Here is a 72,089-nt window from a genome sequence, read left to right on the forward strand (position 1 = left end):
ACATCTTAGGCTAGTTCTATTTCTACCTAGTTTCAGGAAACGTACAGGTATTAGTCTCTGTGGATTCGACCTCAGTCTTACCGAGTTTATTACTACATCACAACCCTGCACTTGGGGAGTGAACAAGTTTTTGGCACTGTTGCCGGGGACTGACGGTTACGTTTTTCTGAAATTAATTAGTTTTAAAATTAGGTTAGGATTAGGATTTTACTAACTTTAGGTTAAAGGTTTTTATTTTATTTTATTTTTTAGAAACTATTATTTTATTTTTAGAAACTAACCTGTTTTCCTGTTTTGTAGGATCCTGAAATAACTTCTAAACTGGTAATCCCTTTCTAATTCCTCTACTTTTTCTATTTTTAGAATTAGGATTTGAGTTTTGAAAATTTTCTATTTTCTAGTATTTTTCTATTTTTAGGAACTAGTTTATTTTTAAACTTTCATCTTTTGTTTTTAGAAACTAGGTTAATTATTGCCCTTTTTAGAAATTCTTTCTAATTTTAGAAACTAACTCATCTTTCATTTATTTTATTTTTAGGCTTCGATTTTCTATTTTAGAAACTTTCTAATTCTAGGTTTAGGGAACTTTCCTTTTTAGAAACTAACTTTCTATTGTTTTCTTTTACAGGATTTAACATAGGAGCTTCTCATTTGGTACCTTCTTTCTAACTTCTCCTCCTCTTACTTTCCATACTTCTGTAGGATCTTTTCTTCTATTTTTTTTAGAATTAGACTCAGAGTTAGGGTTCTACCATGGAAGCGTGGGTACGTGCATATGCCGAGATGGATAAGAGATATTGGGGAATGCCTGAGGGTTGTGGAATTCAACGTATACCTCAAGATTTTTCTCCATCAAGAACAGACATTGAGAACCAACTAGAACGTTATGTTCCATCTGTTAATAGGGCCGTATATGATCGTAATTATGGAAACGAGGATTATTATCAACCATCATATTTTCCCATGTATGATCAGTATGACTATTACCAGGGGAGACATCAAAATTTGGAAGATGAACCAACTATATGTTATAATGATTACCCTCTTGGATACCCTACCATTGATATCCAACCAGAAACAATCCAAGAGGATTTAGCTTAGCGTAGCCTGGCCTATCTCACGGAAATGAGAAAATCGTTGGAAGCGCTTAATTCGCGCCTTGATAAGATAGAGGAGGCTCAGTTATCTCAACCACAATTCATTCCAAAAATACAATGCGAGAAAAGTGATCCTCACTTGCTTTTGAAGAAATCTGAAATTTGGAATGAGGAGTTGGATTCCATTAATGAGCATACGGTTCAATTCCCCGATGAGTCGATCTCAATGACTGTTCAAAAGAATGGTGGAGATACATGGGTGTCTTTCGAATATAATGATGATGATATACTTCACTCACAGGATACACTAGATTTCAATGATGAGGGAGATGTTGGTTTACGTGAACCTCAACCCAATCTGGGAATAGAAGGCGAGGAAAGTGAACTCACCCCAAATGTGCACTGCACTGAATTAGACGATGATGCTTATTGGGATGATGATCATGAATATACAGCCCAAGGTCCCCTAGAATCAATCTCAAGTTTGGTCCAGGTCAATGATCAAGATGTACATGAAGTGGTCGATCATAATGAGCCACTCCCCTCACCTGACATGTCTGATTTTAAGGTAGAGGATGAGCCCCTTACAATCGACCCTTCTAACTCTTGTGAAACATGTTTGGACCACTCCTCTGAATTAAATGATGATGTGATTCGGGAGAAGGACGAGTTGCTCGCTACGACCTTGGAAATTGAAACCACTAAGTTGAGGCCATCATCTGAGCTGTACACGTTTGACAATTTAACACCTCGATTGAGTAGTTTTAATGAACAAAGTGATCACATCGATGCTTCCCCTACTGATTTGCAATCCATCTGTGTAGGGCTGGAGCAAGAGAGCACACCTCCATTTATCTTTAAAGACAATGGATTCCTTGGGCAGATCATCACAAGCTTTAATGTGGAAAATGAGTCACCCTCAGCTGAATGTCCCAACTCTTTTGATGATTGTTTGGCACACTTTGCAGATTCAAATGATCCCATGATAAGAGACATAGTGAATGCCTTGCAAGACGACATCTCGATAGTCATTACTGACCGAGTGAACCCTTACTCTGAAGCCCCTTCTTCCACAGACCCTGAATGTTTACCATTAGGGGAGGAGGAGCTGAAAATTGAACCGAAATCTGACACTTTGGAATGTGTTGAGATTACATTACTTCTTGTGAAGTTTTCTAAACTTTATCTACCTGTAGTTTCTGATTCACTATGGGATACTAACGTTGAAACTTCTTCTGTCACAGGTGAATCGTATATACTATGGATACCTCAAGCACTTCAACGGAAAATTTCTTATGAGGTACATAAGTTTCTATGGAAGGTCATGCTCCAAGGCGTCCAAGCCTATTGCAAAAAGGACTTTTGGATGATCCTGTTAAGGAACTTACTGAGAAACTTATCAAGATACTGGCCGAAAGAGGAACCTTGCGGCTTGACTCAGTAGTTTTTCCTTGCTTTCTTAGGACTAGGGTAGTTGCTTTATTTGTCTGGCTGAAGACGGTAAACTTAGCGCTCCTAGGAGGCAACCCAGTTCTTCATTTCATGTCATTTTTCCATTAGTCAGTTCAATGTTTGTGGGTAACATTACTGCAAACCCTCACGAGACTACAACTCGTCCACTAGGGGTAACCTAGGGGTTTAAAGGCTTGTTGCATACGCTAAATGCAATCGAGAGCACCTACGAAAGTGGTATAGGTATGATTTTATTTTTTATTTTAGTTTACTTTTGTTGGTTTCTCTCTTGTGCTGACCCGCTCTTACATAGATATCTTTGGAAAGCTTCTTGATTCTTTCGTCCAGGTACTATCTTTCCATCACTCCTCTTATATTTCCGTTGTCTCATGTGCATTGCATGTCTATTTCTTTTTACATTGAGGACAATGTAGATTTTTGGTTGGGGGTGGGAGAGTAGGTTCCTAATCAGTGTTTTCTTGGTTTTGAGCAAAAATTGTGAAAATTTTTAATTTTTTCAGGATTTCTGATGAATTCAAAGTGATCTTGATGGCCATCTAGGGCACTTAGAATTTTAAAATGCGTGATGTTGGTACTTCATGACTCTTGGATTCAGTTATCTATCAAATTTCATAGCTAAGTTTGAATTGTTAATCCATTATTAGAATTTGTAAATATTGATCGAGTCATGAATTCGCAAGACACATCTCGCTTGCATGTTAAGGTTTCAGTTTGATATTGAAGAATTAACGTGGTAATCACTAAGCATGAAAAGAACCGGCCTGAGAAAATTAAAAGGAGTGGGCGAACAGTCTTTACCATAGGTTTGCTCCCTATAGGTGAGGATTCGATTCCCCATGAATGATATGTGAAAAAGTTGGGTGTACCGTCTTTACCTTAGGTTTGCTCCCTGTAGGTGAGGATTTGATCCCTCTTCTTGGCGTCATTTCAGTTGAATAAAAAAAATAAAAATAAAATAAAAATAAAAATTAAAAGAATAAAAAGATAAGTGTAAGCCAAGTTGGGTTATCGTGATTTCTCTTATTTGTTACCAATGATATCCTTAAATATCAAGGTGAATCTTAATGTTGACAAGTCGAGATTGGACTATACATCCATGAAATTCAATATTTAGAATTATTCTAATTAATTGACTAATATGTTGAATTTGATTATGAAGTTTACCGTGAGCTTGATTTCAGGAAAAAGTAATGCCAACATTCATGAATCTTAGAATTCGAGTATCTGAACTATTTTTCATAAATCTCTTTGAGTTGTAGAAATTATTCTGTAATTCTCAATTTATTTTTCGCATACTTTGCTCGGGACTAGCAAAATGCTGGTTGGGGGTTGTGTTGAGGGTCAAATATTGCATATCAGACCCAGTTGTTACCTGGATTTACAAACATAGTATTGTTTAACGGCCTGATTTAATCATGTTTGTGATGCAGAGTGTATTTACGAGCATGGACTGAAAAAGGATGCTTAAAGCATTGATTTAACACTCTGATGACACCAAAGCATGGGATGGACCCCAGGGGACCAAGATCAACGCCAGAGATCTAAGAAAACCGAGAAATTGAAGTTCAAGTGGCCTGGAAATAAGCTAGAATGCAAGATCATAGGGTTCCCACCATCTGATCAGTTCGAAACTTCATACGTGGCCTGAGGGCCATAAATTAGCTGTACATATCAAATTTCAGCCATCGGATCACTATGGAAGTGCCCCAACTGACAGATCAGCCCATAAACCATTGATTCTGGGCCCACCTGATATCTGGAACTGTCTCAACTTTGGTTTCGGCGGTTTAAATAAGATGAGGAAACAAATGGATGGTTTGGATTTTGATAGAACATCACAATGGGCCCCGTATATACAATGTGTGTATATGAGGTACACACGTACCCGAGCCGCACCAAACAAGCTAAAGCGGGTCAGCAGCGCTGACCCGCATCTTCTTCCCAAAAACGGAACTCCGTTTCACGCGGCGAGACGGACGGACGGTTTTGCGGACGCTAGTGGGCCCCACACATTTTCCCAATAGGAAATTCAAACCGTCCATCGTGTAGAGGGCCTTGACTACTACAAAACCTTACTAATATTTTATACCCATGCATGCACATCTGCGCGATACAAAGGCCACAAACAGGCGGTCCTGCGACGTTCAAAACGATTTTTGGGGTGATTTCTTCTCTGGGCCGCATCAATGGACATTCAAGACCACCCATTTTTGACCGAAATTTCGTCCTGAATCCAATGGACGGGGTGGATTTCTCAGAAAATACCTCTGTGGGGCCCACCGAACACGTCAGCGCCTCTGCGTACGCCTTACGCGCGTTCGGGAAAACCGGGATTTGCGGACGATAGTGGGCCACGGTCATCGATAATTTTAGTGATCCATACCGTCCATTGTGTCCACAGGGAGGCCAATACCCTAGCCAAGCTTTCAGAATTGTCAGGTAGGTCGATATCACGCCGCAAAGACACTCCAAACGCAAGTCGTTTTGCGTTTTTACTGCGCAGACGAACTCAGTTGCTGCGAAAGCTCTTCTATTCCGACTCCAACACAATCTCTTATGCGAAAAACTTCCGCATGGAGGACGTAAATTGGGTGCCGACGAGGGTGCTATAAAAAAGAGAGAGAGGAAAACGGAGGAAGGCTGGACGTGGGAGCTGTGCTCGGTTTAGGTTGGCTGCTACTGAGCCGTGGGAAGCAGCAGGTGGTTTTTCTCCTGCTGGACGTGGCTGAAAGGAGGCTTTGCTGCTGCACAGTGGCAGCGTGTGGAGGTGGCTTGGGTTTGGGCTGGAATGGGAGCAGAGGCTGGACAAGTCTCGGTTTTGAGGATTGAAGGAGGGGAAGCCTTCACGGGAGAGAAAGTTTGTTTGTTCTCTTTAGTTTTTTTTGTTTTCTTCTTCTTCTTTTCTTTTCTTTTTGAGATTTAGCCCAATCATAATTATGTTAGGCTAAACCTCTTAGCTAGGGCTAAGAGGTGAAGCTTGTAGTCTGATGGGAGAGACTTTGCTTGTGCCCCATTGTTTAGCCTTACTGACGTTGATTTTTAGTTCAATTAAAAGGAATACTTTCAGTTTTATTTAATGGTTTGTTGTGACTGAAATTACAATAGATCTGCGATGGCTTTGAGTATTTCTTCCTCCTTTTGATGTTTATGACGTCAGGAAGCCCTGTTGTTCACCATCGTCTCCTGGGCATGGTTGGATGATCGTACCCTTCCTAACTCTCATGCATTATGGATTGGTTGGTAATTAGTTTAATCTTGTTGTTTGCTTTGTCTCCTGGGCATGGTTAGATGATGGAATCCATTCTAATTCATATACCTTTCATCTCTTGAAAACCAGATCAAGTAAGTTCAGTTTGAATTCCATAAACCTTGATGCAGGCATAAGATCTCCCTGATCTCAACAAGTGGATCCTCTGAATCCCTAGTTTCCTTCCTCTGAATTACTTAAGTTTTAGATAATTAGTCCACAATTATTCTTTAAACTTACATTCGATTTTGATTACATCTTAGGCTAGTTCTATTTCTACCTAGTTTCAGGAAACGTACAGGTATCAGTCTCTGTGGATTCGACCTCGGTCTTACCGAGTTTATTACTACATCACAACCCTGCACTTGGGGAGTGAATAGGCCACACTACAGAAACACTAGGAATTGGACAATAATATTGAAAATTTCTTGGGGGCATATAAGGCTCCTATTGAAAATTTCTTGGGGGCATATAAGGCCTCCGATCAAGCTAATGTTTGTGTTTTCAGTTGCATGGCAGATATACCTCTCAGTGGACTCTAGGAAGGTTTCAACTGTAGTAATTCAATCCCTGCTACTTTATGTGGTGAGGTCCACTTGAGATTTGGATGTACCTCATTTTTTTTTGGCTCATGCTCTTAGAATGATCTATAAAATTTGATGGACACTGTGGATCAAAAACATAAATCATATTGCGGGGGCGTAGAGAAGTTACATACATTAAAAGTCATATTCTGTAGCACGTAATCTACTTGGGAGAGAAATCTGCGTATCTTATTAGCAGGAGTCATCAGCGACGACGTGGACTACTGAGACGGATGGTAATGAATTTTCCCATGCCTTCACTACTGAGACGGATGGTAATGAATTTTCCCATGCCTTCAACATAGACTATCTGCATGGGTTGCAGGCGAAGTGAATTCAAACTTTTGTGGCCCTACCATTGGTAAACACCATCCTTCGGTTGCCGATCACACCAGCTCACAAAACACGTAGAAATTTTCTCTCCCCTCAATGGGTTGCATACTATACAATACAACTTTTAATGTGTGGAACTCATGTAGCCTTATTATGATTTATGTATTAGAACCACACTGTTAATCCATTTGTCCATATCATTTTAGAGCATGAGCCTAAAAACAAAACACATTGAAAGTTCAAATGGACAACTATACCCATGCACGCGCTCGAGAACGGGCTCGATCTTAGTCTCGGTGCGATGGCGTGGGCATGTGAGGCACTAGCGGTGCACCTCCTTCGCGACCCTACGCGAACCGGCACGAGACGAGTGTGAGTCGCAGTGCAACAGAGAGCTAAGGCGGATGGCTGGAAGTCTAGAAGACTGAATGAGGTCCCTTGGCTTATATAGAGGCTGGAAACAGTTGCATGTAGTAGCCATTACACTACATGCACAACCGTTAGAAATTGCCAATAATGGCTAGTTTCTCACAACAGCTAGAAAACGGTCATATGAATTAAATTCTCTGGAACAAAATTGCCAACCACTATAGCTTATATAAATAGAGTCTGGATGGGTATACAATCAATCACAAACACACTCCAGCAAATTCATATGAACCAAGTCTTCTCTTACAATTAGAAATTTCAGCAAGACAAAAAGATTCATCTGAACCATTGTTTGAAGAACAGACTAGCGGTGTGGTCTAGAACAGTTCATCTGAACCATTAGTGAAGAATAGACCAGTGCAGTGGTCTAACTCATATTTCTTCTTCTCATTTTTACTGAGATTTTTTCTTTTATTTTCTGCCAGACGTTGTGTTCAAGAGTTCCATTGGTGAGTCCTCGTTTTTGCTAAACGCAGATCCACACCAGGCTCGTCATATCCTAGAAGTGATTTTTCCATAACCTTTCCAGCATACTCAATCTACTTAAGTAGGAGCAAATAATGCTTTAAGGACAATGTACTCATATATGCTTCAGCCTATCCTAATTCCAAATTATTTTTCGGTATTTCATATTTTACAGAAAAACATTATTTCTGTATAAATTTCTTAACAGGAAGGAGGCCGAGAGGATATCTCTAATGGTTAATTACATAGAAGAATTAACAGAGACACCTCAATGTCCCAGCCTCTTAACCTTGCTGTTACAAAGGAATGTGTATTTTAAAAAGTTCCACACTGATTTTTTTCAGTTCATGCCTCTTCTCAAGGTCTTGGATCTGTCAGGTAATTCACTTTTAAAGGAGCTTCCTGCAGGGATCAGTAACTTGGCAGAGTTATGATATCTCAATCTATCATGTACAGGGATCCGATCATTGCCTGAAGAGATGGGAAATCTGGTGCAAGCTGAAGCATTTGGATTCGGGAGTATACAACTAGCTTGCACACAATTCCTCAAGGAGCAATCTCCAGGCCTTCTGAGTTAAGAGTAATGAACCTATATTATAGTATTCAAAGTGGGAAGAAGGGAGTGATGGATTAAATATGAGTGATTTTGGAAGGCTTGGAGCGTTTAATCCATCTTGGAATCACCTTATCAACTGTGCATGCTCTTGAAAGGTCGCTCTGCTCAAGCAAGCGAACCTGGCTCGATATCTATGGCTGATGAGGTGTGAGGGCATGACAAACTCCCATTTTGCAGAAATGAGGAGTATTAAGAGACTTTATTTGGGATTCTCAAGTCCCATTTTCTTCCCTTTTTCAAAGAAACATGATGTTGACCTGTACATGCATGTGGGCCCAGAAAAGCTCATAACTCTTGCCTCATGTTGGTGTTGGGTTTGTATGCATTTTTTTGTGAATTTTTCTTTAGTCTAAGTAGAAGCTGTGGAGAATTTGGGCCGACATTGTCCAATGGTGGATACGGGTTGGGTGAAGCTGAATATTGACGGCTCCGCTAAAGGCAACCCGGGCATGTCAGGAGGAGGCAGTGTTTGCAGAGGGGACCAAGGTAATTTTCTTTTTGCTTTCTTGCCTGGGTATGGGATGGGCTCTGACAATAGAGCTGAACTCTGAGCAGTTTCCGATGGGCTTATCTTGTGCCTGGAAAATGGTCTGGTTAAGATTGAGGTAGAATCTGACTCAAAGGTTGTCTTTGGTCTCCTTTCTGGGATGTCGCCCACTTCTTGGAAGTGGAGACCGTGGGTGTCCAGGATTGAAAAGTCGAAACAGAAAGGGTCCGTCTCTTTTAGGCTTATTCATAGAGAAGGCAATGGTCCGGCCGACGGGATGGCCCGAAAGGGGAGTGACAGCTAGTCCTTTACCAAACAGCTGAACCACCTTCCTATGCAAGTTCGGGGTCTGATCTTCTTAGATAAAGCAGGTCTAGGTGCCATTAGGACGTTTACTATATATGAGCACCTAGGGAGGTTTTGTATATTGGTGTCTCGTCTTTGGTGGTCCCTCATGATAGGTGTCCTCCAGTTTTTTTTCATCCGGGGGCAGCCCGAATTGTCTATCTGGCTGTACAAAAATCAATATATCAATGGACATTTTCCTCAAAAAAAGAAAAAAGAAAAAAGAAAAAAAAAGTAGAGGCGGTGTAGGGTTTTTACTTCTGGTTTTATTTTTATTTCTATTTTTATTTATTTTTGTAATGTTCATGCCTTAAGTTTAAAGTGTAATGAAATATATTTGGTGTTTGGACCATTCGAATTGTGATCCAGAATATAGGGTTTGGATTACATAACCAGCTGCCACGCTTGTTCAAACTGAAATATAGAGATTCTGGGAAGTGTTTTATCTTAATTTTCAATAAGATTTCATCATGTTGCAGTTGTTAAAAGGTTACTCGTTTGAATACATTAACTCAAATTAAAATGCATAAACTGTGAAACTGATTGTAACTAAACTACAATCGGAAAATCAGATTGATTGAAAAATCTGATTGACATCTGTTTGCTGATCAGATAAGGCTTTTTTCATTTCAACCGTCCAATAACTCCTCATAAATCCATTAGTCATGAAGTTAAATAAGTGTAATTCTTCGTTTATGATACATTAAACTAGGAAAAATAAATTTTCTACTTTAATTGGAATTACTTTTATGTCATATGCACAAATTTTCAGTGCCTTGGGATCATCTATCATCTGCGGGAGAGTATAAAATATTTTTACTTTGTTAAATGTACGTAAGTTTTCAATTGTTTCTCCGGACAAACTAGAAGTGCAAAAGAACTATGTTATTCTTTAATTGAACATTATCATCTTAGAGTTTATACATATAAAATTTTGAAAATAACTGATAAATAGCCTAATTTTTATGGCCATTTAATTAAACTAGTAAATGTAAGTACAACTACATGGGAAGGAGGTTGCCTCCTACCGTCGCTCGTCTCTAGCCACAAATGGGCAGATTTGTGTGGGAGCCCACCGTGATATATATGTTTATCCATGCTGGCCATCTCTTTTCGCAGATCATTTTAAGGTATGATCCCGAAAATGAGGTGGATCCAATGCTCAAGTGAAAACGTAAAACACTTAATTTGATACAAAACTTTTGTGGCTATACAAATGTTTTAATGGTGGTCGCTAAATACTATTTCCTCTCATATGGCCACCTTGAGTTTTGGATCTACCTGATTTTTTCATCTCTTATCCTAAGGTGATCTGGAAAAATCGATGGAGGGAGTGGATTTCTCACAAACATCACAGTGGACCCATCTAGCATCCCAGTGCAGGAATCGTAAGGTTCATTAATTTAGCACATCTGTATTTCCTAACGATGGTCCACTAAGCACAAACAGGAACGTCGGTGCACAAATTTCTCTCAAAGGTTTTATTTTCTGAGATTTATTTAAACTTTTATCTTTTAAAAAAAAAAAAATCTTTTTCTTCATTATTGAAATATAAGGAGACTTGGCTGAGTTAACTCATCCGATTCTTGACTCATTGATGGAGCCAAATCTGACACCGAAGTTTATACAGTGGGTGTATCTTTCAAATAGTGGGAAAATCACAGATTAGACCATTGACTCGTTGTTGCTTTATGATGGTTGCATAAGCAGATGGTTGGGTGCAACTTGGGCAGGTTGAGTTGGGTTGAGGGTCAACACGGGCCTAACCAAACCTCAAGTGGGTTAACCGGTGACCTGACCCAACCTGAGCCCAATCTAATGTACCATAACCTCAACTCTAACCCATCTCAGGTTGAGTCGGCCCACATTACTTGAATAGTAAACTCTTAATTGTAATAATTTAGTAGTTTATAATATATATATATACACACACACACACACACACACACACACACACACACACACACATTAAATATATAATTTATACTATATATGTAGGAAAATGGTAGTATGAGGTCGACCTCATGGAAACTTCCCATGAGGTTGAGCTGTGTGAGCTCCACTGTGATGTGTGTAGAACATCCACCCCATTAGTCAGATGCATCATTCTATGTTGAGCCACAAGCTTAAAAACCAAGTCAATCCATGACTTAAGTGGGCCATACCACATACAACAGTTGATCAAATGCACGGTGTTGATGTTCGACACATACCACGGTGGGGCCATAAAACTTGACCTCATGGGAAGTTCCCATGAGGTCGACGCTATAGTACCATTTCCCACGTATGTAACGTAGGGTCAGGTTGTCCGAGTGCTTAGGTCCATAGTACCATTTCCCACGTATGTAACGTAGGGTCAGGTTGTCCGAGGCCTCAACCTAAGCACAAACTGACCTGGGTTGGGTTGAGATTTCCAGCCCAGCCCAACCCAACCCAACCCAACCCAACCCAACCCAACCAAACTTTTGGGTTGAGCCAGTTGGGTGCGGGGTAGGCCCAACCAAACTGCACTCCTAGCAACAAGTAGGGTGCGACAATGACCTACATTGGCCACCGGTCTAATTAAAATATTTAAGGGTTAGCTGGCCTCGAATATTCGTTCAAGCTAAGTCAAGTCAAGCTAGATCAAGTTGAAGTGAGTGGGCTTTTCGAGCTCAAGTGGCTCGTGTACAACCCTACCTAAAAGGGACTCGGATTTCCAGCGAAAGCCTTTTGCAGGATGTTGCTGAGCAAGTATTTTGGGTGGGGCCCATTGTGATGTTTGGGAGAAATTTAATCTGTTCATCCGTTTTTTGAGCTCATTTTAAGACTTATGACCAAAAATGAGGAGGATCCAAAACTTAAGTGGGCCATATGAGATGAAACAGTGGTGAACCATTGAAACCTTCCTATGCTCCACCTTGATGTTTAGATTCCATCCAAACTGTTTATAAGGTCATTTTCACTGAGATGAAGTGAAAACACTAAGAACTTAAACCGGTACGAAACTTTTGTGGCCATATAAATGTTTCAACCGTGGTTACTAAATCTTCACTGTTGCCCATTTAAGTTTTGAATCCTCCTTATTTTTGGTTCGCATGAACTAAAATAAGCTAAAAAAAAGGGATAGACAGTAGCTTTCCCACAAACATTGCAGTAGGCCCCACCCAGCATCCTTACGCAGGAACTCCCTGCCAAAGGCTTTTGCAGGAAATCCTTGAGCGGAAGTTCTTGCGAAAGACCATTCGGTCAAGGGGTGGTAAAATGAATGGGAAGCTTTCTAACGGATTGGAGTAGGGCTGTCAATGGGACAGGCCTTTGGTAGGTCTCGGCCCGGATTTTGTGGTGTTACAGGCTGGGATGTTGCCAGCCTATTTTCAAGCCCGAGCCCAGCCCATTGACACCCATGGGCTAGAGGGTGTCAATTATTATGAATTCGGATCTTTTGTTTTTAGGAAATACAAATTTTCTATTTACATGCGTTTTCATTGAGCCCTATCATCATTAGATATTATTGCATTAAACGCATATTGCAGGACACGGATTAGCAGGTTAAGTAGCAAGACTTCCATTGAAGTGATGTCACCGTGGGCCCCACCAAGACGTATGTATTGTATCCACACCATCCATCCATTTGGATAGATCATTTTGGGGCATGAGACAAAGAATGATGTATACCAAAGTGGACCCACCATAAGGATCCTTGCTCTTGCTCGGGTGGTAGACTCTCGGGAGTTTCAACACCTGGTCAAGGGTTCGAGTATCCATATGTGGTGAAAGCCCACTATGGCGTGAGTGTGTGGGGGTGTGTGTGCGTGTGTTAAAAATAAATTTTTTTTTAAAAAAGAAAAAAGTGGACCCACCATAAAACAATGTTGAGAGTGACTCTCAGCATTGAAACCTTGCTAGCGTCTACTATAATGTTTTATTTGAGTTCTAATGTTTTCATAAGTTAACACAAACATGAAAGAAGGGAAAACACAAATATCAGCTTGATCAAAACTTCTATGGCATTTGGAAGTTTTTAATGGTAGGTGTTCAATCTCCACTGTTTTCTATGGTGGGTTCACTTGAGCTTTGGATATGCCGTTCAATCTCCACTATTGTCTATGGTGGGGTCCACTTAAGCTTTGGATCAGACTAATTCTTTAGAACATGCCCTAAATTGATATCTTCGAAATGGACGGTGTGGTTAAAACAAATATATCATGGTTAATACCATGACCCAATGAAAGAAATAAGAAATTCATGTTTCCTAGAAACAGGGATGCGGATTAGCGTTAAGCAGCCAGACCCGCTGTAACCAAGTTCTGTGGGGCCCATCGTGATGTATGTGTTGTACCCGCACCATCCATCCATTTTGAGATATTATTTTATGTCATGAGCCAAAGAATGTATGAGACGGATAAAAAACTGTAGTGCACCCACTACAGAAAACAGAATACAGTGGGGAGAGTGATTCCCACCATTGAAACTATCCTAAGGCCCACTATGATTTTTATTTGAAATTCAACCTGCTCAAAAGTTAAAAAAGACATGAAAGAAGGAAAAGCACAAATATCAGCTTAATCCAAAACTTTTGTGGCATTTAGAAGTTTTTAATGACGTGGGTCACTGTCCTCACTATTTTCTGTATTGTGTCCACGGAGCTTTGGATTTAACTAATTCTTTAGATCTTACCCTAAAATGATGTTTCCAAATGGATGGACGGCGTGGATACAGAGCATACATCAGGGTGGGGCCATGGAACTTGGTGACGTCACTTGAGCAGTGAATCTCGCTACTCAACCTGTCAAAAGCTAACCTGCGTCTGATTCGGACTCAATTATTAAATGCAGAGAATTACTACGTGACCGGGTGTGTTCAATAAAAATTATGGACATGCGATAGGTGCGAGATCCTATCCATCCATGAGGTTGGTAGGAACTTGTACACGTGTGTTTATAAATTAATCTACTCTATTTGATGGCTTAGAAATCTTCGGGCCAAATCCAGAGTCATATGTTTGTTTTGCGAATTGTATCCACGAAAACCACTGGATGAATCTGATTCTTGGTCTGAAAAAACAGTATAGTTGTTTTTATTTTTCTGATGGATGGATTGGATCTCACACATGTCATGCCATTTTAAGGGCAGGTGTAAGTGGAGTCATTCGGAAACGGATTGGCTACTCCCCCTTCCACGAGCCTGGTGGCTGGTGGTCTGTGATCCGTGGGCCACACCATGATGTATGTGTTCCATCAATTCCTTTAATCCGTTTTTAAATGTCCTTTTAGGGTTTGATATAAAAACTGATAGGGATATAAATCTCAGGTTGACCACACCACAGGAAAACAATAGTGATTAGATATCCCCCATTAAAATCCTCCTAAAGCCCATTGTACTTTTTATTTGACATCCAATATGTTGATTAGGTCATACAGACCCAGATGAAGGGAAAAAACAAAGATCATCATGATCCAAAACTTTTATGGCCTCCATAAAGTTTTTAATGGTCCATGCTCATTCAACACTCTTTCCTGTAATGTGATCCCATTGAGAGTGGGATATAAATCAATTTTGTTCTCATACTATAAAATGATCTAGAAAAATAGATAGACGACATCGATGAAATACAAACATCGTGGTGGGGCCCACAAAGCACCGACCATCAGCCATTGGCCGGTGGCGGGGGAGCAGCCTATCCGTTTCCGAGTCATTCATCCGTCATCGGTAGTCATGATGTGAAATGTATTGGCACTCGCATCCTACTCGCGTTCTCTTGACCTTTATCCAACTTTTCGAACGAGCGTACCTTTGCCTACGTGGCTTAATCTCCGTCGTATGCTAGGAATTTTTCCTAACCATTAGATTGGTTCATTTTTCCATATACTGAATGGTCACTATGGAACGATTTTCTCACGCCAATCTTTTTCTCTTCTTCTCAGCCACTTTTTTTTTTAATTATTATTTTTGATCACTTTTTATTCTTAATTATTATTTTTATTATTTTTTATCACTTTTTTTTTCTTAATTATTATTTTTTTTTTACCAAAATATCGATGGGATGGGATTTGAGCTCAGCGGAAAGAGAATTCGATTATCAGTGATAGGCTCACGGCGGAGTACTCTACTGAGATACTTCTCCACTGCCCAAACACATTCTTTCATCTCATCATCGCCGTTCTTCTCAGCCACTTACCCTCTTCTTCTCAGCTCCAACCTCTTCTCCTCTTTCTTTCACCTTACAAAATCTTCCGGTTATCGATCGCCTCCAACCAAACCGTCAGATTTTTGCCGGGGCAAGTTGTGGCTGTTGCAGAAGGCGAGCTTTAAGCAGGCCAGCATCTCTCTCTCTCTCTCTCTCTCTCTCTCTCTCTCTCCCTCACGGACTGTATCTGGGGAGCATATCTACAACCAGTGTTTATGTTATCGGCTAGAAATCGATAATACCGCCAATAATTTCGGTGTCGGCGATTTCTACGATAAAATGGGTTGTCGGAGATAAATTCCTTGTAGATATCTACCACGAGAATTTCGGCGACAGTTAAAAAAAAAAAAAAAAGCTTTCATTTCGAATTTTTTTCAAGATGAGCCCGGTACCTTGAAGAGGATTGGTTGATCGCAAACAGTATTTGGTGGGCTAATCGCGAATCCGTCGAAAGTTGTAGGCCTGAATTCCGTAGATACGAAAAACCTCCGATTTCCTCTTCTTCTTCTTCTTCTTCTTTTTTCCCCTTTCATTGGATAATATATTTCAAACGCAATGGGATTTCCACGAATCTTCAGCGATTTTTTTATGGATTTTTGGTCGAGATTTGGGTAGGAGTATCGGACTTTGAAACTGTGCGTTTGGTACACTTTTTCCCCAAATTGCTTTCACTTTCGATTTTTACCGGACGAGGTTGGCGCGACCTGCGACCATGTATTGGCCCACCTTTAATGCTCTGTGGGCCACACTATGATATTATGTGCTTTATCTGCGCCGCTCATCTATTTTGTAAGGTCATTTTAGGGTATGAGCTTAAAAATGAGTCGGATACACATCTCAGGTGGACCATAACAAAGGAAACATCTGTGATTGAACGCTTACCATTAAAAACTTATTTAGGCCCACTGTAATGTTTATTTGACATCCAACTTATCCATGAGATCACGTAGACTTGGATGAAGGGAAAGCATAAATATAAGCTTGATCGAAATTTTTGCAGCCCTGTGAGGCTTTTAATGGTCCATTCAATGACCACTATTTCCTGTGGTGTGGTCCACCTGAGATTTGGATCTGCCATATTTTTTGGCTAATGCCCTAAAATGATCTGAAAAAATGAATGTATGGCAGGGATATACAATGAAATATATCCAGGTGGGCCCACTGTCAGGGTCTCGCGCACCTTGATGGTGCACAACTTGACTCTAGTAAACGATGGATTACCTTTCGAAAGGCTTTACTGGGAACTTCCTGCTATAAGAGCTGCTGAGTCCACCGTGATGTTTGCATTGACAGATTTCTTACCATACATGCATCTCCCTCTTCCATCTTTACCGTTTGTGTGAACTCTATCCGTCCATCTATATTTGCTAGATGATGTTGGGGCATGAGCCTAAAATTGATGGAGATCCAAACCTCAAGTGGGCCACACGATGGGAAATAGTGAGTAGAGAAATGATTATCGTTGAAACCTCCCTGGATCCACCTGATGTTTATACACAATCCATACCGTTCATAAGGTCATCCCTATTGGGGATAAACTGAAAATACAAAAATACTAACCTGATCCAAAGCTATGGCCCCACGATTGTTTCAACAGTGGAGGTTTAATTCTCATTGTTTCCTGTTGTTGCCCACTTTTGTTTTGGATATTTCTCATTTTTAGTCCTATTTGCTTAACATGAACCGGCAAAAAAGATGAACGGATTAGATTTCTTACAAGCATCACCGTGGCCCACCTATTTTTCGGTCAACAATTCACCCCAAAAGGCTTTTGCAGGCAATCCCGTCGAGGGGGGATCGCGCGGCTTAGGATGCTACCTGGAACCATCCAAGTGGATCCGACCCGATCAGACCCGATCCGACCCGTTCCGAACCGAACCGTCGGCCTGGATTGGGTAGGATCGGGTAAGATCATTTAGATCCGACTAGTTTTCGGATCGAGATCGGATAGTGGTTAATCCGGACCGTTCCGATCCGAAAACCCGATCCGAATAGATCCGGACCGTTCCGATCCGGCCAGATCCGGAGTAAAAAATAATATTTTTACTTTTTCTTATGGTGTGGTCCACTTGAGCTTTGAATATTCATCAATTTTGGGTTCAACAGCTAAAATAATCTGAAAAAACAAATGGACGGCATGGATACACCACATGCATTCATGGTGGGCCCCAACAGAGTTCACTCAGATATGAGAATGGGTTACTTGCACGGCACGTCAACAGGCGGGCAACAGCTGTTTACTTGCTTTACACGTCAATACGGTAGGTTGTGAGAGTATGTATTAAAGTGGCTTAACCAAGTTACTTGGGCCCCACCATGATGTATGTTATGTATCCAACCTTCCATCCATTTGGAGAGATCATTTCAGGGCAATATCCAAAGAATGAATGAAATCCAAAGCTCCAGCGGACCCCAATATAGAAAGTTTTCTGGACAGTGATGCCCACCATTAAAAACTTTTAAAGGCTACAAAAGTTTTAGATTAACGTGGTATTTGTGTTTTCCCTTATTTCTTTATTTTTCAACTTTTGAATAGGTTGGATTTCAAATAAACATTACGGTGGGCCTTAGAATAGTTTCAACGGTGGAAATCATTCTCCCCACTTTTTTCTGTGATGTGGTCTACTACAAGTTTTTATCTACATCATTATTTGGCTCATGCCCTAAAATGATATCTCAAAATTGATCGACAATGTGGATGTAACACATACAGCATAGTGGGGCCCACAGAACTTGGTGACGTTACGTCAGTAGCCTTGAGAGTTGAGGCTGCCTGCCCGATGGGACAACACATGCAGCATGCATTTATACAAATTTTTTATAGTCATGTGGGGCCCACCTTGATGTATATATGTTATCTAAGCCGTTCATCCATTTTGACATATCAATTTAGGCGTTGAACAAAAAATTATGATACATTGAAGATTAAAGTGGACCACACCATATGAAATGATCCGAATAGTGTCCAACCCGATCCGACTCAATTTCCTTCACCGAGTCAGACTCGGATCGGGTCAAATAAATCAAGTATCGGATCTGTCAAGTCCAGTGACCTGGACTCGGTCTCGGATCGTATTTTTCGGTCAACAATTCACCCCAAAAGGCTTTTGCAGGCAATCCCGTCGAGGGGGGATCGCGCGGCTTAGGATGCTACCTGGAACCATCCAAGTGGATTATACCTTGACTATAGGGCCCACCTTGCCGTATGAATTGTATATCCACGCAGTCCATCATTTTGGCCAAGTTATTGTAGGGCATGGTTCTAGAAATGAAGCAAATACAAATTTTAGGTAGACCACGCCACAGGAAACAATTGTCATTAGATACTCATCATTTAAAACTTCCTAAGGTCCACCCTAATATTTATTGACTATCAAATCTGCTGATAAGGTAATCTAGATCTAGATGAAAGGAAAAAACAAATATCAGCTTGAGCAAAAACTTTTGTGGTCCAAAATAGGTTTTGAATGGTGGCCATTCAATGACCACTGTGGTCCAAAATAAGTTTTTAATGGTGGCCATTCAATGACCACTGTTTCATGTGGTGTAGTTCACCTGAAATTTGTATCTGCTTCAGTTTTTACACCATGCACTAAAATAGGATGGCAAAAAGGATGGACGTCATGGATATACAATACATATATTGAGGTGGACCCTACCATTAGGTTCCCACGATGGTTGCAGACTCGCAGCCAATGCTCGGTTCAGGACGCAGCCTAGTCGACCAGATGAATTCATATGCCTATTTGATGATTTCTATCCCATATGCAGACATAATTTAACAATATGAGCCGTTAATCATCTTGAAAATGGAATGGACTAGTCACAACTTACAACTTTAAATCCTAAATTCTTAATGAATAGATGATTATATATATATATATATATATATATATATATATATATATATATATATATATATATATATATATATATATATATATATATATATTTAAATAGCTGAATACTCACTCTTACACATGCAAATACATGTATTTAGACATCTTTAGAAGTTTCACTAAAAGATTCCACTATTTTCCTCCTGTTACTCTTGTTCCCCACATTTATGGTTATTGCAATAACAATATTATACCTTTTATCTCCCGCGAGCTAAACATGTAGCAACTCCCAGAACTCCAAAATTGCCGCCTACAACCACGTGGACGGCTAAACTTTTCATTAGATCCAACCCATTCATAAGACCCTTATTTAGGCTCATACCCATAAATCATGTTGGTCAAGAATTTAGGCAAGCTGTATATATCACAGTTGATAAAGAATGCTCACCATTGGTTTTGTGAAGGGCCCACAGTGCTGTATATATCACATTCAGTCCATTCATCTAACTTGACTCACTAGGATGAAAGCATTCCCCAAAACCTCATGCTATTCCAAAACTGAGATGGGCTATAACACGTGAACACAGAGGTTTCTACGTATGGGATGGCCCACCTGAGTGTTGAATCCGCCTTATTTTTTGGATCGAGGGCAGCAAGGGGTTTTATACCTGATGGACAGTGTGGATCTCATGCATGTGAAGTTGTTTCCTTGTAGAAGTAAGGAATAGTTTTTCAAGAATTAAGACTAATTTCCAAATGTCAAGTAGGAGGAGGCTAGGACCATAAAGTCAATTTAATTCGGCTGACATGCTGTAACACCCGCTGTAATTTTCAGTGCTCGTGTTACCGTGTAACCATAGTACGAATACTAACTTGGTGCGATGCTTACATCTTAACCCTTGAAATTTTGATAGAATATAATGAACGGTCTAGATTAATGTGTTGGACTTTCTAAGGTCCCAACGCCACTAAGAGGACCTGGGAGCGGATTAGGTGAGACGCCGGATCCACCGTGGCCTGTGGGACCTCTTACTGTAGGGCTCACAGTGATGTATGTGCCTTAAATCCACACCGTCCAACCGTTTTGAAAGCTCATTTTAGGGTGCAATCCCAAAAATGAAGTACATCCAAATCTTATGTGGACCATACCATAAGTAAACAATAGTGATTGAATCCCTACCACTAAAAATTTTATGCGGGCCACTGGAATGTTTATTTGCCATCCAACCCCGTTGATGATGTCACAAAAATCTGGATGAAGTGACCACACGAGGGTATAAAAACTTAAGCTTAAAATGAGAAGCTAAACTCACTATCACGCCATACCACCATTACATTATTGGGAAATGCTCGAGGGTTTCTCGGAGCACTTGTTAGTTATAGTGCTCCCAGTTGTATTCTTTCACTTGGATAGTCAAATTAATCAATCTAAAACATCTGTTCCTTGATAACACATTTTCTAGACTAACATCCAGAAATTTTCTTGTCAGATGATACAATCCATTCTTTATTTGGCCTTATTTTCTCTGGTCATATACTTTCAAAGCTATGGATCTGATGGTTATAATTGCCTAACAAAGGTGATTCTTTTAAATAACAAGCAATCCATATCGGGCCCCAACAAATAGAAGGCTCAAATTGTGGCCGGCCGGAACTGTTTCTATGTAAACAACTTTGACCGTCAATTTTAAATTCCTTTGGTCAAATGGATGTGTTTTTAGATTGGTGCGATCATTACATGTTAGACTTGAAATGTTTATGGAATATAGTGAACGGTCTATATTAATGTGTTAGACTGTCTAAGGTCCCAACGCCACTAAGGAGCACTTGGGAGACGATTAAGCTAGACACTGGTGGATCCGGGGCGGCTGGGACCTCTGACTGTGGAGCTTATAGTGATGTATGTGCCTTTTTTTTTTTTTCGGTTAGCTTGTTAGCACACCCACTGTCAGTTCACTAGTGATGTATGTGCCTTAAATCCAACTGTCCAACCGTTTTGAAACCTCATTTTAGAGAGCTATCCCAAAAAATGAAGCAGCTCCAAATCTCATATGGACAATACCATATCAATATAAACAGTAGTGACTGAATCCCCACAATTAAAAACTTCATGGAGCCACCGGAATGTTTATTTGCCATCCAACCCATTGATGATGTCACAAAAAAGACTACACAAATATCATCCTGTTGATCCAAAATTTTTGCGGCCAATGAGAAGTTTTTAATGGTCAATTACCACTATTTCTTGTATTATAGTCCACATGAGATTTGCATCTTCCTTATTTTTTGAATCATGTCCTGAAATGAGCTTTCAATACAAATGCAAGGCGTGGATGTAGTCACATACACAAAGTGGCCCCACATTCAGGCGTCCAGAGTCTCACCTAATACGCTCTCAGAGCTAGAGGTGGGCATTTTGGACCCGATCCGGTGGATCTGACCCGATCTGACCCGACTTGGTGCCGTTCTGAACAGAATCGACGATTTAGATTGACCTAATCGAGTCTGTCCAACCAGATCCGATCGTATTTCGGGTCAGGTCTGGATAGAGGTTGATCCGGACCAATCCGACCTGGATACCCGAACCGAGAGGATCTGGCCCGAACCAACCAGACCCGACTCGAGCCTTAGGAGGATTTTAATAGTGGATATCCAATCATTATTGTTTTTCTATGGTGTGGTCCACCTGAGATTTTTATCCCTCTAATATTTTATATCCAGCCTTAAAATGATCTGTAAAAATGGATGAACGACATCGATTAAATACATACATCATGATGGGGCCCACATATCACTGAACAGGGAGTAGCCAATCCGTTTCCGTCAGGCTTAGGCATCACTGATATGACACATGTAAAAAGCTTCAGGTTCCTGCACTAGGATGCTAGGTGGGGCCCACAATAATGTTTGTGAGAAATTCACACCGTCCATCCATTCTGGGAGGTCATTTTAGTATATACTGCTAAAAATGAGGTGGATCCCATACTCAAGTGGGCCGGACGAGAGGGAAAACTGAAGAAAGAGTTTTCTACTGTTGAAACCTTCCTGGGATCTACCTTGATATTTCTATGCCATCCAAACTGTTTATAAGGTCATTACCACTTGGATGAAGTGAAAAAATAAAAAATTTTGCCCGATATGAAACTTTGTAGCCATATGAATGTTTCAAATGGTGGCCACTGAATTTACAATGTTTCCTCTCGTACAACCCACATAAGGTTTCGATACACTTCATTTTTGGCCACATGTCCTAAAATGATCTCCCAAAACGTATGGATGGTGTCGATTTATCATAAACATCACAGTGGGACCCACCTAGCATCCCATTGCAGGAACCTCCTACGAAAGGCTTTCCCCACCTAGCATCCCATTGCAGGAACCTCCTACGAAAGGCTTTCACAGGAAATCCGCATCCTACCGCTGTAGCCTCGGGCTAGCTGGTGCGAAGACGAGATTGATGCTCCTCGAGCTCCGAGTTGTACGAACGGTTCAAAGGAGATTAAAGTTATATGGGCCCCATAGTGATGTATTTATTATATCTACACCATTCATATATTTTTAGAGATCATTGTAGAGTATTATCTAAAAACTGAATAATATCCAAAGATCATCTGGACCACACCACAAGTAGCAGCAGCGAATGATTTTCACGGTTATATTTCTTGTGGTCCATGTGATAGTTAGATCTGTCGTATTTTTCGTCTCAAGCCTAAAAACGAGCTCACAGAATGGATGGACGGTTTGGATATAACACATACCCAATGATCAGGCCCACAGAACTTGCTAACGTTACACCATGCACGGCACTTTCGTGCACAGCACGTAATAGCGGCTAGCGTGCTGTGCACGCCAATACAGCTGTATTGTACAAACGGCTCAAATGAGATCCACATTACATGGGCCCCACAATGATGTATTTATTATTTCCATACCGTTTATCCATTTTTTGTGATAATTTTAAAGCATTTGGAAAAACAAAGTGAATCATATCTAAAGCTCAAATGGACCACATCGAAAATAGTAGCGAGGATAATGATTTTCACCGTTAAAAAATTCAATCCATACCCAATCTGATCCGACTCGATTTCCCTGACGGAGTCGGACTCGGTTCGGGTCAGGCCAAGCATGTAACGGATCGGTTCGGGTTAGGTGTCCCAGACTCGGTCCCGGATCGGATCGAGTTCGGATTAGCCTAGGCAACTTTCGGACCAAATCCGATCCCACTCGGTCCGCTGCCCAGCTCCAGAGCAACGTTTAGTGTTCGAGGACCAAAAATAAATTAAAGAAGTATTACAGTACCGTCCGAGCACTATATAAGTTACAGTTCTCCTGGTTGCGTTGGGACATTTGAACCATTTATTCCATTGATCTAAACTGTTCCGTAGGTCCAATGCACATTCTTCCATTGATCTAAATGGTTCGATAAGTCCAGTGCACATTTCTTGGACCACCTGAAAATATCACACTCATCTAAAAAATATTAGCTATTTGATCAAATGGATTTTGATACGGATGCTCAAGATTTTTACACGAAAAAGATCTAAACAACAAGTTGATCTTCTATTTTATGTGAACCATCATATATTTCTTATGGTTCTTAAGAATCACTTTTGTTAGGAAACTATAATCATCAGTCAATGCTTGAAAAAAAGGGCTATACCAAATAAGGCAAGGATGGAATGTATCATCTGATGAGTCATATTTTTGAATGATATCCTATGAACTGTTGTTTTTGAATTACTGTACAGTTTGGATCGATTGATTGTACTGTGCATGTGAACCAATGCAACTAGGAGTAATACAATTTATAGTGCTTTTCTCAAATAATCATCTTACTTTTGACTAAAAGCGGTAGAAATAAGAAATTTCAGGAGCATAAATAGAGCTGTGAGAGTTCCATCGTACTTTCTAGCTCAACCCTTCCATACATTTTGACCTTTCTCATTTTCTCATTCACAGTCATGGATTCCATCATATCTCGCCTTTTGGATCCCATCACTCGACGCACAGGACATATCGTCAACCTCCAAGAAAATGTGGACTCGCTGAAGAACGCCATGAACGAATTGAAATGTGTAAGGGACGACGTGAAGACAAGGGTGGAAGTTGCCGAACGGCAGAACCTCAAACGCACACACTATGTGCACTGGTGGCTAGAAAAAGTAGAATCCATCGAAGGAGAAGTGAATGCCATGGTAGAAGAATCTAAGAAAGTGACGAGAACGAGTTGGTCTGGCTACCAGCTCTGCAAGAAGGTGGCGATGAAGCTGGACGACGTGGTCAAGTTGAAGAGCAAAGTTGATTCCTTGGATGTAGTGGCACAGAAGCCGCTTCCTGATGCCATTGAAGAGATGCCTTGCACATCAGCTGTGGGCATGGACTTGATGTTGTCGAATGCTCTAGGTTTGATTAGTGAAGACGAAGTGGGAATTTTTGGAATATATGGAATGGGGGGAGTCGGGAAGACGACTCTCCTAAAAAAGATTAACAACGAATTCCTTGTAAGAACTCATGAATTTGCTTTCATCATTTGGGTGGTGGTGTCTAAAGAGTTGAATGTGGAGAAGATTCAGAAGGATATCGGGCAGCGGTTGGGCTTGTCTGGAGTGGAGAATGAAAGCAACAATGAGACACGGGCTCGAGACATTTACAAGGTCTTGAGCAATAAGAAATTCATGCTGTTGTTTGATGATATATGGGAACGGTTGGATCTAGAGATGATCGGAATTCCTCATCCAAATAGCCAAAACATGAGCAAGGTCGTCTTCACCACACGATTTGAGGACGTTTGTGGCCGCATGGCTGCCGATAAGAAGATTAGAGTAGAATGCCTCCAGGAGCAAGAATCAATGAATCTGTTTCGACAGAATGTTGGTGAAGAGACCATGATTTCTCATCGGGACATACCAGCCCTTGCTGTGAAGATTACCAAAGAGTGCAAAGGTCTGCCCCTTGCGCTAATAACCATCGGGCAGGCCATGGCATGCAAGAAGACACCACAGGAATGGAAGCATGCAATATCAGTTCTTAGCACGAGCAAGCCACCATCAGAGATATCAGGTATGGAAGATGAAATGCTTTTGCGTTTGAAATTCAGTTATGATAATTTGGGTGGTGACATGATTAAATCATGTTTCCTGTACTGTGCCCTGTTTCCGGAGGACTACTCCATTGACAAAGAAGAACTTATAGATTTCTGGATAGGCGAAGGATTCTTAGATGGGTGGGATGATGATCTTGATGAAGCCCATAACAAGGGACATGATATCATTGGAAGATTAAAGACTGCATGCTTGTTGGACAGTGGTTCTGATGAAAAAACAGAGGTAAAGTTGCATGACGTGATTCGTGATCTGGCATTATGGATAGCTTCAGAGTGCGGGAAGAAGAAGAATAGGTTTTTGGTGAGAGCTGGCGTGGGACTGACGCATGCACCGGTGGTTGAGAGGTGGAAGGAGGCCGAGAGGATATCTCTAATGAATAATGACATAAGAGAAGTAACAGAGATACCTCAATGCCCCAACCTCTTAACCTTGATGCTCCAAAGGAATTTGTATTTTACAAAGTTCCATACTGATTTTTTTCAGTTCATGCCTCTTCTTAGGGTCTTGGATCTGTCAATGTCATCGATAGTAGAGCTTCCTGCAGGGATCGGTAACTTGGCAGAGCTACGATATCTCAATCTATCGCACATGATGGTCACATCATTGCCTGAAGAGATAGGAAATCTGGTAAAGCTGAAGCACTTGGACTTGGAGTATACAACTAGTTTGCACACAATTCCTCAGGGAGCAATCTCCAGGCTTTCTGAGTTAAGAGTAATGAACCTATATTATAGTTATTCAAAGTGGGAAGAAGGGAGTGGATTAGATATGAGTGAGTTAGAAAGCCTGGAACGTTTAAACCATCTTAATCTCAGCTTATCAAATGTGCATGCTCTTGAAAGGTTGCTCTGCTCTAGCAAGCTACGGAACGTGACTCGGTATGTGTATCTGACGGATCTGACTATCTCCAACCAACTATCATCCGTTTTTACTGCAATGAAAAGTCTTCAACGACTTACTCTTCGCCGCTGCAATGGGTTGGTGGAGGTGACAATTAGTGGGTATGCAAAGAAGGATGACGATTATCCTGTTTCGAGCCTAGAATGGCTCGACCTTTGGGAACTCCCCCACTTAAATTGCATTCGGGTGGGCCGTGGATGCTTCAGAAACCTTCACTCCATAAGGATTGAGTCATGTGACAAGTTGAAGAAAATTTATGGTTTACTACAACTTGAAAGTCTGGAAACAATTTTGATAGAAGATTGCAATGAGCTAGAAGAAGTAATGGGTACGGTCATTCCTGATGATGAAGTTGGAGATATAGGGCTAATGCAACTAAAACGTATAACACTCGGGTACCTTTCAGAACTAACGAGCATCTGTAGCTATGCACTGCATTTTCCTTCCTTGGAGGAAATCGACGTCATTAATTGCCCAAAGTTGAAAAAGCTCCCTCTTCCTCTCCATAGCACACACAATTCTCCAAGGAAGATACGTGGTGAAAAAGAATGGTGGGATAATTTACAGTGGGAAGAAGATGGCATCAAGTCCTATTTTCTTCCTTTTTTCCATGAATGGTAACATAGAGTCATTGTTAAAGTATAAATCCTTTTTATTAGTTATTTCTTACGATGTTAGAGTAATTTTAGAAAGGAGCCTGAATTTTTCTTAGATCAAGTGTGATATGTATTTTTATCGGTTTTAATATGTGTGCCATTGGACCAAATGATATATTACATTAATTTCTTATTTTGGTGATTCTACGCATGAGGTGTATTTTAACTCTTGAGCATTGTTTACACATCTGTACAGGTGAGCTAATTTAGACGCCACCACATATATGTGCGCCCAATGTCTCACATATGGATATAATAATCATTTTAGAGAATGAAGAGCTGTTTCTGATGCACTGCAGCTTCTCCCAGGATGCGGATTGGGTACTCGCACTGTTTGATTGAGCCTCCTTATGTGAGGTTGCCCACTCAAATCCTATAACATAAAGTGCTAATCCATTCTTGCAGCAGACTTGTATTGCAGTAGTTTAGCAAACAACGCCCACGTTGGTAGTGTCTGCTACTGAAAAAGCTATGTGGCCCCACTATGATGTATGCATTTTATAGTCTCTATCCATCCATTTTTTCGGCCCATCCGAGGGCATGCATGAGCCAAAAAATGAGGCAAATCAAAATCTCAGGTGGACCGCATCATAAAAAAATAGTGGTGATTGAAATAAAATATACATCAGCTTCATCCAAAACTTTCATAGTGCCTCAAGTAAAATTTTAATGGTGAGGGTTCAATCACCGTTGGGGTGTGGTCCACTGAGATTTGGATCTCTTTTTTGGGGGAACAGCTTCGGTGAATCCCTGACTGTGGGGCCACTATGATGTATGTGCCTTACATCTACACTGTCCATCCATTTTGATAGTTCATTTTAGCGTATGATCACAAAAATATGAAGCACATTCAAATCTTAGGTGGGCCACACCACAGGAAACAACAGTGATCCACTACCCACCATTAAAAACTTCCTGGGGCCACCATAGCTACCACACTACTTACTTCCTGGCCATCCAACCTATTGATAAGGTCACGGACTTAGATGAAGGGACCATAGCAATATCAGCTAGATCCAAAACTTTTGTGGCCCGCAAAAAGTTTTTAATGGCCAATCACGACTGTGTCCTGTTGGTCCACCTGATCCGTCAAAACAGATGGATAGTGTGGATGTAAGGTACATACATCATGGTAGGCCACCACAAGGCTCCACCGACCATAGTGCATCTCGGGTTTCATGGAAGCTGCACCCGTTTTTTGGCTTATGTCTAAAATGATCTGAAAAATGAATGGACATCGTGAATAAAACACAAATTAAATTTAGAATATTTTTAAAGGGCTACCATGCATGTATTATAAGTGAGTCTGTTTGATTGAACAAATCCATCTTAATTGAGCCATTTTTTAATAGCCGTTGGGACTCATGAATAGGATTGTTATGACTGTCTAACACAAGTGATTCTTTAGAATCAAAAGCAATCTATGATGGGTTAGACAAGTGATTCTTTAGAATCAAAAGCAATCTATGATGGGAGCAATCTAATAGATAGATGGCATTGATGGTTAAGACTTATTTTTGTCTGATATTTCTATGCTAGCTCATGAATTTTTTGTTGAACGTTTGTTCTTTTTTTTTTCAAAGGAAAGCATTTGTATTATATTTCATAAAGGAAAGCTGGATGTACAATCTATAGCTTTCAGGTCAGCCCAGCAACAGAAAGGGGACAGGGCGACCTATCGTATGAGAATCTCTGTACATCAGACAATGGAGAAATATAGATAAGGGAGCGGCGGGCTATGCGGCGGTACGAATCATTCCAAGCCCAACCTTATAAAAAAAAATCCAGCCTCTTATCTGCCTTGGAAGTGAAGCTAAATTGTCATGAAGGATTGACGACTGGGTCCCGCTCCCTTCTCTTGCCAAACCGTCGGCTGGTCCGTTTCCTTCGTGGAAAATGTGGTTGAAGGAGAAAGTACCGGATTGCTTCAATGCGTTGATTCTGTCTACCCACGGTTTCCATTTCCATGGGCACCTTGTATCGCCCACAAGAATGTCTTTAGCCAACTTTGAATCCGTTTCAACCATTATCCTGTTTAACCCTTTTTTCAAACATATGACCATACCGTCGTAAATAGCACGAAGTTCCGCGAGGTTATTCGATCCAAAACCACACCCTGCTGAGAATGCGAAAATAAATGATCCATCATCCTTCCTGTAAACGCGAATTTTTTGTTGAACGTAATGGACGGTCAAGATCAACCGAATGAACTATTTAAGTTTCCTAAGCAACTAGAAGAACTAACCCTTAACAGTTGTGTGAGAGATCTTGAGCACCTCTCTCTTTAAGTGTGGATTTCTCATTGGTCCCACCATAATTTTTATGTTAAATATAAACCTTCCATCAAAAATTTTAGATAATTTTCGAGCACAATCCCCAAAATGAGGTACATCCAAAGCTCAAAGGGGTCACACCACATAAAACTTGAACAAACAACTGTTGAAACTTTCCTAGGGTCAACCATGAGGTTCATTTTCCATCTGACTAGTTCATGAGATCACACCTAACTGGATGAAGTTAAAATACAAATATCAGCTTGATCAAAGCCTTCCTTGACCGCAGTAAAATTTCAACGGTTGCATCAATTACTACCGGCTTCGGTATGATCCACTTTAGCTTTGGATCTGCATTGCTTTTCTGTTCGTATTTTAAAAAGATCGTGAAAAAATAGACTGAATCTAATAAATACATTATCTTGGGCCCAGATAAATTTCACAGCTTGCTGCGTGGTGCAAGGGAGCGGATTCGATGAGACCCAGTCTCACCAAAAGGTGCAGCCCTTATCGTGGAGCCCACCCTGATGTGTCTATTCTTTATCCGGTCTGTCCATCCATTTTTACAGATCATTTTAGAACATTATACCAAAAATTCAGAAGATCCAATTATCGAGTGGACCATACTCTAGGAAACAGTGGGGATTGAACACCCTACCATTAAAAACTTCTTAGGGCTCACTTTAATGTCTCCATAGTTTTTATTTGCAATCCAATTTGTTGATAAGTTCACATAAGCCTGGATGTAGAGGGAAAATAAATATCAGCTTGATCCAAAACTTTTATGATCCATTAATGGTCAATCACAACTTTTCTTATGTTATGGTCTATCTGATAATTGGATGTCCTTCATTTTTTGGATAATGCCCTAAAATGATATGGAAAAACGAATGGATGGGATGGATACATCATATACATGTCAAGGTTGGTACCATGATAAGGACGCAGATTGCGTCCTACCCCACCTAGACGGTAATCCGTCTGGGCAGGGTTCTGTGGGGCCCACCATAATGTAAATATTTTATCCACACCGTTAATAGTTTTTATATTATTATTTTAAGATAAGAACCAAAAATTGAGGTAGTTTCATGGCTTAAGTGGGCCACAAAGTGGAGATTGAACGTTCACCATTAAAAACTTCTTGGGAACTGGAGAAGTGTGTGATCAAGATGAAATTTGTGTTTTCACTTCATCCAAGTCTGCATGACCTTATTAATAGGTTGGGTGGTAAAAAGAAAATCCCGAGTGGCCCTTAGAAAGGTTTCAACAGTGGGTGTCATTATCACTGCAGCTTCCTTTGATGTGGTCCATTTGATATGTGTATCTGCTTCATCTTTTCTATAATAACTTAAAATGATCTGAGAAAAGCAATGAACCGGTGTGGATAAAATATTTGCATTGGAAGAAACTGGGAAGTGTACTTCCTTGGTCATCATGACGTATGTTTTAGATCCACACGGTCCATTAAATTTTTTATTACCATTTTATGAATTAGGACAAAAATTGAGGGAGATTCAATGCTCAAGTGGGCCACGCTACAGAAACACTGGAATTGGATATATACTATTTGAAAATTTCTTGGGGCACACAGGGATATGATCAAGCTAATACTTGTATTTTCTCTTTATTTGAGTTAGTGTGGCCTTATGAAGAGGTTAGACCGCGTATAAACCGCTCATTGTCTCTAGGAAGGTTTCAAGTGCAGTAATTCAATACCCGCTACTTTCTTGGTGAGGTCCACTTGAGATTTGGATGTACCTCATTTTTGAGCTCAATGATCTTAGAATGGTCTTTAAAAATTGATGGACACCTTGGATCTAAAACATAAATAATTGTGGGGGCGTAGAGAAGTTCCGTACGTTAAAAGTTGTATTCCATGGCACGTAATCTATTTGGGAGAGAAATCCGCGTATCTTGTTAGCTCGTAGTCATCGGCTACGACGTGGACTAATGAGAACGTATGGTACTGAATTTTCCCGTGCCATCAACATAGACGATCCACATCTGTGTTGAAGGCGAGGGTAATTCGAACGTCTGTGGCCCCACCATTGGTAAACACCGTCCATCCATTGCCGATCACACCAGCTCACAAAAACACGCAGAAAATTTCTCTCCCCCCAACGGGTTGCATACTATACAACACAACTTTTATTGTGTGGAGATTCTTACCGCAATTTCATTAATCACAAAAATTTACAGCCATTCGGGTGGGTCTCAACAAAAGGAAACAGACCTCACCTATCATTTAACCTCTAACTGAGCTAGAAACAGAAAAATGAAATTAAAAAACTGGAGGAAGCACCCTCTTGCTCCCCAGACCGATCAAGAAATTCTACTGGCCTACCCAGTGAAAAGACCGCACTCAAGGACAGCTGAAAGTTCCTAAACCTGCGTTGTCCAGAACGAGAAAACCTCTGACTAACCTGGGGAGGTCTGAGCGGGATCTGTATATTTTGTCTGGACATCCTTCACTTGCCAGCCTGGCCAACGCATCTGCCATGGAGTTCCCTTCTCGAAAAATGTGGTTGAAAGAAAGGCTGAGGCTCCGCCATCTGTGGGATCATCTGCCGTTGTCGCTATGAGCTTGGAGTCTGTTTCCACAATAATATTGGCTAGGCCCAGGTTAGAGCAAATGGTCTGCCCATCTAGCATGGCCTGAGCCTCCGCTACTGTGTTGGATTATTGTGTGGAACTTATGTGGCCCTATTATGATTTATGTATTATATCCACACTGTTAATCCATTTGTCCATATCATTTTAGAGCATGAGCCTAAAACAAAACACATCCAAAGTTCAAATGGACTACACCACATAAACCAGTGGAAAGTAAACAAGCTACCGTTGAAACCTTCTTAGGAAGGTTTATTTGCCATCTAAACTGTTCATAATGTCCCGTAGATCTGGATGAAGGGACCACACAAATATCAGCTTGATGATATCCTTTTGTGGCCTCAAGAATTTTTCAGAAGTAGGCTTCAATTCCTATTGTTTCATGTGGTACTGTGGTTTACTTAATCTTGAATTCGCCTTTTTTTTGGCATGGAGCTCCTCAATTGCAATTTGAGAGAGAGAGAGACAGTTCCACCCATTCCACCCATCCAAATGAATTGACATTGAGCTCCTCAATTGCATTTTGAGAGCTCATTTCCACCCATTTTCTTTTTCCCTTCACAGAAATGGAGTGCAAATCACCAACATTAAGGACATGAGCCCAAGCCCAAACCAACATAGGAGATAAAGAGAGGAAGCAGGAACAAGCTAGTGAGCATCAAGCAGAGGACATCACCACATTCGACATTGCTGTCCAGCATTGTATTTCACCACTGATTTCAAAAATGGCCCCAAAAATTGGAATATGGTGCATGTCAGGTTGCTATTGCTATTGGAATTGGAGCGGATTAGGTGCAGCCCTTACCATGGGGCCCACCTTGATGTGTGTATTCTGGCCGTTCATCCATTTTTCCATATCATTTTATGCCATGAGCCCAAAAAAAAAAAAAGAAGATCCAAATCTCAGGTGGATGTACAATAGGAAACAGTGTTGATTGACCATTAAAAACTTCTTGCGGCGCATAAAAGTTTTGGATCAAGCTGTTCTTTATTTTTTTCACTTCATCCAAGTTTATAGCACCTTATGGAGAGGTTGGATGGCAAATAAACACTACCAAAACATTAGACAGAGTGTATTTCTCACAAACACTAGCTTTTGGGGCCATACGGATGTTTTAACGGTGGTCACCAAATCCCCACTGTTTCCTCTCATATGTGCCTTGAGTTTTGGATCCTCCTGATTTTTCGTTTCTTATCCTAAGATGATACTGAGCATCCCAGCGCAGGAATTGTGAGGTTCTTTAATTTAGCACATCTGAATTTCCAACCATGGTCCACTAGCTAGCACAAAACAGGCACGTCAGTGCACAAATTTCTCACAAGGTTTTCTTTTCTGAGATTTATTTAAACTTTTTTCTTTTTTATCATTATTGAAATATAATGACGGTTCACTTCTTTCTAACATAATTTTTAATACAGTTACTTACCATTATTTTTTAATCCAACCTCATTAAAATTTATGAGACGGGTTGAGATTTCCAGCCCAAGCCTAACCTGACCGAAGCCCAACCCAACCCAACCCAATCAAAATTTTGGGTTGAGCCAGTTGGGTGCGGGGTAGGCCCAATCAAACTGCACTCTTAGCAGCAAGTAGGGTGTGACAATGACCTAGGCTGGCCACCGGTCTAATTAAAAAATTTAAGGGTTAGCTCTTAGCTGCTCACAGGTCTGGTCTGGGGCTGCCAGTATTGTTTAAGATAAAACATGCGCAGGCTGTGTGGGGTCCACCATATTATAAATGTAATTCTCTCCATCCGTAAGGTCACACAGACCTGAATGAAGGGAAAAAACAAATATGAGCTTGATCCAAAACTTTTGTAGTCTAGTAGAAGTTTTCAATAGTAAGTGTTCAATTCCCAATGTATCCGGTCGTGTGGTCTACTTGAGCTTTGGATATGATTCGATTTTGAGATACTGTCCTAAAATAAGCTTTAAAAATGGATGAATGGCGTAGATGAAACACATACATTACAGTGGGCCCCACAAAGTTTTCACAAAACAATAAAGGGTGGTGAGCTGCTTACTACGCGATCGGCGACTTCCCTTCCTCGGTGGTTGTTCTTGTGGAAACGGATTGCCACCGAAAATTCAGCAATACCGTCGGTGGTCTTTGTGGACGCAGTTTGTCTGCGAAAATTCGGCAATCCGCGTATTCTTTTCTTCTGTGGTGGGCCTACAGTGAATTTCGAAGCAAGTTCCTGCACTGCGAATTTGGGTGGGCCGTAGTGTTTCTGAGAAATCTTCCATGTCTATCTGAGTTTATCTAGCTCATTTTAGGACAAGATGACAAAAATGAGGCTGGTCCAAAACTCAAGTGGGCCACGTGAGGGGTAACGATGGGGAAAGAAATGCCTACCATTGAAACCTTCCTCGGGTCTATCTTGATGTTAATATGCCGTCCAAAGCATTTATAAGGTCATGCGCTTGCAACAGTGATCGTTCAATCCCCACTGTTTTCTCACGTGTGGTTCCCATGAGTTTTGGATCCACCTCATTTTTTCTTAAGATGAACGGACAAAACAGATGGACGGGGTGAATTTCTCAAGCCCCTAGCTTCCTAGCGTAGGAAATTTCTGCAAAAGCATTTAGCAGGCAATAGCGTCCTCTTTTTTTTTTTTTCCGAGTGATGTACAAGCGATCTTCCACTTTCCATGAAATCCGATTCCGTATGAGTAAACTTTGTTGGGCACACCGTGAATGCATGTGGTTTATCTACACCGTCCATATGTTTTTACAGATCATTTTAGGTATTTGAACCTAAAGTTGAAGCATATCCACGGCTAAAGTGGATCATACCACAGGAAACAGTGAAAGTATTGATTTCCACGGTTGAAACCTTTCTAAGGCCAACAGTGATGTTTATTTGTCATCCAACCTGTTAATAAGATCTAACAGACATGGATGAAGGGAAAACACAAATATCATGATATATGCTTATGAGTAATTGATCATTATAAATCTTGTTTGGGTTTGTTTAATTTGTTTCCTTTTATCTACTCTTTAGTTCACAGAAAGAAATGAGTAAAAAGAAGCTCTCCTCTTTACAACAATGGATCCCGGATCCATTTCGAGGAGCTGTGACCTAGCCTTTTCACTAGAGGTATGGTCTTGCTATTCTGCATGGTTAGTGCCTGTAGAAGGTCAGTTTCACTTTCAGCTGCATCTGCAGACAGATAAATTACTGGCACATTGGCCCTCTCCACCACTCAGAGAATGCACTCTTCTGCCTGAGGAACTGGAAAAGCAGCTCTCCTTTTTCACATTGTTAAGGAGTAAAATACCTTTGACTGGTGAAAAGGAAGACACATGAAAAGAGTAAAGGCATCATACGGCAGGACAGTCAGAAATACCTTTGGCTGAGCTATTCCAAAACTCTCAAAAAAATATCATAAAATAATAAGGAACCATAATGGGCCCTAACAAATAGATGGACCGAATTGTTGACTGGTTCGGCTTTCGTATAAACAACTTTGACCGTACATATTAATATCCTTTGGTCCAGTGGTTCGTATTTGTTACATCGGTAAGATGTTTACATATTAGCTCCTGAAATGTTTTAGATTATAATGAGTGGCCGTCTAGATTAATGTGTTGGACTGTTTAAGGTTCCAACACAACTAGGACCATCATTTCTCTGTTACTCTGGGACGCGGATTGCCAGTTCACAGGGTGTTCCTGTAGTCGACAAATCCACTCCTCCATCAGTAAAACCACAGGAGTCTAGAAGACAGGCAGATCCAAAACTCATGTGTGCCACACAAAACAAAGTGTAAAGGAAATGTCCACCTTTGAAACCTTCATAGAGCCAACCATTATGTTTATATGCCATCCAACCGTTCATATGGTTATTGTGGTGTGGCCCACATGAGTTTTATATCTGCCTGATTTTTGTATTTCTATCTTGTTGTGATTACTCCTAAAAAAAGCTGTGGAAATTAGAAACTCCAAAAATAATCATAGCTTAGTGAGAGTTCTTTCATACATTCTAACCATCTCATTTTCTCTCTCCGTAGCGATGGAAATCGTCACCGGAGTCATCAGCATTGTTTCTTGCTTGTGGGGTTCCACCAACCTATGCAAATGTTACATCATCAACCTCCGAGAAAATGTCGACTTGCTGAAGGAAGCCATGGACGACTTGAAATCCATAAGGAACGACGTGAAGTCAAAGGTCGATGCTGCCGAACAGAAACTTCTCAAATGCACGGATCAAGTGCAACGGTGGCTAAGAAAAGTAGAAAAGACCGAAAGACAAGTGAACGCGATGGAAGTAGAATTTCGGCAGATGGCGAGGTGTTTTGGGAATTGCCGTCCAAATGGTTGGTCGGGCTACAAGCTTGGGAAGAAGGTGGCGAAGATGCTGAAAGATGTAGCTGTGTTGAAAATCGAAGGCGAGTCCTTCAGTGAGGTGGCATACAAGCCGCTTCCCGATGCCATTGAAGAGATGCCTAGCACATCAGCTGTGGGCATGGACTCGATGTTCCAGAAGGTTCTAAGTTGGCTTAATGAAGATGAAGTGGGAGTTATTGGAATATTTGGAATGGGGGGAGTCGGGAAGACGACTCTCCTAAAAAAGATTAACGACCAATTCCTTGTAATAACTCATGAATTTGCTTTCATCATTTGGGTGGTGGTGTCTAAAGAGTTAAATGTGGAAAAGATTCAGAAGGATATCGGGCAGCGGTTGGGCTTGTCTTGGCCGGAGAATGAAAGCAACAATGAGACACGGGCTCGAGACATTTACAAGGTCTTGAGCAATAAGAAATTCATGCTGTTGTTTGATGATATATGGGAACGGTTGGATCTAGAAATGGTCGGAATTCCCCATCCAAGTAGCCAGAGCATGAGCAAGGTTGTCTTCACTACACGATTTGAGGACGTCTGTGGCCGGATGGCTGCCAATAAGAAAATCAGAGTAGAATGCCTCCCGGAGCAAGAAGCAATGAATCTATTCAAACAGAATGTTGGTGAAGAGGCCATGATTTCTCATCGGGACATACCGTCCCTTGCTATGAAGGTTGCCAAAGAATGCAGAGGTCTACCCCTCGCGCTCATCACGATTGGGCGGGCCATGGCATGCAAGAAGTCCCCACAGGAATGGGAGCATGCAATATCAGTTCTTAGCATGAGCAAGCCACCATCAGAGATATCAGGTATGGATGATGAAATGCTTTTGCGTTTGAAATTCAGTTATGATAATCTCGGTGGCGACATGATTAAATCATGTTTCCTGTACTGTGCCCTGTTTCCGGAGGACGACTCCGTTAGCGAAGAACAACTGATAGATTACTGGATAGGCGAAGGATTCTTAGATGGGTGGGACGATGATCTTGATGAAGCCCATAACAAGGGACATGATATCATTGGAAGATTAAAGACTGCATGCTTGTTGGAGAGTGGTTCTGATGAAAAAACAGAGGTAAAGTTGCATGACATGATTCGTGATCTGGCATTATGGATAGCTTCAGAGTGCGGGAGAAAGAAGAATAGGTTTTTGGTGAGAGCTGGTGTGGGACTGACGCATACACCAGAGGTTGAAAGGTGGAAGGAGGCTGAGAGGATATCTCTAATGAATAATGAGATAAAAGAAGTAACAGGGACACCTCAATGCCCATACCTCTTAACCTTGCTGCTCCAGGGGAATGAGTATTTTAGAAAGGTCCACACTGATTTTTTTCAGTTCATGCCTCGTCTTAGGGTCTTGGATCTGTCCTATAATTTTAATTTAAAGGAGCTTCCTGCAGCGATCGGTAACTTGTCAGAGCTACGGTATCTCAATCTATCTAACATGAATATCACATCATTGCCTAAAGAGATAGGAAATCTGGTGAAGCTGAAGCACTTGGACTTGGAGTATACAACTAGTTTGCAAACAATTCCTCAACGGGTAATCTCCAGGCTTTCTGAGTTAAGAGTTCTAAAACTATTTAGAAGTTATTCAAAGTGGGAAGAAGGGAGTGAGGGATTAAATATGAGTGAGTTGGGAGGCCTGGAACGTTTAAACCATCTTAATCTCACCTTATCAAATGTGCATGATCTTGAAAGGTTGCTCTGCTCTAGCAAGCTGCGGAACGTGACTCGATATCTATTACTGTACAGCTGTCATGATCTGACTATCTCCAACCAACTATCGTCCCTTTTTACTGCAATGAAAAGTCTTCAACAGCTTGCTTTTATGGGCTGCGTTGGGTTGGTGGAGTTGACGATTAGTGGATATGCAAAGAAGGATGATGATTATCCTGTTTCGAGCCTAAAATCGCTCAAGCTTTGTGATCTCTACCACTTAAATTGCATTCGGGTGGGCCGCGGATGCTTCAGAAACCTTCACACCATAAGGATTTCGTCTTGTTACAATTTGAAGAAAATTTATGGTTTACTGCAACTTGAAAGTCTTGAAACAATTGACATAAGAGCTTGCTATCGGCTGGAAGAAGTAATAGATACGGTCATTCCTGATGATGAAGTTGGAGATATAGGGCTAATGCAACTCAAATGTATAACACTCCGGGGCCTTTCAGAACTAACGAGCATCTTTAGCTATGCACTGCATTTTCCTTCCTTGGAGGAAATCTACGTCCTTGGTTGCCCAAAGTTGAAAAAGCTCCCTCTTTCTCTCCACGGCGCACACAATTCTCTAAGGAAGATACGTGGTGAGAAAGGATGGTGGGATAATTTAGAGTGGGAAGAAGATGGCAACAAGTCTTATTTTCTTCCTTTTTTCCATGAATAGGGAACATAGAGTCATTGTCAAAGTAGAAATTCTTTTTAATAGTTATTTCTTAGGATGTTAGAGTAATTTTAGAAAGGAGTCTGAATTTTTCTTAGATCAAGTGTGCTATGTTTTTTTATGCGTTTAATATGTAATATGTGTGCCACTGTACCACATGATATTATATTAATTTCTTATGTTGGCGATTCTACGCATGGGGTGTATTATAACTCTTGAGCATTGTTTACGCCTCTGTACAAGTGCGCTATTTTACGTGCTACCGCATATACCAGCAGCGCAAAGAGCCCCTTTTTGTGTTGACCCACCGTAGTAAAGAACGAGCAACCGTGCATTTTATTTCAAGTATACATTTACTTTGGGTCCCACTTGATGAGTGGATTGGCCTGATTCTTGTGTTAGGTATGGTGGGGCCAATTGGCTGGATAGGTTGGATGTCATACCCTCACAACGCGAGGGCAACATGCAGGACATTGGTGTCCAACTAGTTATGTTAGATCCACTTAATTAAAAATGCTTTATTTACGAAATTGACGCAAGGAAAGATGTGATGAGGTCGATCATCAATTTTTTCGATTAATAAACACCTTGAATCCACAAGGTACTTTTAAATTCACAAGAGAATTTTTTTGAATCCATGAGAGAAATAATATAAATATCAGAATTTTAATTAATAGATTCTTCCAAAATAAATAAATTTAGCGTGATTAAATAACCATAAACAAATCCTAAAATATAATCAAAAGACTCCTAATCAAATAAGGAAATAAATTCTGAAAATCATAGAAATTTTTGTCGTTCTCTGCAATCAACTCAAAAGTCGATCGCTCGATCGGTTGAACGGCCTCAAAAACGTCCAAAGACTAAAACTAATAATTCTATACATTTCGAACTATTGAATTGATTGGTTGACCTGTTGAATAGGGCCTTCAACCTATCAACCAGAATTGTTGATATGTCGAAGCTAACAGAAATTGTCCAACAATCAATCTGGAGTTTCTGGTGGAATTTTGACATGTCAACCCATCGGTCAATTGGTCGAATTACACTGAATTTTGTCAATTTTTCTTTGGGCTTCTTTCGGACCATGTATGTTAGGAACGTGCTTAATCCATATCCAACATCAAAAATAAAATGTGCTAAGAAAACAGCAGATTCATGCGTATACAGAAAGGATTAACAAGATGTAGCAAGAGGAGTCGTAGAGGAATTGTGCAAGTGGAGTTATTTTATACTCTAGCAGAGTATTACCCTTGATATGCATGCATCTATAACATGTACGGAACATATAAGCTTTGATCAGCCCATATGTCGTGTGCACTAAAACTTATGTCACATATGTGCCAGCATGGCACGATAGATCCAAGATCCAACCCATCCATCAGAAGGGCACTGCTCTATTGATCCCTAGACCAAGAGTTAGGTTTTTTTTTTTTTGTTAACACATGCACCCGCACCCGCCACACACCCACGCACGCCATAGTGGGATTTCACCACCTATGGGTTTCGAACCCAAGACCTCGTGTTGAAACTCCTTAGAGTCTACCACTCAGGCAAGGACTGGAACCGCGTTAGGTTGTCCCACTGGTCAGGTGGTCCACAGTTTTTAAGACAAACCTGCACCTTTGGAAAAATTGGCTGAAGCTTGCTAACCTATCCACAATTTTCAAATATTGGACCCACATGCTGATTAGACTAGATTTTATTTTTCGAAAAATATATATAAGCTTTGACCAACCTGAGGGATGGATTAGTTCTAGCGCCTACGTGCCATGCTGGCACATGTGGAGCATGTGCACAAGCTTTATCATATACACGTGTGCATTTAATGGATAGACTCAATACGAATCAGCTGGACTGAGTCACTGACCCCGTCATACAGCTCTTGTTTTCAAACTAAAGAAATGAAATTTTAAAAAAAAAATAAAAATCGAAGAGCCAATCTCATCTCTCCAAGCTAGTTATATTTTATTTTGGATATTTTTATCAATTTAACTTTTTCAAAAATATTTAAATGCATTAAATATTATAAATTTAATTGTAAAATAAAATAAAAAATAATAATAATAAAAAATCGAGTCAGGCAACTACAGACTCATCCAGTCTTCCAGTTGGCCCAACCTGACTAGAAATTGAGTCTGAGTAGAGTTTTTGAGTTTTTGAACTATAGTCAGCCCCTACTCAACTTAGGGCTGAATGAGTCACCGAATCTTTTAACCGGGTTAGTGGGCTCCAGGTTTGGCCCATTGTGTTTCGGAGTTGGGGTTTATAGTAGAGCTAGGTGGGCTAGGTATGGGCCTGATTTTGAAGCAAATTGGTAAAAGATCCTGTCTATTGAAGCCATGCCGGAGCAGGACGTCCCTAAATTCAAAGGCCCAGTTAAGTGATGGGTTGGGCCTGGCCCTAATACTTAGGCCCAATTATTAATCAGATAGGATCACGCTGATCATGATGCATCCATCTTAGAAAGAAGGAATAGCAGGTCTTGCTCATCAACATGTATATAGATTTTTATTTTATCTTTCGAATATGATTTATTCTACACAAGGTTCTTTACATCTGGGCATCATGTTTTGATTATCCAAACCATTCCTTTAGCGGGTTGTGGCACGGATGGAGAAATGTTCCTATATAATAGATGATTAAGAGAAAGAAATATATATAGAAAAGGCCCACATCAATGGAAGAAATGTCCAATGCTGAAGTTTTAGGATCTTCCATTATAGGCTATCTTAGGGTACCCTCATCTGTAATGGAACTGATGCAGAGCAGCAGCAGCTGCTGCATTAAATGGGAGGCTAACTGTTATTTCAATGCAACAAAATTATTAACCGTAAATAAATATGTATAAATATTAACAGAGATTAATGACAGATTCTGAGATCAGAAATACACAGAATATAATAGAAGTAAAGCTCCTATATCAAAGAACGAATGAAATGATAAGAAGATAGTGTCAACAAACTCAGTAGAAGCATGGATCTATATAGCTTTACTGAAAATTATTCACATCCATTTGATGACATAGATGACCGATTCGAATCTCCTGCAATAAAAATAATAATAATAATAATAATAAATAATTTAAAAAAACTTTGGGATACAACTACCAATCGGCTAGGAACGGCCAACTCAAACACCAAGTGATTAGGGGTACACACGGTTCGGTTCGGTCCGGTTCTAGGGTGAAATCGGAACCAAACCGTTCCTTACGGTTCCAGGATTTTCGGAACCGGAACTGGACTGTTAGCACCCTAGAACCGGACCGTGAAAACCGTTTCGCTTTCGTATTGGTTCCACGGTTCTGGGCTTTTTATAATCCGGCCTAATTGCATATTCTATTTTATAATTTAGCCCATGTTTATTCGTGATGTGATCTACTTGATGAATGATTTAGATATTCTATATGTTGTGAAAAAATAAATTTATGAAAACATGCAAAGGGTGTATTGTAAACCATAAATCATGAGTCAAATATATAACTTAAATATATTGTAACCTTATGGCTCCAAGTTCGGTTTCACAGATCGGATCCACAATTCGGATTCATGGTTCGGATCCATGGTTCGGATCACAGTTCGGTTTGGTTCAACATACCCCCAAATCGGAACCAAATCAAATTACACGGTTCTTTAAATTTTGGAACCAAAACCCGTGCACTCTAGAACCGGATCAGAACCGAACCGGACTATTTGGTCAGTTCCGGTCCGGTTCCACGGTTCTACTAGTTCGATGTGCACCCGTACAAGTGATTGATGCTGATAATGCATTCACTTTTTTTATAAAAGGGAAAAACATTGGAGAATTTTTAAAGAAAAAAGAGAAAGACCTCTTTTGGAAAAGATATTAGAGCGGCTAATGGTCTGCTAAGTTTTTTTCTCGAAAATACTATATATAATAATCATATGTATTATGTGGTGGACACCTGACGCGAAGGTGTCAGCCAAAGTAAACATTAGTTTTACAAATTGTTACAAAATTGTTACAAAAAAAGTCACATATTGTAGCAATAGACTTGATCAAAGAAAAGAAAAGAAAAAACAGCAGCAAAGAAACAAGTGTGGGCACGCATGTATGTTTCATGGCATAGCATTCTTAAGAGCTCAACATAAATTTATCATATGCTTCGATGCATAAAGGAGAAATAGTTTTCTTATATCTCCCATGTGCGACTACTCCTGCCAGCAAAAAGCAAAGAAAGTTCAGATTACTTTTTGCTCAAACTTTGTCTCTTTTATTTAAAAATAAAAATAAATCATACCATTAAACCAACACCAACTGCTCTCTCTCTCTCTCTCTCTCTCTCTCTCTCTCTCTCTCATGGCTCTCTCTTCTATTTCCCCATCTCTATAAATATAGTTTATATGGAAGAGGAAGTCATTAGTACATTTTTCTTTTCTTTTGTGAGATATATTGATCATTGACGTGAGTCTTGTATCGGGGTGAATAAATCCTTAAGTCATATTTAAATTTTAGAATTTTACTCCTAATGATACAAAACTTATTAATGGCCTTGCAAGGATACATCGTATCAACGAAGCCCATGACCAGATGCCAAGTTAAGGCTAGTGGAAGTTGTAATGCGCATGAAACCTTTTTTCCCAATTGCCTTGGATCTTGGTTGTCGATGAGAATGTCCTTTACTTCATCCTACTTCAAGAGATGGTGAGGCAGCTTGTAATCAAAATGTCTCATTCTGGTGAACTAGCTAGACTAAGATGGGTGGGCCTCCCATCACCAACATGTGCTGCTGATGAGACTACCGATGAAAAACGTACGTCCACATGGATTGGCCAAAAAATGAACCCACGACGACTGAACTATCTGAACCGTTTGATCAAAGACCTTCGCATGTAGAACATGAACCACTGATCATTTTGTTTCTCACCATGTGTTAAGGCCCAAGACGGGATGCTCAAAATTGTGCTATTTCACTATAGTCAACGACTCCTACAACACCGTGTAAGGAGTTGATTTATGTGGGCCAACATCAATAATGCATTTTTCTAGTACTTCGGGAAGATAGCTTATACAATATTGGAATGGGATTATTTTGGCAATGCCAATAAATGATAATTCATATCAATTGATTTCATTTTCATGCCAGTCCTAGTGAGTTTAGAAATCCATATATCTAAATTCTCCGTGGGATGCAACTGGTGCAGGAACTAACTGTTCCAAGCCTGTATGTGGGATCCCATTTGAATTGCCACTTCCACCACCGAGCACGTTGTAGCCACATTTGTCTAGAGTCCTACATAGTCCAACATCTGGATTGTGGATGTGCCTAGGCCAAAACTGCGAAAAAAGGACGGTCCAAAACCGTCTCAAATGGCCAAAAAGGACGGTCATGGACCGTCGCAAGGGCCGTCAAATTTTGACGTGTCGTATTACTTAAAGGACGGTCGAAAACCGTCATTTTTATTGACAAAAAAAAGACGGTCATGGACCGTCCCAAAAAAGGACGGTCGTGAACCGTCCTTAAAAAGGACGGTCTCGGACCGTCTCCTATAAGATTTTAAAGGACGGCCATCGACCGTCCTTTAAAAGGACGGTCTTGGACCGTCCTTAAAAAAGACTGTCGTCGACCGTCTCTGATAAGTCTTCAAAGTACAGCCATAGACCGTCCTTTAAAAGGACGGTCATGGACTGTCCTTAAAAAGGACTGTCATAAACCGTCTCTGATAAGCCTTTAAAGGATGGCCATAAACCGTCCTTTAAAAGGACGGTCATGGACCGTCCTTAAAAAGGACTGTCATGGATTGTCTCTTATGGGCCTTCAAAGGACGGCCATAGACCGTCCTTTTTATGAGGGTCAATATACACCTGTTACAATATATTTCATCGTATTCTTCCTAATATACACCTGTTATATAATATATTTCATCATATTCACATTCACATCCATCTAAACAACCCAAACCACATAAATCCAACATAAACTACATTCATCCAAACATAAACTACATCCATCTAAACACAAGCAATCTTATCCACATTACATTCATCCACACATAAATACATAAAGTTTAACATCATAAATAAAAAAAGAAAAAAAATCAACAACAATTCTTTTTGTGTCTTTCACCTGAAAAAAAAATATTAAACCAACAAAATATTATAATTCAGAATCATGAAGAATTGCATAAACTTCTTCCAAAAAAGTGGACACTTTTTAAAAATAAAACTGATCATTAAAACAGGTTTAGGTTTAGGTTTTAGGTTTTAGGTTATAAGTTAACGTTAAGGTTATAGGTTTTAGTTTAGGTTTAGGTTTAGGCTTAGGTTATAGGTTTAAGTTAAGGTTTAGGTTTTAGTTATAGGTTATAGTATATAGGTTATACCTTTAGGGAATTGAGAATAGGTTAAGGTTAAGGTTTAGGTTTAGGAAATCGGGTCCGAGTTCAGGATCAGGTTTAGGTTTAGGTTTTAGGCTTATGTTTAGGTTATAGGTTTAGGTTTATGTTAGGTTATAGGTTAAGGTTTGGGTTTAGGAAATCAGGTTCGGGTTCGGGATCAGGTTTAGGTTTGGGTTTTCAAGTTTAGGTTTAGGTTTAGGTTAGGGAGTTGAGATTAGGATTAGGTGTAGGTTTAGGTTTAGGGATTTGAGAATACATTTCGATTTTAAGTTTAGGTTTAGGTTATAGGTTTAGGTTAAAGGTTTAGGTTTAGGTTAAATTATAGGTTAAGGTTTAGGTTTAGGAAATCGGGTTCGGGATCGGGTTTAGGTTTGGGTTTTCAAGTTTAGGTTTAGGTTTAGGTTTAGGTTAGGGAGTTGAGATTAGGATTAGGTGTAGGTTTAGGTTTAGGGATTTGAGAATACATTTAGGTTTTAGGTTTAAGCTTAGGTTCTAGGTTATAGGTTTAGGTTAAGCTTTAGGTTAAGCTTTAGGTTTAGGTCATAAGCCATAGGTTTAGGGAATTGAGAATATGTTAATGTTTAGGTTTAGGAAATTGGGTACGGGTTCGGGATCGGGTTTAGGTTTGGATTTTCAAGTTTAGGTTTAGGTTTAGGTTAAGAAGTTGAGATTAGGATTAGGTGTAGGTTTATGATTAGGGATTTGAGAATACATTTAGGTTTTAGGTTTAGGTTTAGGTTATAGGTTATTGGTTTATGTTAAAGTTTAAGTTTAAGTTTAGGTTTAGGTTTAGGTTTAGGTTTTAGGTTATAAGCTATAGGTTTAGGGAATTGAGAATAGGTTAAGGTTTAAGTTTAAGAAATCGAGTTCAGGTTTGGGATCGGGTTTAGGTTTGGATTTTCAAGTTTAGGTTTAGGTTTAGGTTAGGCAGTTGAGATTAGGATTAGGTGTAGGTTTAGGTTTAGGGATTTGAGAATATATTAGGTTTTAGGTTTAGGTTTGGGCTATATGTTATAGGTTTAGGTTTAGGTATAGGTTATAAGCTATAGGTTTAGAGAATTGAGAATAGGTTAAGGTTTAGGTTTAGGAAATTAGGTTCTGGTTCGAGATCGGGTTTAGGTTTGGGTTTTCAAGTTTAGGTTTAGGCTAGGGAGTTGAGATTAGGATTAGGTGTAGGTTTGGGTTTAGGGATTTGAGAATACATTTAGGTGTTAGGTTTAGGTTTAGGTTATAGGTTACAGGTTTAGGTTTAGGTTTAGGTTAATGTTATAGGTTATAGGTTTAGGTTTAGGGAATTGAGAATAGGTTAAGGTTTAGGATTAGGAAATCGGGTTCGGGTTCGGGATCGGGTTTTGGTTTGGGTTTTCAAGTTTAAATTTAGGTTTAGGTTAGGGAGTTGAGATTAGGATTAGGTGTTGGTTTAGGTTTAGGGATTTGAGAATACATATAGGTTTAGGTTTAAGAAATCGAGTTCGGGTTCGGGATCAGGTTTAAGTTTGGGTTTTCAAGTTTAGGTTTAGGTTTAGGTTAGGGAGTTGAGATTAGGATTATGTGTAGGTTCAGGTTTAGGGATTTGAGAATACATTTAAGTTTTAAGTTTATGTTTAAGTTATATGTTATAGGTTTAGGTTTAGGTTAAGGTATAGGTTTAGGTTTCAGTTTAGGTTATAAGCAATAGGTTTAGGGAATTGGGAATAAGTTAAGGTTTAGGTTTAGGAAATCGGGTTCGGGTTCGGGATCGGGTTTAAGTTTAAGGTAGGCAGTTGAGATTAGGATTAGGTGTAGGTTTAGGTTTAGGGATTTAAGAATATATTTAGGTTTTAAGTGTAGGTTACAGGTTTAGGTTTAGTTTAGGTTTAAGTTATAAGCTATAGGTTTAGGGAATTGAGAATAGGTTAAGGTTTAGGTTTAGGAAATCGGGTTAGGGTTCGGGATCGGGTTTAGGTTTTGGTTTTCAAGTTTAGGTTTAGGTTTAGGTTAGGGAGTTAAGATTAGGATTAGGTGTAGGTTTAGATTTAGGGATTTCAGAATACATTTAGGTTTTAGGTCTAGGTTTAGGTTATAGGTTACAGGTTTAGGTTTAGGTTAAGGTTTAGGTTTAGGCTTAGGTTTAGGTTATAAGATATAGGTTAGGGAATTGAGAAAAGGTTAAGGTTTAAGTTTAGGAAATCGGGTTCGGGTTCGGGATTGGGTTTAAGTTTGGGTTTTCAAGTTTAAGTTTAGGTTTAGGTTAGGGAGTTGAGATTAGGATTAGGTGTAGGTTTAGGTTTAAACATTTGAGAATACATTTAGGTTTTAGGTTTAGGTTTAGGTTATAGGTTACAGGTTTAGGTTTAGGTTAAAGTTATAGGTTATAGGTTTAGGTTTAGGTTAAGGTTTAGGTTTAGGTTTAGGTTATAAGATATAGGTTTAGAGAATTGAGAATAGGTTAATGTTTAGGTTTAGAAAATCGGGTTCGGGTTCGAGATTGGGTTTAGGTTTAGGTTAGGGAGTTGAGATTAGGATTAGGTGTAGGTTTAGGTTATAGATTTAGGTTTTGGTTAGGTTATAGGTTAAGGTTTAGGGAATTGAGAATAGGTTGAGGTTTAGGTTTAGGAAATCGGGTTCGGGTTCAGGATCGAGTTTAGGTTTGGGTTTTCAAGTTTAGGTTTAGGTTTAGGTTAGGGAGTTGAGATTAGGATTAGGTGTAGGTTTAGGTTTAGGGATTTGAGAATACATTTAGGTTTTGGGTTTAGGTTTAGGTTATAGGTTACGGGTTTAAGTTTAGGTTTAGGTTAAGGTTATAGGTTATAGGTTTAGGTTTAGGTTATGGTTTAGGTTTAGGTTTAGGGAATTGATAATAGGTTAATGTTTAGGTTTAGGAAATCGGGATCGGGTTCGAGATCTGGTTTAGGTTTAGGTTAAGGAGTTGAGATTAGGATTAGGTGTAGGTTTAGGTTTAAGGATTTGAGAATACACTTAGGTTATAGGTTTAGGTTTAGGTTATAGATTTAGGTTTAGGTTAGGTTATAGGTTAAGGTTTAGGGAATTGACAATAGGTTGAGGTTTAGGTTTAGGAAATCGGGTTCGGGTTCAGGATCAGGTTTAGGTTTGGGTTTTCAAGTTTAGGTTTAGGTTTAGGTTAGGGAGTTGAGATTAGGATTAGGTGTAGGTTTAGGTTTAGGGATTTGAGAATACATTTAGGTTTTAGGTTTAGGTTTAGGTTATAGGTTATAGGTTTAGGTTTAGGTTTAGGTTTAGGTTTCGGTTTAGGTTATAAGCTATAGGTTTAGGGAATTGAGAATAGGTTAAGGTTTAGGTTTAGGAAATCGGGTTCGGGTTCGAGATCGGGTTTAGGTTTGGGTTTTCAAGTTTCGGTTTAGGTTTAGGTTAGGGAGTTGAGATTAGGATTATGTATAGGTTTAGGTTTAGGGATTTGAGAATACATTTAGGTTTTAGGTTTAGGTTTAGGTTATAGGTTACAGGTTTAAGTTTAGGTTATAAGATATAGGTTTACGGAATTGAGAATAGGTTAATGTTTAGGTTTAGAAAATCGGGATCGGGTTCGGGATCGGGTTTAGGTTTAGGTTAAGGAGTTGAGATTAGGATTAGGTGTAGGTTTAGGTTTAAGGCTTTGAGAATACACTTAGGTTATAGGTTTAGGTTTAGGTTAGGTTAGGTTATAGGTTAAGGTTTAGGGAATTGACAATAGGTTGAGGTTTAGGTTTAGGAAATCAGGTTCGGGTTCAGGATCAGGTTTAGGTTTAGGTTTTCAAGTTTAGGTTTAAGTTTAGGTTAGGGAGTTGAGATTAGGATTAGGTGTAGGTTTAGGTTTAGGAATTTGAGAATACATTTAGGTTTTCGGTTTAGGTTTAGGTTATAGGTTACAGGTTTAAGTTTAGGTTTAGGTTTACGTTTAGGTTTAGGTTTAGGTTATAAGATATAGGTTTAGGGAATTAAGAATAGGTTAGGTTTAGGTCTAGGTTTAGGTTTAGGGAATTGAGTTTAGGTTATAGGTTTAGGGAAAGGTTCGGTTTAGGTTATAGGTTTTGGGATTTGAGAATAGTTTTAGGTTATAAGTATATGTTTAGGTTGGGTTATAATTTAAGGTTTAGGGATTTGAGTTTAGGTTAGAGGATTAGGTTTAGTTTTAGGTTTATGGATTTGAGTTTAGGTTATAGGTTTAGGTTTAGGTTTTAGGTTTAAGTTTAGGTTTAGGTTTGGGTTTTGGGATTTGGTTTTGATTATATGTTTTGATTTAGGTTATAGATTATAGGTTTCGGTTATAGGTTTTGGTTTAGGTTATATGTTTAGGTTTAGGTTTAGGTTTAGATTATGGGTTATAGGATTTGAGAATGCGTTCGGGTTTAGGATATAGGTTTTGGTTTTGGTTATATGTTTTGATTTAGGCTTAAGTTATAGGTTTAGGTTTTAGGTTAAGGTTATAGATTAAGGTTAAGGTTATAGGTATAGGTTAAGGTTTATGTTTAGGTTTAGGTTTAGGTTATAAGATATAGGTTTAGGGAATTGAGAATAGGTTAAGGTTAAGGTTTAGGTTCGGGTTCGGGATTGGGTTTATGTTTGGGTTTTCAAGTTTAGGTATAGGTTTAGGTTAGGGAGTTAAGATTAGGATTAAGTGTAGGTTTAGGTTTAGGGCTTTGAGAATACATTTAGGTTTTAGGTTTAGGTTTAGGTTTTAGGTTTTAGGTTAAGGTTTAGGTTTAGGTAAAGGTTGAGGTTTAGGTTATAGGTTAAGGTTTTAGGTCATAGGTTTTGGTTTAGGTTAAGGGTATGGTCCCTGCAAATACAGATATAAACACGGCCATCCGACGGAAATGGCCAGGCCCTTCCAATGCTGTCCATAAAAAATGGACAGCTTCATCATGGTCATAATAGCGGTTCCCTCTTTCCAGGGAACCCCGCTCTTCCGAATAGCTCCGACGCACATCCGGGTCTGCTCTATTAATTTCGATCAAATACATAAACACGGCATGTCCAAATGGCCAGGCCCCTCCAATGTTGTCCATAGGAAATGGACAGCTTCATCATGGTCATAACAGCGGTTCTCACCTTCCAGGGACCCCCGCTCAACATTCGGATAGCTCCGACGCACATCCGGATCTGCTCCATCAATTTCGAGTAAATACATAAACATGGCCTGTCCAAATGGCCAGGCCACTCCAATGCTGTCTATAAGAAATTGACAGCTTCATCATGGTCATAATAGCGGTTCCCACCTTCCAGGGGACCCCGCTCAACATCCGGATAGCTCCGACGCACATCCGGGTCTGCTCCATCAATTTTGAGTAAATACATAAACATGGCCTATCCAAATGGATAGGCCACTCCAATGCTGTTTATAGGAAATGGACAGCTTCATCATGGTCATAACAGCGGTTCCCACCTTCCAGGGACCCCCGCTCAACATCCGGATAGCTCCGACGCACATCCGGGTCTGCTCCAATTTTGAGCAAATACAGATATAAACACGGCCTGTCCAAATGGTCAGGCCACTCCAATGTTGTCCATAGGAAATGGACAGCTTCATCATGGTCATAACAGCGGTTTCCACCTTCCAAGGACCCCCGCTCAACATTCGGATAGCTCCGACGCACATCCGGGTCTGCTCATTTAAATAAAATGGATTATTAAGATCATTTGAATAAAATCAGGTTCAGTCAACAATCTGACCTGAAGGATTCTGTTAGCATTGTTGACGGCACCTCGAATCTTGTTTTAGGGCCTAGAAATTCAAAATTAGATACAAAAATTAGAAAAATTAAAGAAATTTAAGAAAGATAGTCAAAGTCCATGTGAATGAGCACAAGTATGCACCCTACATATGAATTCTGAAAAGCTATTGCATATCACAAAAATAATAATAATAATAATAATAAATAAATAAAAAATCCTTGCGTTTGGATATTCAACAAAATGTGTTAGAATGAATTCATTTGCTTAATTCATGGAAACCTTGCGTTTGGATATTTAACAAAATTGAATTGTAATAATTCAATTCAGTTCAATAAACTCAAATTTCTGAGAAGGATTTAATGGTTTTAAATCCATGGTTTTCTGGAAAAGGTCCATTTCCTAGATGTCAAATTCAACGAGGAAAGTAAGATGGTTAATATTACTTTTCACAGTGCAGCGTTTCAGTTATGTCTCTTCTTTACCTTCCATTTTCTTCTTAACAAGAAAATCCATATTTACTAATATTCCCATTTTCCTATTTTTCAAAAGAATGAATTCGGACTCCAAAAGCGTCGGCTCCAGCACTCGTACTTTCAACCCAAACCCTAACCAAGGACTCCAAAATTACCAAGTACTCATAAACATTCATTGCAAGCATTTTATATCTATGTGCATGACGACCATACTGTTAAGATCAATCCTCTTATTTTCATTTACAGAAACTAGTGGATGACAAATTATGTGTAACATACAGAGATGGTTCAGCCACTCGTGCAATTAGGGAAGGTTCAAAAGGACATACATATTTGAAAGTTGGTCAAATCATAAACAGACGTATTATAGACGGAGACATTGTTTTCATTAATAGGCTACCTAGTGCTCATAAAAATTCATTGCAAGCATTTTCTTTTTTTCTTTTTTCTTTCTTTTTTGGGAATGATGGGAGAAACAATGGATTTTTAAATTTCACCTTTTTTATTGCTTGTGCAGGAGAACAGATAACTAAGAAGAAGTAAGCAATTGTCGGCATTTCAAATAACTAGTGAAAGATGATAGTTAAAAGGACAAGTAAAAGCAACCAAACACCCCAAATCATAAACCATGAAATTGCATAAATTGGTAACAAGGACAAATTATCTTAGATGCAACAAAATCACATGTACAATCTTAGATGCCTTGAACAAAATGGCATTTCATATGGAGTTCTGCTGCACAAGATGGAATGAGGCAATGCAAGTTGTACTGGTTTCAATCTCCAGGTGATCCAAAACCATTATTTCAACTATGGTTACACAGACCTAAAGCAACATAGCATGAAAAAACTTCATCATGGAGACTTAATGATCTAAGGTGCAAAGACAAGCTGGGCACATGCACCTACTGCATTTTCATCAACAACATCATTGCCAAAACTTCTCTACTGCAGCTTAACGAGTAATCACATCCAGTAGTTGTGATTAATCTTAGCAATGAGTAACGAAAACCCATGCATAACAGACTAGCCTCTAGTAGTTGTGAACTCGTGATTAGTCTTAGGAACGAGTAATGAAAACCTATGCATAATAGAATATCCAATATAGGACTCTTACCTTGCTAAGCATGCATGACTCGGCTATTCTTTTTTGCTTCAGCATGATTCTGAGGCAAAAAGAGAAAGAAATCCATAATGTGGCAAAGCCCCAAATTCCACAATTTTAAATGATTGAAAAAAGTATAACACAATCAGGCAACACTCATATGCAAGTTGAAGTTTTATGGATTATTTCACACTGTTAAAAATGCAAGATTGATAAGAAAAATTGATAACATTAAATTAGGAAACATAGGCTAGAATTCTTGGCGAGGGGATTTTGGAAGTCTTCCTTGTATGAAACAATCAATGCTCTATAATTTATCGAGCATTGATTGTATGAAAAAAGTATAATTTTTTCAATATCAATAAGATAAAGGAACATGTTGAAACAATCAATGCTCTATAATGTTTGCATCTTTTTCATGCCTGTATGCAAAACAAAAATCTTCATAGGACATCCAACATCGTGTCATATTCATGAATTCCCATGTCAAAGTCAGTGGAATAAATAAATAAATTCCTCGATAAATTAGTAGTCACGGAATAGATAATTTTAAGATACAAGGCCTAATACATAGTCAACCAACGTATCCCAACCCTATTAGTAACTACTCAATAGATACAAGTTGTGGTGGAAATCTGAGAACTCGCAAATAAATCCAGTGTCATGGTTAGGGGGACAAAGTATGGCATTGGAAATAGAAATAGAACAAAATGTGCATAAAACCAGAGAATAAAGTTGAAACCCAAGCATACCTTGGAACCGTGAAATAACTGCGGAAGGCAAGAAGCATGTCTCAAGGAATGAGTCATGTCCAACCAACAAACACACCAAATAAATAATCCCATTCAGCAAATGTTGAAAGGCAATTGATTTTAATACTGGTATTTTAGGAAGAAGGCAGCCGGAGACCCACCTTCATCAGCCATTGCCAATGGTGAACGGTGAGGTTGTCGATGACTGTGGAATTGACGGTTAACACCCTGTTGCAGTCAGATTCAGATTTAAAATAAAAATAAATAATAAATAAATAAACTCTTCTAGAATAAGCGACAACCATGGCTGTGTGCGAGAACCCGATTCCACATCCACGAACCATGGAAGGATGAAATCTCTGTTGCCAAAGCTGCAATGAAGACTACTAAAAATCCTTGAACCTTTTCGAAGGGCCTTGGGCTCCACTTCATTTAGTTTTCTTGCAATTCACTTCAGTTGAGCATTTAAATGCACCTTGAATTTGGAAGTTTGTTTGGTTTCATTTCTTACCCTATTTGTTTTCTTATTATGTTTGTGTCCCATACTACGAATCCCCATTATATCATTTCCATAACGCATATTTGGATGGAAGGATGATAATTTGAGTTAACAATATAGGGTGTGTTCAGATGTAGTCATGAATTGAGTTGCAATTATTCTGATGAAGTAGAAAAAATAAACTGCAACTTCTTTACATATCATTCATGTTCAGGGCCTAACCTCCAAATTGCTACTACGTTACTTGCAAGTTGCACATGAAAGGTACACAATTTGAGGACTTCCTCTGCATCATGGTCACTAGGGAAAATCACTAATTGTGTCATTGTCTCTTGATAAACTAAGTGCGGCAATTAAAGTCACTTGCGTTTCAAACTGCAGCCATAACGACTCTCTTTTCCTCCATTCTTTTCAGTTTACACACACACACACACACACAGAGAGAGAGAGAGAGAGAGAGAGAGAGAGAGAGAGAGAGAGAGAGAAACGTATGTATATCTATATATGCGTGCGTGCGTAAGGAAGCTGATTTTTTTTAAAAAAAAAGTAGATAGAAAAAAAAAACTGCCTGAAGGAGAAGAATACATACAGGCAACAGCAGGCACAGGCCTTCAACCTGTAGGCAAAACCACAAAAAAAAGACAGAAAAACTAGCCCACTGGATTGGCCACCTTGGCATTAGCTTCTCTCTGAATATAGGAGAGAGAAAATTCGTGCCCTGACAAATATCTTTGCTTCTTCCAAAAGGTCCACAAGATGCCATGGGTACCCCTAACCCAGCTTATCGCAACAAAAGAATCACCTTCAACAGAAATCGGGAAGAACTCAAAATCAGCGGCCACTTTAATGGCCTGCAGAAGAGACACATCTTCAGTGAAGTTGGAGTCTATGATTGCAACAGACCCCAAAAAATCAGCCAATATCCTGCATCTGATCCTGCAAATTTCCCCAATGCCCACAAAGCCTGGGTCACTAATGGATCCAATAAAAAGCTATCTAGAATCCCATCAGTCATGGAAGGTGGTGTGGTGGCTAGGGTTTTTCAACCCTGCTGTAGAAAGGAAGTGCACGTTAATGCCGTTATCTTTCAAAAAAAAAAAAAAAGGAAGTGTAGTTAGGGGTTTTCAACCCTGTTGTGTTTCAGATGGTAATAAAGAAACACGGACCTTGTGCTTCTCCATTGAATCAAACATGAATAGCTTTTGCGGCTCCCTGCTGCTCCTCGTCACTCCCTCACCGAACTGGAAGAAGACGGTCATGATCTTTTAGGGTTTTCTTCAAACAATTTACGCCCAAAACATTAATAGATTTGGGGTTTTTTTGGGCGCGGCTCTGTTTTTGAGCGTGCGCCCAAATTTAGGCCGGGGTCGGGTATGGCTATGTGGGCCCCACCATGAAGCGTGTCAAAAATCTACCCCATCAGTCAGATGCACCATCCCATGGTGGGCCCAGGGATTAAAAATCAAATCAATCTATGACTTTTGTGAGCCACACCACATACAAAAGTTGAGAGGGGTTACCGTCCATTAAAACATTCATAATTATTTTTTGGGCCCACCAAGATGTGGTCCACAAATCCAGCCCATCCATTATGTGTGTGCCACTTTGATGAGGGGTCGTACCAAGTTTCAGACACATCCAAATTTCAGGTGGGGCCCACCAAGTGCTTTTATATGTTTTAGGCATGTCTTCACATGATTTTAGACGGTATGGCCCACCAGAGTTCCGTATACAACTGATTTTTGGGACATCCCATAATTTAAAGGGGACCCATCAAATGCACAATGTTGATGTTTGACACATGTCATGATGGGGCCCACACAGCTTGACCTCATGGGGACGGCATGGATTAAACACAAAGGTCAAGCTGTGTGGGCCCCACCATGACATTTGTCAAACATCAACACCGTGCACTCTTTAAATTATGGGATATCCCAAAAATCAGCCGTATGCGGAACTTAGGTGGGCCATACCATCTAAAATCATGTGGAGAAATGCCTAAAACATATAAAAGCACTTGGTGGGGCCCACCTGAAATTTGTATGCAATTGAAACTTGGTTTGACTCCTCATCCAAGTGGGACACACATAATGGATGGGCTAGATTTGTGAACCACATCTCGGTGGGCCTAACAAATGATTATGAATATTTTAATGGAGGGTAACCCCTCTCGACTTTTGTATGTGGTGTGGCCCAAAAAAGTCACGGATTGACTTGATTTTTAAGCCCTAGGCCCACCATGGAATGGTGCATTTGACTAATGGGGTAGATGTGGGCCCACTTTGATTTATATATTGTATATCCATATGATCCATTTGTTTTGCGAACTCATTATAGGATTTGAGCCCAAAAATGAATCTTATTCAAATATCAGGTGGACCACACCACATGAAAACAATAGTGATTGGTTATCCATCATTAAAATCGTCGTAAGGCCAACTGTACTGTTTTTTTTTTCGTTTGTTTTTTTTTTTTTTTTTTTACATGAAGACTATAATTCTTCTTCAAGAGACAATGTTCAACAAGTTCAACTACTACTACAACAAGGGCAGATACTTCATAACCATGAAGAATGAGTAAATCTTTCTTTTTTTTCTTTTTTTTTTTTTAATATAGGAACAGGATTCCTTAAAATTTCACAAACAAAGGGAGAAATCCGAATTATAAAAGAGATTTCAACATCAAAGCTGGGAAAAAAAGAAGAAGAAGGAATGTGATACCCAAACACCCAAATCCAGATGGACAAAAAACCATCAAATCTCAAAACAAAAAGATATAAATGAAGAGAAAACATAAACATCAGCTTGATCTAAAACTTCTATGAATGTTATTTTTAATGGTGGACGTTCAGTCCCTATTTTGTAGTCCACTTAAGCTTTGGACCCACCCCATTTTTTGGTTAATATCTTAAAATGATCCAAGAAAAGTGTTGAATAGTATGGAGAAAGTCAATCCATGACTTAGGTGGGCAAAGAGCTTAAAAATAAAGTGAATCCATGACTTGGGTGGGCCACACCACATAATATAATCGAGAGGGGTTTCCTTAAAACATTCATAATCATATATTGGGTCTGCCTAAATGTGATTCACATATCTAACCCACTCATTATGTGTGTTCCACTTGGATGAGGAGTGAGATAAAAATCTGTAGTGGACCCCACCACAGAAATCTTAGGTGCACCACACCACATGAAATCAATAGTAATTGGATATCCATCATTAAAATCCTCCTAAGGCTTATTGTACTATTTATTTGACATCCAATATGTTAATTAGGTCATACAGGGCCAGATGAAGGGAAAAAATAAAAATCAACTTGATCCAAAACTTTTATGGCCCCAAAATGGTATGACATCCAATATTGTACTGTTTATATTTTTTTAGATGTCTTCACATAGTTTTAAATGGTAATCAACACTTGAGTTTCATATACGTATTATTTTTGAGATATCTCATAAGCTAAAGGGGAGACATCAAATGCACGGTGTTGATGTTCGACACACATCATGATGGGCCCATTTTACATGTCTGGTCCATTCACTCTATTTTACTGATCATTACCCTCAATTTGACTAGTTACTCGCCTCGATCATACTACATATGAGAAAGATATTGGGCAAACATGATTAATCAACAATTTGAGTGAATTTTGATTTAAACATCTGAAGTTATTTACTCTTCATGTCCGGACTGATTAGATTGTCCAAAAACAGTTAAAGGTTGTTCATAATATCAAAAATATATAAATGAATAGAAAACACAAACATCAGCTTGATTCAAAACTTCTATGGCCCCCAAGAAATTTTAAATGGTAGAGGTTCAATCACACTATTTCCTATGGTGTGGTCCACTTGAGCTTTGGATATGCTTCCTTTTTGTTCTTTAGACCTCAAATTATCTGTTAACATGGATGAATGGAGTGGGTAAAATAAATAAATAACGGTAAATCCCACAGATTTTACTCTGGTAAAGGTAACGAGTAACTCACTTAAATGTAGTGGAGAAAGGTTTCCTCAAAACATTCATAATCATATATTGGGCCTGCCTAAATGTGATTCACATATCCAACCCACTCATTATGTGTGTCCCACTTGGATGAGGGGTCAAACCAAGTTTCAACCGCATCCAAAACTCATGTGGGCCCCACCAAATGCTTTTATATTTTTTAGGATGTCTTCACATAGTTTTAAATGGTATGGCCCACTTGAGTTTCGTTTACCGATGATTTTTGAGATATCTCATAACCTAAAGGGGACACATCAAATCCACGGTGTTGATGTTCGACACACATCATGATGGGGCCCACAAAACTTACTAACATCAATTCTTAGGTTCTCACGAAGTCAGTAAGTTGGGTCACAATTCTAACCGGAATATTTGGCCCATTTTACATATCTAGTACATTCACTCTATTTTACTGATCAATACTCTCAATTTGACTAGTTACTCGTCCCAATCATGCTACATATGAGAAAGATATTGGGCATATAAGATTGATCAACAATTTCAGTGAAATTTGATTTAAACATCTGAAGTTATTTACTCTTCAATTTGAACTGATTATATTGTCCAAAAACGATTAAAGGTTCAATTAGTGGATGTGCCTAATAATTTAGTAATTTTGTTTTTCACAAATAAATTTAACATTTTTTTTTCAAAATGTATATTTTTTTTACTCTTTTAACTAAATATCATTTTCATTATAAATAAATTTAACATTTTTTTTTACAAAATTTAGTTTTCTTTTTTTAAAATACATATTTTTTTTACAATTTGTCAATTTTTTCACAATTTTGTTTAATATTTTTAATTTTCTTTTTCAAAATATCATTTTTTAATCTCACTTTTGTTATCTAACTTTTCAATTTTTCTTGTCAAAATACAAAATTTAGTTTTCTTTTTAAAAATATATATATTTTTACAATTTGTCAATTTTTTCACAATTTTATTTAATTTTTTAAATTTTCTTTTTCAAAATATCATTTTTTAAATCTCACTTTTGTTATATAACTTTTCTTATCAAAATACAAAATCTAGTTTTCCTTTTTAAAAAATATATTTTTTTTACAATTTGTCAATTTTTTCACAATTTTGTTTAATTTTTTAAATTTTCTTTTTCAAAATATCATTTTTTAAATCTCACTTTTGTTATATAACTTTTTAATTTTTCTTGTAAATATATATAACTCTTTTTTAAAATATATATATATTTTTTTACAATTTATCAATTTTTTCACAATTTTGTTTAATTTTTTAATTTTCTTTTTCAAAATACCATTTTTTTTATTAATATTTTTTTTTTTCAAAATTATCAACATTATTCAAAGTTCTTATTTTTTTTTCAAAATCTAGATTTTTATTAAATTACAGTTTTTTTTTTCAAAATTTAAAATTTCCTTAAACATTCTTAATTATTTTTCTAAGCTTCTCAATTAATTTTTTTTTTTGAAATTCATAATTTTTTTGAGCTTCTTAAAATTTGACCTAAGCATTAGAGACAGTCTTTGACAGGGCTATAAGACAGTTTAGGACCGTCTATGCTAGAGACGGTCTTTGACAGTCTCCAATAGAGACGGTTTAGGACAGTCTCTAATAGAGAGAGTCTTTGCCAGGGCTATAAGACGGCTAAGAACTGTCTCTAATAGAGACGGTCTTTAACAGTCTCAGATTACAAGTAAAAGACGGCCAATGACCGTCTCTAATAGAGACAGCCAATGACCGTCTCAGATGGCTGCATATAAGACGGTCAAGGACCGTCTCTAATAGAGACGGTCTTTAACAGTCTCAGATTACAAGTAAAAGACGGCCAATGACCGTCTCTAATAGAGAGCCAATGACCGTCTCAGATGACTGCATATAAGACGGTCAAGGACCGTCTCTAATGCAGACGGCCAATGACCGTCTCAGATGACCCATATAAGACGGTCAACGACCGTCTTAAATGATTTGTGGACGTTTAAATTTTTAAGACAATATTAAGGACGGTCAGGGGCCGTCTAAAATTTTAGAGACGGTTTACGGCCGTCTCTAAAGCGTCTTTAAACCAAGCAATTTTAGAGACGGTCCAGAACCGTCTCTAAATCTGTCATTTTTTTCCATTTTTCACGTAGTGAAACCAACACCAACTGCTCTCTCTCTCTCTCTCTCTCTCTCTCTCTCTCTCTCTCTCTCATGGCTCTCTCTTCTATTTCCCCATCTCTATAAATATAGTTTATATGGAAGAGGAAGTCATTAGTACATTTTTCTTTTCTTTTGTGAGATATATTGATCATTGACGTGAGTCTTGTATCGGGGTGAATAAATCCTTAAGTCATATTTAAATTTTAGAATTTTACTCCTAATGATACAAAACTTATTAATGGCCTTGCAAGGATACATCGTATCAACGAAGCCCATGACCAGATGCCAAGTTAAGGCTAGTGGAAGTTGTAATGCGCATGAAACCTTTTTTCCCAATTGCCTTGGATCTTGGTTGTCGATGAGAATGTCCTTTACTTCATCCTACTTCAAGAGATGGTGAGGCAGCTTGTAATCAAAATGTCTCATTCTGGTGAACTAGCTAGACTAAGATGGGTGGGCCTCCCATCACCAACATGTGCTGCTGATGAGACTACCGATGAAAAACGTACGTCCACATGGATTGGCCAAAAAATGAACCCACGACGACTGAACTATCTGAACCGTTTGATCAAAGACCTTCGCATGTAGAACATGAACCACTGATCATTTTGTTTCTCACCATATGTGTTAAGGCCCAAGACGGGATGCTCAAAATTGTGCTATTTCACACTGTAGTCAACGACTCCTACAACACCGTGTAAGGAGTTGATTTATGTGGGCCAACATCAATAATGCATTTTTCTAGTACTTCGGGAAGATAGCTTATACAATATTGGAATGGGATTATTTTGGCAATGCCAATAAATGATAATTCATATCAATTGATTTCATTTTCATGCCAGTCCTAGTGAGTTTAGAAATCCATATATCTAAATTCTCCGTGGGATGCAACTGGTGCAGGAACTAACTGTTCCAAGCCTGTATGTGGGATCCCGTTTGAATTGCCACTTCCACCACCGAGCACGTTGTAGCCACATTTGTCTAGAGTCCTACATAGTCCAACATCTGGATTGTGGATGTGCCTAGGCCAGGCCCAACCCATCATAGGCTGGGATTGGGCTGGAGTATCAGGCCTGAGGGCCGAGCTCATTTTAGGCTCGTTGGTTTTGGACCATCTACAACATCCCTCAGCCAGGCCTTACATATAATATATAGAAATCATCATTTATTCTTCATGTTACTGCTCCCACTTGCTGAAGTAGAGCGGGTCGCGGACAATTTCATGACCAAGATGGACTAGAGAAGGCCCGATCAGATGTGAAAGTGATCCAAACCATCATAACCTTAAAGCCTGCATATCTCGCAAACTGGAACAAGTTATTCTATGCCGGGTTGTCCATTCCGAATTTGCGAGATTCTATCAGATCGACGGTTGAAAATCCATTTTATTTCCATTTTTACTATTTATAGTAAGTTTTAATTCAATCATAACTTTTGATCCATTGAGTTTTAAAAGTTGTGCCCAACATGAAAAGGGCTTAGAAAAATTAGGGGAATAATGTGGTCAGGCCAAATTGGACACTCACTATTTTTGGTCAAAAACTATGAAGTCTAGTGGAAATTATGATAGTCTATAAATAGTAAGTTTACTATTTATGTTAAGTCACAATTTTAGAGAGTTTAAGTTATAGTTTGATTCCGAAACTTCTTCCAAGGGTTGATATCAATATTAAAGGGAGTATAAACTCGTTTTCATTATCAATCAATTTATTTTTGATTTTATTAGAATTTATTTCTATTTGTTATCTCTCCCCATGGATTTGAGGAATCTCCGTGAGGTGTCCAAAGAAGCTCCGTGGATTCAGAGTAAGTATCCCTTGAGGAAGAAAGTTCTTAATCTCATCACGTCCATCCCTTACACTTCCATCTCTCCCCCTCCCTCTACTCGATCAACCCTTGCACTTGGGCTTAAAAAACATTTTGGGCCGGGCATGGCTGGACTGTTTTGGCTTGTCTTAGGCCTAACTCTCAGGCACGTAGGTAGTATGAACATTTCTGGCAGGGCTTAGCTGGATTATTTTGGCTCGTCAAGGGCCTGGGCAGGATAGGCTCCAACCTGATCAACCCTCAGGCTCAGACCCAAGATAATCATTTTATTTTGGGCTGGACTTGGCTGGAAGTAGATTGGCTGGTGTACCACACACCAACGATGTGGCCCAAGATAATCTTGATTTCGATAACTAGCTGGCGTTCACCCATTGATAGCCCCAAGTGTAGAGTCAGTTTCACATGTGCATAGGCTGTGAGAGTTGTGTGCATAGGCTGTGAGAGTTGTGAGGCTGTGAGAGTTGTGTTCACGGCTCAGTGATAGACTCAAAAGAGTTTCAACATGAGGTTATGGGTTCAAATACCCACTCTGGTGAAAAACCATAGTGGTATGGATGCGTGTTTAAAATAAATAAATAAATAAAAATATCCACATCTCTCTTCAATGATCCAAATCATTGAATGACTTCTATGTTATGGTTGTATGTAAACCCTAGCATGGATGGTTATTAAATTGATGCTGGAATTTAAATAAATAAATAAATGAATAAAACAATTAATAGCAAAACATGCACTTGGATAAACAAAAGAAAAGGCAATTGATGTGATCATTTCATGGGGTTTTAATTTTAAGATGTAAGCCATCCATCGTAGTGGTGCCTGATAGCAAAAGTGGGTAGCTGATAGCAGGAGTACGAAACTGAGGTCACTGGTGGTGCACCTCTTGTATATTCAATTTTAAAAAGAATATAGCTAGCTGAAACGACTGCAATATTTTTTTTTAAACTTTTATTGTACTTTTCACTACACACACAGTTACCAAAAGCTGCAATACATAAATAGCTGAAAGTAAAACCAACTCCACTTTCTTTGCTCGTTTTTCTCAACTAAACCGTAACTAAAAGACTCTTTCAACAACAGTACAAATTCAAACTCAGTCGGCAACCACTTGCTTATTATTAGGACTGACTTGTTCAAACAAGTTTACCATTTCAACAGTGCCAGTATGGATGGACTAGATTGATACATCAACCTGACACATCCTGTGGAGAGATGCTCTATCATATTCTAGTCCTTTGGGCTTTACCTTTTCATATCCCAGGCAAGGAGCTGTTCAGTTCTCATGCATAGAACTTTGGGATGTTGAGAGAAGTGTTCCTTTAAAGTTACAACCTGTAAAAACTCGAGGGTACTTGTGTAATTTTTAATTTTCAACAGTACAAGAGTTCATATATCATCATGACCATGATTCAATATGCTCATCCATATCCACCTATATATACCCACAAGCTTCAGGTTCCCCCATTATGTCATAGATCTCCTTTTGTTTTCTTCTCTTAATATTCCTTCTTCACATGTTAGTTAATGAGCTCATAGCATATCCAGCTAGCACTCCAAATGGAAAGTGGTTGGTTTTGATATTTTGTTAAGGTTTCCTAATATAAGTTGGTCACATGGGTGAGATTCCCACTTGTGTTACACATGAAGTTTCCTAGTAATCTAGTTGGACTCTTTGGTGAATGCCAATGTTTCTTACTTTGAGAGATGATCACATGGGAAACTGGGTCTTGATGCTTTCTTGTAGAGTATATGAACGCCAACCCAAATGGGTCTTTCCCGATTGATATCTTCTTTCTTTCAACTATAACTTCCTCCTCTTTTTCTCTCTTTTGAGTAGTTGGCCGTATGGGGAGGTGTTAATTGTGGGTTTTGGGTTTGTTGATTTATTTATTTATTTATTTTTTTCTATGACCTTCTTATATCTTGTGTGAGGATTTGATACTGTTTTTAGTTTGTTTTGTTTTTTTTATAGAAAGTGGGTCACATGGGGAAGTTGGGTTTTGGGAGGGTGTTGGATTGCTTATGCCTCCGTACTTGTTCAAACTCAAGTTTTTGCATGAATTCACTGGACAACCAAGATGATATGGAGAGGAGGGCACTCATTGGAAGTGACGGAGGTCAGATGATGAGAACTAGAGATGTAGCTGATGGGAACCAGACATTGGCTTTTCATTTAAAACCCAAGGTATTTCTTTCTTCTTTGTTCTTTTTTTTTTTTTTTTTTTTTCTCTTGTATGTTTAATTATTTTATTTTCATTTCTATTTTTTAAACTTTGAATTACTCCTTGGTTCAGTGATCCATGCAGTCGATACTGTAGGGCCCCCATTGGATGGCCAATGAACCAAATTTCTACTAGATGGACCAATATTCCGCATCCATCTATAGGTGGATGAACAATTTGACTGTTAGGATCTTAAAATTCAGGAGAGTTTTGATTCATGGGCCATCTGGAAAGTGGGGAATCATATCTACAATTTGGATACTGAACCATGGGTCCATTGGTACAAAATGAAAACCCAAAGTTAAGAGTACAAACTCTCGGCCAAGCATTTTATAATACTCTCTTCATTAAGTAGCGGTCCACCAAAAATTCCGGTGTGATATGAAATCCCGACCTTATGATCTTAATCGAATGGTTGTAGGCATGGGGCCCACCATCTGCTCACACTCAATCAGCTTGACAAATGCCAACGTTTTCGAATCAACCAAATGTAATCTGGCTGACACATGCATAGAAAATTCCACCTGAGATAAGTTTGTTCCATGGCCAATGATAACTTATGTTCGAATGTACAGAAACTACCATTAATTGCAGCTGTGTGGGAAGTGCGGTGATGTATGAGGGCCATCCAAACCGTTCGTTAGACGCTTCCCCAATGTTAGGCCTAGATCACAAAATCCATCCTGATCCAATGGAAATTCAGGCCATTCCAAATCTCAAGTGGGATTGTACATTGCTCCTTGTGGTGTCTTCCACCTGTGTTTTGGATTGGGATGATTCTTGATATGTGCGGCGAAATTGAGAAGGGTCACCAGATGGATGGTTTGAATTCCACATTTACATCACTGGTGGGCCACACACAACTCAAATATGCAATATTTCCCCTTATTCCTCGTATGTCTCCTCTTTCTCTGCAGGAGTGACCTCTTTCCAAGTAGATTTGGAGACCAAGAAGGTGATTGTGATGGGCGATATTGCTCCATTTGAAGTGTTGGAGAGTGTTTCAAAGGTCAAAACTGCACAGCTTTGGACTTCTCCTTATTAAATAATCAAATGGTGGGAGGAACTTTTAGATCGATCATATACTCGAAATCATAACACCTAGATACATAGCTCAAGTGGTAGGCTGAGTGCAGGATACCTCGTTTCAACACCGAGGTCTTGGCATCGATTCCCTAGTGGGGGTGGCTAACACTGAAGTGTGATCTGACAGTGGGTGTACTAACAAGCTTTTAAAAAAAAGTACTCGAAATCATATTAGATTAAACAATCCTGACCTTTGATTGATCAATCTAAATTTGCTTGCTGAATTTGGACCATTGGCTAATTTTTGTCCATAGCTAGATGTCGGCAAATCAACCAATTTCAACCATTTGTTCCAGAGTAAACGTAGGGGAAAAATCCATTTCTACAGTGGGTCCTGCTGTTTGAGCACTTCGAATTTGAGGTGCATGCCGCGAATACTCCAGTAATACTGATAAGCAGTGGGCCACCGCGGTGAAGAAGCAGTTAAAGTGAATGGGTGTATCTTATTAGGTGGACCATAAACGATTTTTTTTTGTCTTAGTATTTTTTCAAATATTATAAATAAAAGAGATGGGAAGGCAAACAAATCATAACACTGTTTACCAATCCGAACTTGCGGCAATCCTTCCCCTTGGATTTGTATCAAGGATGAGAAATGTACGTGTAATTTGAATTGAATACAGTATAATAGTTAATTCTGTTTTTTCTTGAAAGTTACATTTGATATTTCATGATTTGTGGTGCAACCAAATGCACCCTTAATTCTTGAAAGTAAATTCATTAGCTTGATGGTTAGTGCTTTAGTTCAGAGAATCATCTTAATTTTTGGATATTAATCAAGCCCATCCATTAAGGGCCTATTTGGATATTAAGTTGCTTAGTCAACAAGTAACTTATCTTAATTTATACTTATTAAGAAAATAAATATATTTGACAAGCAACATCATTATCAACTTTTCATCTCTCCCATGCCTCTCTTCGGCAACTTATGAAAAGTTTAAAAGCTTTAAAAAAAAAAAAAAAACAAAACAAAAAGGTGATATCCTATCGGGCCCTAAACTTCTTAAATAAGATACTTCTCTGTTGCTGTGAGTAGAAAAGGTAACTCATTTGGTGGTATCCAAACAGCCCCTAAAAGACATCCACTACATGAACTTAGCCATCCTACAGGAGAGATGTTCCAAGAAACGGTGGTAACAAAAATCTTTGTCTATGGTCAAATTTCAACATCAGTAGGTAAAGAAATGTAAAGGATAATAGGATCATCCGACGTGTGACTAACAAAAAAAAAGAAAAGTAGGCCATCCATGATGGAAGCTGGTACACCTGTGTGTAACTAGCCCGTGGGCCCAAAAATCAGCTAAATCCACATTTTAGGCAGGCATACCACATGGGGTAATCAAAATGAGATGCCAACCAAAGGTTTTCGTGTGTAGCCACCATGATCATCGTTCAGGTGTGGCTCACGGGATGAGAAGCGGATGGTGTACTGCCCCTCCCTAGACAGACTCGGTCAAGGAAGGGTGCTGTGGACCCACCATGATGTATTGGTTTTATCCACGGTGTGGTCCATGCATTCTGCCGGATCAATTTAGGGTAGTTGCCAAAAAATAGGAAATTAAAAGCTCAAGTGGACCACATGGTGAGGATTAAATGCCCACCATTAAAATTTTCTGAGAGCTGCAACAGGGATACTTATGTTTTCCTTTCGTTCAAGTTTATGTGACCTGATGAATGTGTTGGATGGCAAATAAACATTTTATTGAGTTCTAAAATGGTTTTACTGCTAATGCTTTAAGTGCAGTGGATTTGAGCCTTAAGCATTAGATCTTTTTATTTTTATCATGCTTTGAAATAATCTATCAAAATGAGTGAATGATGTAGATAAAAACCCAGACATCATTAGTGGATCTCAAACATGCAACATGATTGTCCAAAGAGTGTGGTATTCATACATCCTGGGCGAAGCAGGTGTTCAAGGGAAAAACTTCGTGTTTTTATCACCCTCCATCAGCCAATCCACCCACGATTTCTACTTCCAAAAAATCTCCTCCATCAGTTCCAAAGTAGCTAACCTGTCGGAAGTTGAACTAAGTTGCTGCTGAATTCTGCTGGACTGCTCCACTGAACCTGAGACTTGAAGCAACTTGTTCTCCAGATCACGCATGTCCCTTTCCGCCGTCTTTATCTGCTCAAAGATGTTACCAAACACCTCCTTGTTCCAATGTTTAAGGTCAAGTTTCACCTGCTTAAGCTTCGCCAGCACGTTAAACACAGGATGAGCAGACTCCACCTTCTCCCAGGCTGATTTAACCACCTGCAAAAAGGACTCATGCTGCGTCTACATCCATTGAAAACGGAAAGGTTTTGGTCCCCCATTCTGCCGCAAAGGAAAACTGAGAAGAGGGGGCGCGTGGTCAGATTGATTACGGGGCAAATGGGAGACCAGAAACTGCGGGAAAACCGTAGACCAATGAACATTGATAAGAGCGTGGTCGTGCCTAGCCCAAACACGGGAGGAACCTACCTGATTGTTGCTCTAAGTAAACCTACTACCAGAAAACCCCACATCTTGGAGACCCGCAGCATGGATGGCATCTGCAAATTCAGTAGAGGATGCCCTGTCCGCAACCCTCCTACTTCTCCTTTCAGAATCATTAACAATTGCGTTGAAGTCGCGGCAAACGGCCCATGGACCTTGCATCGAAGAGGAGAGAGCAGCCAAGTCCAACCAGAGCGCTCTCCTTAATATCCTGGCACACCTGGCGTAGACGAAAGTAATATGCAGGGGGGAAGAACAATTCTGCATATCTGCCAAAATGGAAAGAAATTGGTCAGACTTGAACAGAACCGAGCAAGAAACAACCGACTTAAAGAAAACCCAAATCTTTCCACCCTCCGAACCATTCGAGAAGGAGGAGTGAAAACCCAAAGCCAGACCCATTCTAATCCGCTTCTCATCACCCAGCATGGGCTCAAGAAGAGCCACTATACAAGGATCATTTTTCCTGATAAGCCTCTTTGCAGTTCGAAGTGTCCGTTGGTTGCCAATACCTCGGACATTCCATATAAGGATCTTATCCATTCGTCACACAACTGGTATTCACGGCCCTCCTCTTTAATCGCCAAAGCCTTGACGTCCAATTTCCTTTCTCATAGAGAATTCTGTGCCTTCTGAACTTCCTTATTGATCCTTCCTTATCAGACCACTGTGGGTCCTTTTGAGACTGATTACAATTCAGAAGCAGGTTCCAGAATTCGTCAGAAACACCACTTTGATCCTTGTGCTGATCTTGATCCTGAACCAAACACTGAGGCGCCACCGGGCTACCAAACACCATATCCAAATTACCTAATGTCTGTTTGGAGGTTACATTATCTGCCATAAAATAGGGAGATAGATCAATCTCCAATTCAGCTGTCATCTTATCTCGCGTCCTACCTGCAGTTTCTGGGGCCGCCTCTAGCTCCATTAGGCATCGTGTCTTAGCTCTGTTCACCCCAAATATATCTTCAGCTACTGAGATGTTTTCCTTGTCAGTGCATCTAGCTATGTTGCTCACATGATCAGACATGGGCGAGGGAATGAGAATTCCTTCTCGTGAATTTAGCCGAATCTCTGTTAACGGCACCCTATCGCTTTTCTCAATTTCTACATGCCCTGTAGAGATTAGAAGACCCGCCGAAGAGATTGCAGGTAACTGTGGCTGGGTATATGGTGGCAATCTACTAACCAGTTCCTCTTCACCCTGGGAACCTGCCTCCAAGGTTAACAGGTGTGCTTCCCCCTGGTGCTTTGTCTGATGAGAATTTAATCTAGATCTCAACTGTTGCCCACCACTTTCACAAAAATCCGAATGACACCCAGCTTGCTTATTCGTATTAACAGAAACATACCCATCATAAGTGCGAGTTGGCTGAGAGGTTGGGTCAGGCGGGCCCAGCATGAGCAAGCCCTCGCATGGAACCCGGACACCACCTACTACCGTGATGTGTTGATCTTTAAAGCCCTCCACCATCACCTTTTCCTTCCCATAATTCTTTGTTTGGCCAATGGACCCTCCACTGCACCTACCCTCCACATTGGCATTTTCACAAACATCTACCTGATTACCCATGTTGGCAATCTAAACTGCTGCTACCCTGGCTGGAGCATTTCCACAAACAGCTAGCGGAATACCTGCAGGTTCTTGGAACTGACGGATGACCCAGTTCTTAGTGCTTTCCCTGGCCGAACGCTTAATGGCTAGAGAGCACCCATATATACTTGAAGAGAGGCTCCACTTCCGTTAAAATGGGGTAAGTCTTCCCCAAAGCCACCAACTTCAAAACCTTGCAGAAGCTGACGCCCGGTCTGGGGATGATCTTGACACGAGCAAATGCCTGAACATACCTGAATATAGAGCTAGAGTCGATTTGAATGATTTTCCCAAAATAGCTAGCCAGATTAAGAATGACCGCCTCGATCTAGGCCTAAGCGGGGATCCCAAATAATCTAATCCATACTCCATCCCTTCCCAAAACGTCATCTGGAGACCACATTTCCACAGATTTCAGCCCCATCTTCGAATGAAGTTCTGCATTACTCTTAAACGCCTCCAGATCTTCTTTAGCTTTGAAGGTGATGAGGAATTTTAGGGCGGAGATCCTCACAACCTCCACGGTTGCTGAGCTGAGACTGGAGACCATCAATGTCTCTGTAAGCCTATCAATCTGAACTTCTTCATCGACTGTCGTCCTCACCATAGCAAGGGACAATAGTTTCAAATGATTCTCCACTGCCTTTGAATTTGCAGTGGACGTATCCCCAACACATCCATCCACCAAAGAAGCTATATTTGGCCGCGATTCAGCAGCCACCTCCACAAATTTGGGGGCCTGAGCGATATCAGGCCCCTGATTATGGGGGAGGGGAGGTGACTGCCCGGCATTCATCATCTCGGACTACCGTTTTGCCCACGCAATATGAACCACCCGCCCATCGATTCGCTTATCATTCAAACATTCAATGGTGTTAAACACGTCCTGTTCATAGCAGAAACGGACGAAGGCGAAACCACGAGAGCAATTGAGATTCCGATTCCACAGGATGAATACATTAGCAATCTTACCATACCGACCGAATATCTTATACAAATCTTCCAGGGATGTGTCGAAGGTCAGATTTGCAACAAAGAGGGAAATTCTAGATTTTGATATGCGAGATTTACTGGGAGGGACCCTAGTCCAAGAGGATTTCCGTATACACTCCCTCTCCCGTTCTTCCATCATTTCCTTCTTAAAAGATAAATCCACTTGCTAGTGGCACACCTCCTTCATGACCTTACACGAACTGGAGCGAGACAAGTACGAGTCGCGGTGCAACAAAGAGCTATGGTGGATGGCTGGAAGTCTACAGGATTGAATGAGGTCCCTTGGCTTATATAGAGGCTAGAAATAATTGCATGCATTAGCCATTACACCATATGCACAACAGTCAGAAATTGTCAATAATGGCTAGTTTCTCACAACAGCTAGAAAATGGTCATATGGATTAAATTCCCTAGAATAAAACCGCCAGCCAGTATATCCTATATAAACAGGGCCTGTTGGGTTTACAATCAATTACAAACACACTCCAACAGATTCATACAAACCAAGTCCTCTCCTATAATCAGAAATTTCAGCAAGGCAAGGAGGTTCATTTGAACCATTAGCTGAAGAACAGACCAGTGCAGTGGTCTAACTCATATTTCTTTTTTGTTTTTTTTTTTTTTTTGCCGGGGGGAGATTTTTCCTTTTATTTTCTGCCAAACATTGTGTACAAGAGTTCCATTGGTGGGTCCTCGTTTTTGCTGAATGCAGATCCACACCAGGCTTGTCGTATCCTAGAAGCGATTTGCCTATAACCTTTTCAGCATACTCAATCTACTTAAGAATGGGCAAATAATGCTTTAAAGACAGCATGCTCATACGTGCTTCAGCCTATCATAATTCCATATTATTTTTCAGTATTTCATATTTTATAAAAAAAACATTATTTTTGTATAAATTTCTTAACAGGAAGGAGGCCGAGATGATATCTCTAATGGTTAATTACATAGAAGAATTGACAGAGACACCTCAATGTCCCAACCTCTTAACCTTGCTGTTACAAAGGAATGTGTAATTTAAAAAGTTCCATACTGATTTTTTTCAGTCCATGCCTCTTCTCAGGGTCTTGGATCTGTCAGGTAATTCATTTTTAAAGGAGCTTCTTGCAGGGATCAGTAACTTGGCAGAGCTACGATATCTCAACATATCATGTATAGGGATCCGATCATTGCCCGAAGAGAGAGGAAATCTGGTGAAAGCTGAAGCACTTGGACTTGGAGTATACAACTAGCTTGCACACAATTCCTCAAGGAGCAATATCCAGGCTTTCTGAGTTAAGAGTAATGAACCTATATTATCGTATTCAAAGTGGGAAGAAGGGAGTGAGGGATTAAATATGAGTGATTTGGAAGGCTTGGAATGTTTAATCCATCTTGGAATCACCTTATCTATGGCTGATATCTATGGCGCTGATAAAGTGTGAGGGCATGACAAACTCCCATTTTGCAGAAATGAGGAGTTTTAAGAGACTTTATTTGGGATCATCAAGTCCCATTTTCTTCCCTTTTTCAAAGAAACATAATGGTGACCCGTACATGCATGTGGGCCCAGAAAAGCTCATAACTCTTGCCTCATGTTGGTGTTGGGTTTGTATGCATTTTTATGTGAATTTTTCTTTTGTCCAAGTACAGGCTGCGGAGAATTCGGGCCGACATTGTCAAATGGGGTTGGGTGAAGTTGAATATTGATGGCGCGGCTAAAGGCAACCCAGACATGTCAGGAGGAGGCGGTATTTGCAGAGGGGACCAAGGTAATTTTCTTTTTGCTTTCTCGACTGGGTATAGGATGGGCTCTAACAAGAGAGCTGAACTCCGAGCAGTTTATGATGGGCTTATCTTGTGCCTGGAAATTGGTCGGGTTAAGATTGAGGTAGAATTTGACTCAAAGGTTGTCTTTGGTCTCTTTTCTGGGATGTCGCCCACTTCTTGGAAGTGGAGACCGTAGGTGTCCAGGATTGAAAGGTTGAAACAAAAAGGGTCCTTCTCTTTTAGGCTTATTCATAGAGAAGGCAATGGTCCGGCCGATAGGATGGCCCGAAAGGGGAGCGACGGCCAGTCCTCCTTTATCAAACAGCTGAATGACCTTCCTATGCAAGTTCGGGGTCTGATCTTCTTAAATAAAGCAGGTCTGGGTGCCATTAGGACCTTTCCTATGAGAACCTAGGGAGGTTTTAAATATATTGGTGTCTCGTCTTTGGCGGTCCCTCATGATAGGTGTCCTCCGGTTTTTTTTTTTCATCCAGGGGTAGCCTGAATTGTCTATCTAGCTGTACAAAAATCAATATATCAATGGACATTTTCCTTTTTAAAAAAAAAAAAAAACTGAAAAAAAAAGAAGAAAAAAGTATAGGCTTTGGAGGATTTTTACTTTTCGTTTTATTTTTATTTCTATTTTTATTTATTTTTGTAATGCTCATGCCTTAAGTTTAAAGTGTAATGATATATTTGGTGTTTGGACCATTCAAATTGTGATCCACAATATAGGACTTGGATTACATAACCAGCTGCCACGCTTGTTCAAACTGAAATATAGAGATTCCGGGAAGTG

At 39.6% G+C, this 72,089-nt stretch overlaps 3 protein-coding genes and 1 non-coding gene across 4 annotated transcripts; 3 read left to right on the top strand and 1 right to left on the bottom strand.

Annotated features, from left to right (window-relative positions):
* The first annotated feature begins 9,315 nt into the window (after window positions 1-9,315).
* LOC131223386 (probable disease resistance protein At5g63020) lies at window positions 9,316-38,549 on the top strand. The gene is made up of 2 exons (XM_058218790.1): window positions 9,316-9,513; window positions 35,641-38,549. Exon 2 carries the CDS (start codon window positions 35,643-35,645, stop codon window positions 38,355-38,357), a length of 2,715 nt encoding a protein of 904 aa, XP_058074773.1. The 5' UTR covers window positions 9,316-9,513; window positions 35,641-35,642; the 3' UTR covers window positions 38,358-38,549.
* On the bottom strand, window positions 15,110-15,219 carry LOC131224582 (small nucleolar RNA Z152/R70/R12). Its single transcript, XR_009161055.1, has one exon. It is a non-coding gene; the product is annotated as a small nucleolar RNA Z152/R70/R12 (small nucleolar RNA).
* Window positions 24,046-26,709, top strand: LOC131224191 (disease resistance protein RPS5-like). Its single transcript, XM_058219731.1, has one exon. It carries the CDS (start codon window positions 24,046-24,048, stop codon window positions 26,707-26,709), a length of 2,664 nt encoding a protein of 887 aa, XP_058075714.1.
* A 24,500-nt stretch (window positions 38,550-63,049) lies between the features above and the next one.
* On the top strand, window positions 63,050-64,428 carry LOC131224192 (uncharacterized). Its single transcript, XM_058219732.1, has 3 exons — window positions 63,050-63,382; window positions 63,978-63,993; window positions 64,301-64,428. Exons 1-3 carry the CDS (start codon window positions 63,146-63,148, stop codon window positions 64,426-64,428), a joined length of 381 nt encoding a protein of 126 aa, XP_058075715.1. The 5' UTR covers window positions 63,050-63,145.
* The last annotated feature ends 7,661 nt before the right edge of the window (window positions 64,429-72,089 follow it).

This window comes from Magnolia sinica, chromosome 13 (genome assembly GCF_029962835.1).
Source record: "Magnolia sinica isolate HGM2019 chromosome 13, MsV1, whole genome shotgun sequence".
Lineage (NCBI taxonomy): Eukaryota > Viridiplantae > Streptophyta > Magnoliopsida > Magnoliales > Magnoliaceae > Magnolia > Magnolia sinica.

Coding starts and splice junctions, on each gene's coding strand:
- LOC131224191 (XM_058219731.1), top strand. CDS start 24,046: ATGGATTCCATCATATCTCGCCTTTTGGATCCCATCACTCGACGCACA.
- LOC131223386 (XM_058218790.1), top strand. CDS start 35,643: ATGGAAATCGTCACCGGAGTCATCAGCATTGTTTCTTGCTTGTGGGGT.
- LOC131224192 (XM_058219732.1), top strand. CDS start 63,146: ATGGGGAAGTTGGGTTTTGGGAGGGTGTTGGATTGCTTATGCCTCCGT.